This window comes from Pagrus major, chromosome 22 (genome assembly GCF_040436345.1).
Source record: "Pagrus major chromosome 22, Pma_NU_1.0".
Lineage (NCBI taxonomy): Eukaryota > Metazoa > Chordata > Actinopteri > Spariformes > Sparidae > Pagrus > Pagrus major.
In genome coordinates, this window is record NC_133236.1 from 29659868 (window position 1) to 29717552 (window position 57685).

The 57685-nt window shown below is 41.6% G+C and overlaps 1 protein-coding gene across 1 annotated transcript; it reads left to right on the forward strand.

The window, feature by feature from the left end:
• The first annotated feature begins 8840 nt into the window (after nt 1-8840).
• On the forward strand, nt 8841-43408 carry LOC141017747 (uncharacterized). The gene is made up of 14 exons (XM_073492479.1): nt 8841-9305; nt 9656-9775; nt 10422-10657; nt 12483-14298; nt 17389-17562; nt 18020-18193; nt 19309-19482; nt 20808-20981; nt 22937-23110; nt 25705-25878; nt 32993-33142; nt 33493-33612; nt 40257-40438; nt 41604-43408. The coding sequence occupies exons 1-14, from the start codon at nt 9175-9177 to the stop codon at nt 43406-43408; spliced, it is 5604 nt and encodes a 1867-aa protein (XP_073348580.1). The 5' UTR covers nt 8841-9174.
• Nucleotides 43409-57685: the final 14277 nt, after the last annotated feature.

Consider the following 57685-nt stretch of genomic DNA (forward strand, 5'->3'; position numbering starts at 1 on the left):
AATGAAAAAAGAGCTGAGAGAGAAGTTGAAACCTGGGCTCTGTCTCAGCTGCACTCAGCTCACCAATCACAGAGTGAGGAAGGTGTTAATGTTTGTTTGTCACTTTTGTAAAGTGACAGAAGTTGTTGGACACAGACCCCCTAATCTGACATCAGAAAGGTGTGGCCCCCCGCAGAGATTTAAATCTCTGAAAAGAAAGTGTTGAATCTTTGAAAAAAGGAGGTTGGATGATGTTGAAGTCACGTTGGACAAAAGACACATGAGTGTGATGTAATCTCTGATTCAACACACTGCACGTGTTGAATGTGTGAAACTCTGAAGACAAACTTTAATAACATGAAAATATTACACTGCTGATGAATTATAAGTGTGACACAATTATCTCACACATACTGTTGACGCTTTGGGAGGCGGCCGACCCGAGCTACAATCCCAAAGCGTCAGTATTTGACGAGTTGGGAACGAGACTCAGAATTCAACTATCTTAATAACAGGAGCTTTAAATAGCAGAATCAAATGTTACATCAGTTTCTGTGGGTTTTTATTTGGCTGCACAACATGAGTTTGTACAGATGGAGCCTCTGGTGGAGCTGCAGAGTTTAAGAGGTGACATCACTACGTCTTTATTGAAGCAGCAGCACGTTGTCATTAATATTAATGAGAGCTCTGTTTCACTTTGTGTGTTTGACAGTGTTGAACCTGCATCCTGTTGGGTTCAGGTGTTTGGAGCTTCATTTTCTAAACGTCTACATCCTGAACCTTCTTCAGCTCTGAACAGATTATTAAACACTGAATGATTTCAAGCAGGAACATTAAAGTCTTTTAAACTGACATCATTTATTCTTTATTCAGATTGTGGAGCTGCAGTTTGTCAGAGATCAGCTGTGCTTCTCTGGCCTCAGCTCTGAAGTCCAACCCCTCCCATCTGAGACAGCTGGAGCTGAGTCACAACAAGCTGCAGGATTCAGGAGTGAAGCTTCTCTCTGCTGGACTGGAGAGTCCAAACTGTCGACTGGAGACTCTGAGGTCAGACACCATTTTTTACTTCTGTGCTCAGATTAATATGATGTGAAAGTTGTGTTGACACTAAACTGCAGACATCAGCTGATATTATACTGATCCACACTGAGTATCTTAATGCTGAAGTCTGTTTTCTTCTTCTGTGGTTTAGTCCATTGACTGTGGCAGAGCAATGTTGAGCTGCACATTTAATCCTTCATATAACAACATGAATAATTCACTCTGAACATCCTCAACTATTGATTTTCATCTTTGATTACAAATCATGTTTTTTGAAATGCATTTTAAAGTGATGAGAAAAATACATACTACAATGAAAAGTTCAATAATCTCTATTTTGTCTTTTTACAACATTTTAATGAAGCTTTGTGACGTTTATACTGACTGAATATTTAAATTGTGAAGTTTCATCATTTATTCTTTATTCAGATTGAGTCTCTGCAGTTTGTCAGAGATCAGCTGTGCTTCTCTGGCCTCAGCTCTGAAGTCCAACCCCTCCCATCTGAGAGAACTGGACCTGAGTGGCAACAACCTGCAGGATTCAGGAGTGAAGCTTCTCCGTGCTGTACTAGAGAGTCCAAACTGTCGACTGGAGACTCTGAGGTCAGTAGAGAGTTGGAGTCAGTCCATGCTGGTTTCAGCAGTGTTGTAATAAACACAGTCAGTGTCAAAGTAAAGATCCAGTATTTCCTGCTTTCCTCAGTGAAGCTGAGAGGAGAACGGTGACAGGCTTCAGGATTGGACAGAAAGAGATAGAGGGGGAACAGTCAGCCAATCAGAGGAGCCAGAAGCTTGTTGTGATCGTGTGTTTGAGTTGAAGTGAAGACGACTGTTGTTGTTGTGTTCATGTGTACAGGAAGTAAATTTGGATCACAGCTGACAGCATCACAGGATGTGTAGAGACAGTGTCCTCATCCATCAAACTGTTGTAGCATCAAATCTTTGTTCTCTCATTTCAACACTGAACAACTGATCAGTCCATCTTTGTCACAGCTCTCAGGTCTACGGTGGCCCTGAAGGTCAAAACACAACAACATCCCACAAAACATCAAACTGTCACCAGAGACTCTGGTTCTGTCCAATAACAAACAAGAACACCGTCCCACCTTTTCCATAATCTGAAGTGTGGTTGTGTTTTGACCTTCAGGGCCACCGTACAGATCGCTCTGACTGAAGCCTGCACATCACTGACTCTTATTCAGAGAACCGCGGTTACATTTAGTAACCATGTGGTCTCCTCACAGACCAGAACCTCTGCTGAAGTCCAGTAACCACAGCTGATGCTGACTGTTCAGTCTTTGTATGAACATGTAGGAGCTTTAACATCAAATATTTATCTGTCCATCTGTCTTTAGTTTTATCCAGATATTTTTAGAACAGACTCCATATTTACATGTTTGTAATATTTAAAGCAGATGAAATGTTCAGGTGTGACTGAGACTCTGGTTTTTAACAGCAGTCAATCATCATTAAAGTGTTTCTGCAGTGATGATGCGTTCAGGGACTCTGAGCAGTTTATTTCACTGTGTGCTTGAGTGAAACCTGCAGAGTAAACCTGTGAGCTTCACTCCAACACGTTAACATGAGCTGGAAGGAAGCTGGCTACGCTACACAGCCGCTCCACTTGTGGTCTGAACAGGACTGAAGTCCTGCTGGTCTTTATATCACTGACTGACAGCTGATGGAGGGAGTCTCTGTAGACACTCATGTATCACCTCTGCTGTCTCTCTGCTTCTCTCATCAGGTGGAGGTCGTGATCTCTGTCAGAGTGAGTGATGAGAAAGGTGGAGGTCCAGAGAGGTTGAAGCAGCACCATCAGCTGGTGGGTGGAGAGGCTCTGACTGGGCGGAGAGGAGAGCTTCATCCAGCAGTGACTGACGGACCAATCACAACACGTGGAGATGATGTCAGTGCTGCAGTGTGAACTGCTCTGAGATCAGCTCCACTGTCCAGTCCAGCATCATCCCTGTGTTCCTCTGGATGTGACAGTATCATCAGTGTATCTGGACTGCTCTGCTGCTGTTCTGTCCTTCTTCACCGTCTCTGCAGACACACTGACACTCCTCCACTCCTTCTGCTCCACACTCAGACACCTCCTCCACCTGGAACCTGGACCTGGACCAGAGTCTGGATTCCGTTTTTCTGTTTTTGATTCACTCAGATACCCTGAACACAAAGTGACTCTGCAGTGTCAACAGAGTTAAGATCCCTACACACCTGCCATACAGCATCGGCAAGTTGAAGGACATTATACCTAGTCCTGACAGTGATTAAGAATATAAGAGCTCTGCTATTAGTGTATTGTATTTATAATCAGATGTGTTATGATTGTTGTCATGACTACAAAGAAGTTATAATGAAGTTATAAAAATGAGAATGAAGAGATTAATCAGACAAAAGTAATAAACAAGCTGAAGTGTGATTAAAGTTCACATCACAATGAGTTTGCAAAACAAAGGAAGCGGCTGCACGACCTTATAGGGAAGTAATCAGAGTCTCCGTCTGAAGCAATAGATGACCAGCTGAGAGAGTCTAAAAAAACACAGCAACAGAGGAGACCATGTTCTTCCTCCGCTCTCCTTCCTTGGATTAACCCATTCATTCATCGCAGAATGGACTTCAGGAGATTCACAGTTGGATCCGAGGACAACAGAGCAGAAGGAGGACTGACCATTTTCCAACCAACTGTGGATTATAATTTTGATTTTGGAGTCTCTTTCGCTCACTCTGCTGGCATGAAGTTTGGACTTGGGACGGGTTCTTGATTCACCAAGAAGATTTGGACTTTCAGCAGGAAGGGAAAGACTTACTGGAAGGCCTGACCCTCTCAATCTCTACTACATCTAAGTATTTCAACCAGCCTCAGCTCTTTTAGATTAATCTTTATAATATACAGAATTGTGATCTTTTTCAACAGGTATTCTTGATAATGATTGATAGTAATTGAGATAAGATTGAGCTGTATGCTTTGCTTTTGATAAACTTTGTAATAAACCTTCAGCTGTAGTTAAATAAGAAGTTGTGGACACTGATTTTATGTCTCTTTGATGGAAGTAAGAAGTTAGGTGATAAGTGTGCAACATATCTTAAAGGTTCTTAAACGTTACTCTCGTCAGCTAAATTTAACTGACCCTTGTTTACAAAAAGCCCCAAAAACTCATCCTAGCACCAGACCAAGTGCTCAGGTCATTGAGAGGAGAGCTGCTGTTAATGTGCGTGCTGGTGACTGTATCTGACTCGAGGGCTGTTCATGTCAGGTGCTACACCAGAGGACGCAGGGTAGATGTTCAGACATAGGCAGTGAGAAGCTGGGAGAGTCTCCTCGCTACCAGCTTAAGCTGTCCCTATTTAAATCCATATTGAAGCAACACCTTGTAGGTTAGGGACCTGACCCTTTAGATGGAGAGCTGGTCCAGTACCTCCTGAACAGGGGTAAACTCGGGATCTAACAGCAGGTTTGTTCTGTTTATGACAACATTACTGTGACAATAACACCTGCATGTCATTGCTGTGGACCGACAAAGGCTTTAAAGTTCAACATCGCTCCAAAATGAACATTCCTGCTAATATGACAGGCTGATGAGATGACGCTTTACTTTTTACACACCCGACCCGCTGACTAAAGGCTCATTTATGCTCTACGTTAGATATGCACGCAGACGGAGTCTTCTGACGAACGGCGCAGTACCTCCCGTAGTCAGGGGGGAAAAAAATACACCTGAAATGGATCTTGAAAGAAGTCCAGCTAAAATATATTATAGACCTGTGAAAAACAAGAGCCGACTGATAAACGCATGGAAGTTTTTCTAAATCCTGCTGAGACACAAGTCCTTTAATTCTTCATGTATTCTGACATACGACTGTCACAGGTTGCACACACTGATCTGATCTATTATCCCGGTAGTGTCAATATTTTTCTTTCTTATTCATATTGTTTATATTGTTTCTGCTGCTTGTTTTACTCATATTTATACGTATAATCTTTCTCATAGTTATTTATTACCACTGTTTTTAATTGATGCTCTCTATCTTTGCGATCCTTTCTGCTGCTGTAATATTGCTGATTTCACACTATTTAGTGAAAAGAGTCAAGTTTTTGTTTTTTTCTATTTTATTTGAAATCTGATGATTGATTGATTGATAAGCGTTTGTTGTAATCAGGTACAATCAGAGCATCTACAGTGTCTTCTTGATGCTAAACACTTATTTAATCCTACCTCTTCTCCACAACTCACTAATTAATCACAATCAACTGACTTCCATTCCTGAACCTTCGTACGCTCCCATCTAACTATATACAATTCAATATACTACATGTACAATTAATCATCACATATTATATACAAATATATTACATACACACCCATAAATGCATATATACATATGTACTGAACACATGTACATATACACACCTACATGCTCACACATCTATGTACACACACACACACATACAAATATACATAGCTTATAATATAATATACACAATATATATACATTGACCAAGTTTCTGTATCTTATTATAAAAGTTATGACCACAAATGTATATTTCATAACATATTAATATTTCCTGCACACAAACACATGCATACATCACATGCATGAAGACACCTGGTGAATTTTAAAGCCCTCGTCCCTGGACCTTTTGAAAATCATCTCCTTGTACCTTGTTTTGAACTGGATCATTGTTGGACGTTGCTTTAGCTCCGAGCTCGAACCGTTCCACAGTTTCACACCGCAGATTGAAACGCACTTACTTTTTATAGTCGTCTGAACAGCTCGCATCTTGAAATTCAACTTCTCCCTCAAAATATAATCCCCCTCTCCATCAAAGAAACAGTGTCTGAATATTACCTGCTAGTAGTTTGTTTCTTGCTTCATACATTATTTGTGCAGTTTGATATTCAACCAGATGGATGAACTTTATCACACGTGAATTTAAAAACAATCAGTCAGTGTGATGATAATATCTGACGTCATGAACTGTTCTTACGGCTCTTTGTTGAAGTGTGAACAGTGGTTGCAGTGATCTTCTGTAGGTGTTTCCCCTCAAACCTCCACACAGTCATTTAAACATGGTCAGACCAGTGAACAGTAGAGAATGTGCAGTGGTTTGTGATCCAGTACGAGCTTTGTCTCACACAGGACTGAGACGCTTCCTGACACTTTAGATTGAACATGTTTTATGTGAGGTTTCCAGCAGATGTTGTGCTCTATTATCACACCCAGAAATGTATTTACATGCACTCTTTCAATGTTCACACCATCTATCTCCACCTGTACTTGATTATTTCATTCACAGTTTTCAAACATGATAATACAACATAATTGATTTCTGTCAAAGCAGCTTTTTAATTTGCTCATTTCAGATGTGATCAACTTCAGAATCTGCTGCAAATCCTCTCCAGGACAAAACATGTTTGTGTCATCTGCAAATAACTAATGTTGATGTTTGACATGTGTCATTAATGTAGAGTATGAAGAGAAGTGGCCCCAACACTGACCCCTGGTGGACTCCACAAGCAATGTCCCAACATGACCACACGTCCTCACCATCTTCACAAACTGTTGCTGTTGTCTAGAGAGCTTCTCAGCCAGTTCAGAACAACCCCTCTGATACCACACCGCTCCACTTTATTAATCCATCTGTCAGGATTGATTGTATCCGATGCTTTCTTCAGATCAATAAATATTTCTTTTGGTCTAAGCAGCTTGTGATTTCTTCAATAAGTTCAGTGACTGCTGAAGATGTTGATCTGTTGGATCTGAATCCGTATCGACTGTCAGTTAGTAAATCATTGATGAAGTTGTTCCGTCCGTCAACAAAGAGTTTTTATCAGATTGAGTCAAACTGAGGCAGCAGAGAAACAGGCCTGTAATCTGTGAAGTGGTGTTTGTCTCCAGTTCTGTACAGCTGTGACTTCTGTTATCTTCAATTTACTGGGAATTTACCAGTTTGGAGTGAGAAGTTACAGATGTGTGTTAGTGGTTTAGCAATTCCCTCAATGATGTTTTAAAACTCTTCTCATGTCAGTGTCATTTCAGTCAGTGGAAGTTTAGTTTTTACATTTGTGAACAATCTGTACAGTTTGGCTCTCTTCCACTGCTGTCAGAAACACTGAGTCAGGATTATTTTACATCAAATCAACATTTTTCTCTTCAGATGTCACAGAATCAGGGATTTTTCCTGCCAGTTTTAATTATTGAAGCCATTAACTACATCATCCATATCGTTAATAATCATTATCAACAAAGTCCTGATGGTCATTAACTTGTCTAGAACCATTTCCAACAACGCTGTTTAATATATTCCATATACCTTTAATATTGTTTTTTATTATTATCTCATAGACTGCTATAATATTCCTTCCTACTAATTCTCACAATATTAGTGAACTTTATATTGTTTATATTTATTTTCTGCCTCTTTGGTTCTGTTTTATGAATTCTCTATATAGTGTATTTTTCTTTCTGCAGACATTTTGTAATCCCTTAGTGATCCATGGCTGTCTGAATATTTCTGTTTTTTATTGATTTGTTTTATTGGACAGTTTTTTTTATCAGATAACAATTTGAAGGAAAAGCAGGACATTAAACATTAAACTCTTAAGAATATTTCATACGCTTTGTCAAGGTTTTCTTCTTTATATAATATTTCCCAGTTTTGGTTTAGTAATTCATGTTTTAAAGCGTTCATTGACTCCTCTGTCCTGACTCGTCTGTGCTCCAGTTTAATGTCCTGCTTTTCCTTCTTGTCGTCACTGTCACACACTGTAAACACTGGTAGCTGCTCACTGACATCACTGATCAGTAATCCACTTATTGCATTGTTGTCTGTGACATCAGTAAATCTGTTGTCTATCAGTGTGGCTGAAGGGTAGAGTCACAAAGTGGCCTGGACTACAATAGCTAGAGAAGTCACTTTATGGGCTGAAACAGTCCGGCAGAGACTGGAACAAGACGCTACATGATTATCTAAGTGAGAAGCATTTAGTACAAAACCCTGCTGATCATTGTGTTTACACAAGGGAAACAGGAAATGAGAAGGTGATCATAATAATATGGGTTGATGATGTAATCATTGCTGCCAGTGATGGAGATGCACTAAAAGTTGTGAAGGAGACGCTCACAGCAAGATTCAAAATGAAAGGCTGAGGAGAACTGAGACGTTTTCTTGGCATCGACTTTGAGCTGAGTGATGGATGTGTAACAATGTCACAAAAGAAATGTGTTGAAAAAGCACTTGAAAGGTTTAACATGCAAAACTGTGAACATAGAGCGACACCTTGTGAACAGAAACTGAACTACACTGATGATGCAGAAAAGATGAGTGTCAGAAAATCCAGAGGCAGCCGGCAGCCTGATCTGTCCAACTACATGTACAAGACCCCAGCTGAGTTTTGTTGTCAGCAAACTGTCGCAGTATTTTTCTGAGCCAACAGAAGAGCAGTGGACTTCTGTAAAACATCTGCTAAGAAACCTGAAAGGCTCAGTTTTCATCATCTCCAGGCTACATACTCCGGGACAATAGGTGGCGGTATGCACCTTTAAAGTCATAAAATCAGAAGAAGAACATGAGAACAGGGAGGAGCCAAGGAAGTCATCACACACACACACACACACACACACACACACACACACACACACACACACACACACACACACACACACACACACACACACAGGGAGGAACCCTGAAAGTGAAAGTATTCAGTCAGACTCCATTTTAAGATGCAGAGCAGAAGGAGAGCAGCTGGAGTCTGAGGCAGGGTGAGTGTTAACAACACATTGTGATTATTTCCTGTGACTTTACTTACTGTGAGTCAGTTTTCTCCCTGTGGACTGTGGAGGAAAGAAATGTTGGAGTGAACTCAACACTTTGATTCATCTGTGGACACAAAGTCCTGATTGGCTGAATAATCCTCTTTAAACCTCCAGTAACCCAAGAAAACAAGCACAGGTGTGAAGAAAAGTGACCAGGTGGACTTCTGGCTGCTTTTATTATACTGTATAATGTGTGTGTGAAGGGGAGAGAGAGTGTGTGTTACTTCCTGCTCTCTCGGTCTTGTGCGACTCTTGAACAAACTTGTTTCCTGATTCTTGTGTCCTGAGCTCACAGCTACTGTTTCACCTCTCAGACTGACTTCAGAGCAGAAGATGAGTGTTTGTGTGAAGGAGGAGGAGGACAGAGCAGAGTCTCCAGGATCCAGCTGTCTGTCTATGAAGAGTGACCGGTCCAAAGGTCGTCCTCCAGACTTCAGTAATGAACCTGGACCATCAGACTCAGAGTAAGACACCTGATACTAACTCATTTATGTGACTTTGTTCTGTTCCCTCTCTCACTAACGTGCTTTGTTTTGTTGATTTTGTATTTTTATATTCAAAATTCATCTAAAATGTATTTTCTACCTAAATCTAACAGACTTTTGACGGCTCATGTTCCTCTTACTATCTGTGGCAGCTGTCAGTCTCCTAAAAAGCTGTAATCTGATCTAAGAGGACAAATAGAGACTTTGAAAGCTCCTTTTCATCAACAGTAGCAGTAGTTTGTGTGTTTAGAGCTTCTTAAATGACTTTGTCATCAGAGAATTTCTCAAAGATTCATGTGATATCAATACAAACATGTTGGTGTTTGCAGAGTTCAGTCCAACAGACAGAGAGCAGAGTCTCCAGGATCCAGCTGTCTGTCTATGAAGAGTGACCAGTCCAACGATCCTCCTCCACTCTTCAGTAATGAACCTGGACCATCAGACTCAAAGTAAGAGACTGTTCTTACTGTAAACTGACCTGATGAAGATGATGCTTTGAGGATGAAGACAAAATGTTCTCTTAAAGAACTATTCCTGCAGATACTGTTTCAAACTGAGATGATCTTAATCTGGGTTTAACAGCCACAAACTGCTGACGGTATTTCTGGAGAACGTCTCTCTCTCTTTTCTGTGCAGAGCAGGTAGAAGTACAGGAGGGGAGAGCGAGGGGAGATTGTCCTCTTGTTAAACCATTACGAATGCTGTTGTTAAAAGTCACGTCATAGTTAAAGTCATCTCATAGTTAAAGTCACGTCATAGTTAAAGTCATGTCATAGTTAAAGTCATCTCATAGTTAAAGTCACGTCATAGTTAAAGTCATGTCATAGTTAAAGTCATGTCATAGTTAAAGTCATGTCATCGTGGTCGACCACAGTTATTGAGAACACTTTTAACTCCAGGTTCAAACTGACTAAACAGAAGAGTTGAAATAACACAAATAACCATCCAGACTGAAGCTGAATTCAGTCAGAAAAGTAAAGACAGTTTTACTGTCCTCTGTCAGCTGATCTGAGCTTCTCAACAGTGTCGACCAAATCTTGATATTTTTAGAAACAATCAACAAATGGTTTTAGTTGTAAAGAAATGTCTTCACAGAGAGAAGAAGAGGAGGCGTGTTTCTGTGGAGGAGCAGCCGTCCTGCTGTGTTTCCTGTCAGGACGTCCTGAAGGATCCAGTCTCTGCCAGCTGTGGACACTGGTTCTGCAGACAGTGCATCACATCATACTGGGACCAGTCTGCTTCACCAGGACTCTCCTCCTGTCCCCAGTGTGGGAAACGATCCAGAACAGGAGCTGGACTGCAGACAGCCAGTCTGACCAGCACTGTACAAAGTGAGACTATATATCTGTCTGCTGGTGTCTTCATGTCTGAACACACTACTTGTTGTTTTAATACATTTGTTATGTCTCACATTAACCAATCAGAGAGCTGCTTGTTCTCTGTATGCAGAGATGGAGATGGAGAAGTGTCAGACAGCAGCTTGAGACAAAACAGCGCTTTAAACAACAGTCCACATTAGCTTTCCTGCTAACATCTATTTTCAGGCTGCAGCAGATGCTAATTAGCTGCTCAGTGTCAGCACATTAAACAGCTTAAAATGTGACCTGCTTCATTACAATACGTTCATTTAGCCGACGTTTTTATCCAAAGAGACTGAAAATAACTGACTGAACCATGTGGATACAACATGAGCAGATCACATTCATCAATTATGTTAAAATGGTTCAAGAGCTACAACTAGAAGCAATAAGAGATCAACAGAGAGAGATTGTTTTTATGGACCAAGGTGCCGTCTGAGCAGGAGAGTTTTCAGTCTGAACAGGAGAGTTTTCAGTCTGAACAGGAGAGTTTTCAGTCTGAACGGGAGAGTTTTCAGTCTGAACAGGAGAGTTTCAGTCTAACAGGAGAGTTTCAGTCTAACAGGAGAGTTTTCAGTCTAACAGGAGAGTTTTCAGTCTAACAGGAGAGTTTTCAGTCTAACAGGAGAGTTTTCAGTCTGAACAGGAGAGTTTCAGTCTAACAGGAGAGTTTTCAGTCTGACAGGAGAGTTTTCAGTCTGAACAGGAGAGTTTTCAGTCTGAACAGGAGAGTTTTCAGTCTGAACGGGAGAGTTTTCAGTCTGAACAGGAGAGTTTCAGTCTAACAGGAGAGTTTTCAGTCTAACAGGAGAGTTTTCAGTCTAACAGGAGAGTTTTCAGTCTAACAGGAGAGTTTTCAGTCTGAACAGGAGAGTTTCAGTCTAACAGGAGAGTTTTCAGTCTGACAGGAGAGTTTTCAGTCTGAACAGGAGAGTTTTCAGTCTGAAGTTGTGTCGAGTTTCTTCTGTTCTGATGTCACTGGGGAGTTTGTGTCACTATTGTGGATCCAGGACATCAGACAGTCTGGATCTAGTTGAGCAGTAGCTGGTCCTCCCTTGTAGTGAGGGAATAACAAGCAGTCAGCAGCAGCAGAGTGTAGTGGACGGGCTGAGGTGCAGGTGGTGGTCATTTACAGGGGCCAACCTGAGATGTTGTCCCTCAAGCAGAGGAGTTGAGTTCAAGAAACAGTGCTGTGCATAGAGGTGAGCCCAACTAAATGTAGTTGGTACCGCCCCACCTCCGGCACCAGCACCTGTTCCTTCCCCCATGAGAGGAGACACTCCCTGTCCTGAGGACCAGTCTGGGATGCCAGGAATCAGCACACCTGCCTTCTTTTGCATGAAACTGGCACACACCCGACCCCAATGCCCGTCCCTGCTGGTAGTCAGCCCACAGGGTGGCGTCTCCATGTAGTCAAAGGCCAGACACCAGATATTCACCAGCGACCTCCACTCCCAGGTTGAGCTCCAGAAAGGTGCCCTGATGTCTCTTTCCTGGTTCAGGTGCTGCAGCACCTTTGTGGCTGATTCATAAAGGCTCTTTGAATCACTCTCAGTCCGGCTCCTCCTCTGGGGCTGATTAGCTTTGCGAGACCCTGCCAGGGGCTAATGCCCCCGACAACAGAGCTCCGAGGATCACAGGGACACACAAACCTCTCCACGACGTTAAGGTGTAGAGAAAGACAAAGAAAACAACAAACATGTTCTTATACTGATGGTTTTAATTTGTAATGAAAAGACCATTGACTGCTGATTGTCACATTGTATTTTTTGTCTCCCACTTTTTTGTCTTTTTTCAGTGAATGTTGGTCTGCAGGAGGTTTTCCATGAACATAAGATCAGTCTGAGGAGGAGATGTGAACGTGTGACTGAAGGAAGTGATGAAACAGGAAGTGATGAAACAGGAAGTGATGAAACAGGAAGTGGAACCCTCCTTAACAAGATCTACACTGAGCTCTACATCACAGAGGGACAGAGTGAAGAGGTTAATACCCAACATGAGGTGAGGCAGCTGGAGACAGTTTCCAAGAAGAAGACCTTCAGTGAAACACCAATCAGGTGCTGCGACATCTTTAAAGCCTCACCTGACCAACAGAGACGCATCAGAGTGGTTCTGACCAACGGCGTCGCTGGAGTTGGAAAAACCTTCTCAGTGCTGAAGTTCACTCTGGACTGGGCCGAGGGCTCCGAAAACCAAGATGTCAGTCTGGTGGTTCTGCTCTCGTTCAGGGAGCTGAACCTGATCAGAGATGAGCAGTACAGTCTTCTCAGGCTGCTCCATGTTTTCCATCCAACATTACAGAAGGTGACAGCAGAGAAGCTCGCTGCCTGTAAACTTCTGTTCATCTTTGACGGCCTGGATGAAAGCAGACTGTCACTGGATTTCAAGAACCATGAGGTCGTGTCTGATGTTACACAGGAGTCATCAGTCAGCGCGCTGCTGACAAACCTCATCGAGGGGAAGCTGCTTCCCTCGGCTCTCGTCTGGATAACTTCCCGACCTGCAGCGGCCAATCAGATCCCTCCTTCACGTGTCGACAGGGTAACAGAAGTACGAGGCTTCACTGACGCCCAGAAGGAGGAGTACTTCAGGAGGAGGTTCAGTGATGAAGATCTGTCCAGCAGAGTCATCTCACACATCAAGACCTCCAGGAGCCTCCACATCATGTGTCTGATCCCAGTCTTCTGCTGGATCACTGCTACAGTTCTGGAGCACATGTTGACTACAGACCAGAGAGGAGAGCTGCCCAAGACCCTGACTGACATGTACTCACACTTCCTGCTGGTTCAGACAAAGAGGAAGAAGCAGAAGTACGATGAGGGACATGAGAGTCCACAGGAGCTGACAGAGGCTGACAGGGAAGTTCTTCTGAAGCTGGGGAGGCTGGCGTTTGAACATCTGGAGACAGGAAACATCATGTTCTACCAAGAAGACCTGGAGCGGTGTGGTCTTAATGCCACAGAGGCCTCGGTGTACTCAGGAGTTTGTACAGAGATCTTCAGAAGAGAGAGTGTGATCTTCCAGAAAACAGTCTACTGCTTTGTTCATCTGAGCGTTCAGGAGTTTCTGGCTGCAGTCTACATGTTCCACTGTCACACCAACAGCAACACAGAGGTGCTGAAGGACTTCCTGGGAGGATGGAGACCCTCAACCCTGGATGACTTCCTGAGGAGAGCCATGGAGAAATCCCTTGAAAGTAAAAATGGCCACCTGGACCTGTTTGTTCGCTTTCTTCATGGCCTCTCTCTGACGTCCAACCAGAGACTCTTAGCAGGCCTGCTGGGTCGGACAGACAACAGTCCAGAAATCATCCAGAGAGCCATCAACAGCCTGAAGGAGATGAACAGTGATGAGATCTCTCCTGACAGAAGCATCAACATCTTCCACTGTCTGACGGAGATGAACGACCACTCAGTCCATCAGGAGATCCAAGAGTTCCTGAAGTCAGAGAACAGATCAGAGAAGTATCTCTCTGAGATCCACTGCTCAGCTCTGGCCTACATGCTGCAGATGTCAGAGGAGGTTCTGGATGAGTTGGACACAGAGAAATACAACACATCACTGGCAGGACAACAGAGACTGATTCCAGCTGTGAGGAACTGCAGAAAGGCTCGGTAAGTCCAGATGTGATTAATATTAAAAATCCTGGTAAAGCTGAAGCCTTCAGTATTAAAGACAAACACTTTACACACATGCATTATATAAAACCTCAACACGATACATGTTTTCCTCAACAAGTATGAAACCTGCTGATTGAATCAATGATCATCACCAAGCTCAGAGATGAAATGACATGTAGTCGTCTACTTTCCAAAACATTTCCTTCAGCCAGGTGAACTCCACCTGAGACAAATGATCACCCATCAAATGATAATAACTCAATCTTTAGCACTAATTATACTATTGATGCAGGAGAAGAGGCTGAATTAATTTAATGGGAGGTGAAAAGCAGACGGAGCAACAGAATAAAATGCATCAAAGAACAAAATCCACACAAACACATAACTGAGGTAAACACATACGAGTGCAGTTAAACAACCTACAGTGAATTTACATGAAGCTTCATGAATATAAATCAACTCAAATCTGACACGTTTACATTACAGTCATTTGGACACTTTGTCCTGAACATCAGTTTGGTTCATGTTGCTCGAGGACACTCAGGAGGTTCATTTATTGATTTATTTTCTTGATATACGACTTTTAAAAGCAGTTACAAAGTGCTGTACACACATTAAACAGCAACACAACGAAAGAGTCACAAGAAAAAGCAAGTTTTACCTGACAATTACAAATATAAATATAAAGAGCACAGAATGAATCAAACAAACCAAAATCAAACATCAAGATAAAAACATCCACATCAGGGTTAAAAGCAGCTTTATTCAAGTGTGTTTTGGGGGCTGATATAAAACGGGGCAGCGATTCAGCCCCTCTGATCTCCTCAGGCAGGGAAAGTCTGGGGCCTCGTGGGCAGAAGGAGCTCAAGTTTCAAACTACAAACCTTGTGATCAATGACTGACCAGCTCAGGCCGACCAACTGACCCCCTGTGCTTTGTGATGCAACATGTATGAATCTGTTTTCACAATAAAGTCTCATTTTATTGTTTTACTGTTCTTTTATCTGTAATCACAGATTTATTCACTGTGGACTCTCAGAGAGTCACTGTGAAGTCGTGGCCTCAGCTCTGAAGTCCAACCCCTCCCATCTGACAGAACTGGACCTGAGTTACAACGAGCTGCAGGGTTCAGGAGAGAAGCTTCTCTGTGCTGGACTGGAGAGTCCAAACTGTCGACTGGAGGTTCTGAGGTCAGTTCATGTGTTTCTGTGTAGATCTATAACATTTAAATCAGAACAGAAGTTTTACATTTCCTTCAGTTCACTTGTTTTCTGGGTTTGTCTGAGCTCAAATCACAACAACTCAGTTTAAAGTTTGACACCAGATTATATATTTATATCACACACACACGCACGCACGCACGCACGCACGCACGCACGCACGCACGCACGCACGCACGCACGCACGCACACACACACACAGTGACAGGTGACACTACATTATTGTATATTACTGCCTGACGTACAGCATACACAGATACACAGATACACAGATACACAGATACACAGATACACAGATACACAGATACACAGATACACAGAGATTTAAATCTCTGAAAAGAAAGTGTTGAATCTTTGAGAAAAGGAGGTTGGATGAAGTTTAAGTCGCGTTGGACAGAAGACACCTCCTCTCATGTATTTATGTGCTCTTCATTGGATAACTGTCTCTTTTTATTTCAATATTAAAGGATTATTACGTACCTTCTTAATGTGTTCTTACTGTAGTTAAGTGCACTTAAAATGAATCACATGAAAACTATGTCCCAATAAATTAACTTAAAATTATTAACAGAAAAATAAAAATTCTAATAGCCATAAAAAATAAATGTAACCATCCACAGTAAATCACAGTGAACCCAACATGTGGTTTTCTACTGAGCTTGTTCAGAATGAAATGTTAACAAGTCAAACCAATGAATTCAGTGCAATGTTCCTTTAACCTTGTTTTGTTACTATTCACTGTCAATTTACTTTTGTTCAAACACAGAAATGTTTCTTTAACTTTGCTCTGCTATTGATCACTGCTGATGAACTTCAGCACCAAAGACCTTCATTAGTATTAAACACACCTGAAGAACTCTTATAGAACCTTTAAGTGGTACTTCATTATGTTGTGGGCCCACACACACACACACACACACACACACACACACACACACACACACACACACACACACACACACACACAAGCTGTCAACCAGAACACAAAGAAGTCTCTCTGTTCTGCTTCTCTTCACTGCTGCTGCCGCCGACTTCTCTCCGTTTCTTTTTTCACACAGTTCACTGCTCTGTTAGCTTCCGCCCCACAGCCAATCACCAGACAGGAAAAGTGTCATGACTCATACACGACCAATCACATACAATAAAGTTAAACAACATAGGTTGTACTCTGTTTATGCCACACGTTAGCCAGGTACACTGCAAACAACCTGCTTAAAGTGGCAGGATAAAGTTCATATTAAAGGAACCATGTTAATAACATCAAAACACATTTATTCAGAACAAAACTTACCTGAACCTCTTAATATCCAAGAAAACTTGTAATTCAAATATCTGGGGGTAAATTAAATGACCCAGGGCGACAGTAAGAGAGTTGATTTTTGAGTCTCGTTCCCAACCCGTCAAATACTGACGCTTTGGGATGGTGCCGACCCGACCTACAATCCCAAAGCGTCAGTATTTGACGAGTTGGGAACGAGACTCAGAATTCAACTATCTTAATAACAGGAGCTTTAAATAGCAGAATCAAATGTTCCATCAGTTTCTGTGGGTTTTTATTTGGCTGCACAACATGAGTTTGTACAGATGGAGCCTCTGGTGGAGCTGCAGAGTTTAAGAGGTGACATCACTACGTCTTTATTGAAGCAGCAGCACGTTGTCATTAATATTAATGAGAGCTCTGTTTCACTTTGTGTGTTTGACAGTGTTGAACCTGCATCCTGTTGGGTTCAGGTGTTTGGAGCTTCATTTTCTAAACGTCTACATCCTGAACCTTCTTCAGCTCTGAACAGATTATTAAACACTGAATGATTTCAAGCAGGAACATTAAAGTCTTTTAAAGTTACAGCATTTATTCTTCATTCAGATTGAGTTGGTGCAGTTTGTCAGAGATCAGCTGTGCTTCTCTGGCCTCAGCTCTGAAGTCCAACCCCTCCCATCTGAGAGAACTGGAGCTGGGTCACAACAAGCTGCAGGATTCAGGAGTGAAGCTTCTCTCTGCTGGACTGGAGAGTCCAAACTGTCGACTGGAGACTCTGAGGTCAGACACCATTTTTTACTTCTGTGCTCAGATTAATATGATGTGAAAGTTGTGTTGACACTAAACTGCAGACATCAGCTGATATTATACTGATCCACACTGAGTATCTTAATGCTGAAGTCTGTTTTCTTCTTCTGTGGTTTAGTCCATTGACTGTGGCAGAGCAATGTTGAGCTGCACATTTAAAACCTTCATATAACAACATGAATAATTCACTCTGAACATCCTCAACTATTGATTTTCATCTTAGATTACAAATCATGTTTTTTAAAATGTATTTCAAAGTGATGAGAAAAATACATACTACAATGAAAAGTTCAATAATCTCTATTTTAACTATCAGATAATAACAAATATATTCAGAATTGTCTTTTTACAACATTTTAATGAAGCTTTGTGACGTTTATACTGACTGAACATTTAAATTGTGAAGTTTCATCATTTATTCTTTATTCAGATTGGAGAGCTGCAGTTTGTCAGAGATCAGCTGTGCTTCTCTGGCCTCAGCTCTGAAGTCCAACCCCTCCCATCTGAGAGAACTGGAGCTGAGTGTCAACGAGCTGCAGGATTCAGGAGTGAAGCTTCTCTCTGCTGGACTGGAGAGTCCAAACTGTCGACTGGAGACTCTGAGGTCAGTTCATGTGTTTTTGTGTATCTGTAAAATGTTATTAATTTACATGTTTTGCTCTCTCTCTCTCTCTCTCTCTCTTGCTCCACCACACACTCTGCACACACAGCACACGTGTGGTTGTTTATCACAACATGAAACTAGCTTTACTTGAGAAAGGCTGCAGGCAGCGAGACAGAAGACTGCTGAAAGGTAGAAAGTGAAATGTTACTTCAGAGCGTGGAGGACGAGACGACTCTGGCTGTTCCCACTGACCAATCAGTGGTCTGCAGTGTGTTAGCTCCACCTTTTAGCATGGGATGAGTGCATCAGTGAAGCTAAACGTGTTCATAGCTGTTTCAGACAGCCAAAGGTGGAGCCAAGAGCTGCTGGAGGCTCAACAATGGTTTAAATATGGAGGGAACTTCTCACATGCTCTCTCCTGGAAGACATTGGTAGTGTTTCACTCAGTTCATATTTCAAAGTGACAGAAATAGTTGTGTAACAAATGAAAAAGAGCTGAGAGAGAAGTTGAAACCTGGGCTCTATCTCACCTGCACTCAGCTCACCAATCACAGAGTGAGGAAGGTGTTAATGTTTGTTTGTCACTTTTGTAAAGTGACAGAAGTTGTTGGACACAGACCCCCTAATCTGACATCAGAAAGGTGTGGCCCCCCGCAGAGATTTAAATCTCTGAAAAGAAAGTGTTGAATCTTTGAAAAAAGGAGGTTGGATGATGTTGAAGTCACGTTGGACAAAAGACACATGAGTGTGATGTAATCTCTCATTCAACACACTGCACGTGTTGAATGTGTGAAACTCTGAAGACAAACTTTAATAACAATGAAAATATTACACTGCTGATGAATTATAAGTGTGACACAATTATTTCACACATACTGTTGTTGTTCTCACATGTTTAAATCCATTTTAATATTTATTTTATGAGAGCTCTGTTTCACTTTGTGTGTTTGACAGTGTTGAACCTGCATCCTGTTGGGTTCAGGTGTTTGGAGCTTCATTTTCTAAACGTCTACATTCTGAACCTTCTTCAGCTCTGAACAGATTATTAAACACTGAATGATTTCAAGCAGGAACATTAAAGTCTTTTAAAGTTACATCATTTATTCTTTATTCAGATTGAGGAGCTGCAGGTTGTCAGAGATCAGCTGTGCTTCTCTGGCCTCAGCTCTGAAGTCCAACCCCTCCCATCTGAGAGAGCTGGACCTGAGTTACAACGAGCTGCAGGATTCAGGAGTGAAGCTTCTCTCTGCTGGACTGGAGAGTCCAAACTGTCGACTGGAGACTCTGAGGTCAGTTCATGTGTTTCTGTGTTTCTGTAAAATGTTATTAATTTACATTTTTTGCTCTCTCTCTCTTGCTCCACCACACACTCTGCACACACAGCACACGTGTGGTTGTTTATCACAACATGAAACTAGCTTTACTTGAGAAAGGCTGCAGGCAGCGAGACAGAAGACTGCTGAACAGGTAGAAAGTGAAATGTTACTTCAGAGCGTGGAGGACGAGACGACTCTGGCTGTTCCCACTGACCAATCAGTGGTCTGCAGTGTGTTAGCTCCACCTTTTAGCGTGGGATCAGTGCATCAGTGAAGCTAAACGTGTTCATAGCTGTTTCAGACAGCCAAAGGTGGAGCCAAGAGCTGCTGGAGGCTCAACAATGGGTTAAATATGGAGGTAACTTCTCACATGCTCTCTCCTGGAAGACATTGGTAGTGTTTCACTCAGTTCATATTTCAAAGTGACAGAAATAGTTGTGTAACAAATGAAAAAGAGCTGAGAGAGAAGTTGAAACCTGGGCTCTGTCTCACCTGCACTCAGCACCAATCACAGAGTGAGGAAGGTGTTAATGTTTGTTTGTCACTTTTGTAAAGTGACAGAAGTTGTTGGACACAGACCCCCTAATCTGACATCAGAAAGGTGTGGCCCCCCGCAGAGATTTAAATCTCTGAAAAGAAAGTGTTGAATCTTTGAAAAAAGGAGGTTGGATGATGTTGAAGTCACGTTGGACAAAAGACACATGAGTGTGATGTAATCTCTGATTCAACACACTGCACGTGTTGAATGTGTGAAACTCTGAAGACAAACTTTAATAACATGAAAATATTACACTGCTGATGAATTATAAGTGTGACACAATTATCTCACACATACTGTTGACGCTTTCGGAGGCGGCCGGCCGACCCGAGCTACAATCCCAAAGCGTCAGTATTTGACGAGTTGGGAACGAGACTCAGAATTCAACTATCTTAATAACAGGAGCTTTAAATAGCAGAATCAAATGTTACATCAGTTTCTGTGGGTTTTTATTTGGCTGCACAACATGAGTTTGTACAGATGGAGCCTCTGGTGGAGCTGCAGAGTTTAAGAGGTGACATCACTACGTCTTTATTGAAGCAGCAGCACGTTGTCATTAATATTAATGAGAGCTCTGTTTCACTTTGTGTGTTTGACAGTGTTGAACCTGCATCCTGTTGGGTTCAGGTGTTTGGAGCTTCATTTTCTAAACATCTACATTCTGAACCTTCTTCAGCTCTGAACAGATTATTAAACACTGAATGAGTTCAAGCAGGAACATTAAAGTCTTTTAAAGTTACATCATTTATTCTTTATTCAGATTGAGGAGCTGCAGTTTGTCAGAGATCAGCTGTGCTTCTCTGGCCTCAGCTCTGAAGTCCAACCCCTCCCATCTGAGAGAACTGGAGCTGAGTTACAACGAGCTGCTGGATTCAGGAGTGAAGCTTCTCTCTGCTGGACTGGAGAGTCCAAACTGTCGACTGGAGACTCTGAGGTCAGACACCATTTTTTCCTTCTGTGCTCAGATTAATATGATGTGAAAGTTGTGTTGACACTAAACTGCAGACATCAGCTGATATTATACTGATCCACACTGAGTATCTTAATGCTGAAGTCTGTTTTCTTCTTCTGTGGTTTAGTCCATTGACTGTGGCAGAGCAGTGTTGAGCTGCACATTTAAAACCTTCATATAACAACATGAATAATTCACTCTGAACATCCTCAACTATTGATTTTCATCTTCGATTACAAATCATGTTTTTTAAAATGTATTTTAAAGTGATGAGAAAAATACATACTACAATGAAAAGTTCAATAATCTCTATTTTAACTATCGGACAATAACAAATATATTCAGAATTGTCTTTTTACAACATTTTAATGAAGCTTTGTGACGTTTATACTGACTGAATATTTAAATTGTGAAATTTCATAATTTATTCTTTATTCAGATTGGAGAGATGCAGGTTGTCAGAGATCAGCTGTGCTTCTCTGGCCTCAGCTCTGAAGTCCAACCCCTCCCATCTGAGACAGCTGGAGCTGAGGTACAACGAGCTGCAGGATTCAGGAGTGAAGCTTCTCTCTGCTGGACTGGAGAGTCCAAACTGTCGACTGGAGACTCTGAGGTCAGTTCATGTGTTTCTGTGTTTCTGTAAAATGTTATTAATTTACATTTTTTGCTCTCTCTCTCTTGCTCCACCACACACTCTGCACACACAGCACACGTGTGGTTGTTTATCACAACATGAAACTAGCTTTACTTGAGAAAGGCTGCAGGCAGCGAGACAGAAGACTGCTGAACAGGTAGAAAGTGAAATGTTACTTCAGAGCGTGGAGGACGAGACGACTCTGGCTGTTCCCACTGACCAATCAGTGGTCTGCAGTGTGTTAGCTCCACCTTTTAGCGTGGGATCAGTGCATCAGTGAAGCTAAACGTGTTCATAGCTGTTTCAGACAGCCAAAGGTGGAGCCAAGAGCTGCTGGAGGCTCAACAATGGGTTAAATATGGAGGTAACTTCTCACATGCTCTCTCCTGGAAGACATTGGTAGTGTTTCACTCAGTTCATATTTCAAAGTGACAGAAATAGTTGTGTAACAAATGAAAAAGAGCTGAGAGAGAAGTTGAAACCTGGGCTCTATCTCACCTGCACTCAGCTCACCAATCACAGAGTGAGGAAGGTGTTAATGTTTGTTTGTCACTTTTGTAAAGTGACAGAAGTTGTTGGACACAGACCCCCTAATCTGACATCAGAAAGGTGTGGCCCCCCGCAGAGATTTAAATCTCTGAAAAGAAAGTGTTGAATCTTTGAAAAAAGGAGGTTGGATGATGTTCAAGTCACGTTGGACAAAAGACACATGAGTGTGATGTAATCTCTGATTCAACACACTGCACGTGTTGAATGTGTGAAACTCTGAAGACAAACTTTAATAACAATGAAAATATTACACTGCTGATGAATTATAAGTGTGACACAATTATCTCACACATACTGTTGACGCTTTCGGAGGCGGCCGACCCGACCTACAATCCCAAAGCGTCAGTATTTGACGAGTTGGGAACGAGACTCAGAATTCAACTATCTCAATAACAGGAACTTTAAATAGTAGAATCAAATGTTCCATCAGTTTCTGTGGGTTTTTATTTGGCTGCACAACATGAGTTTGTACAGATGGAGCCTCTGGTGGAGCTGCAGAGTTTAAGAGGTGACATCACTACGTCTTTATTGAAGCAGCAGCACGTTGTCATTAATATTAATGAGAGCTCTGTTTCACTTTGTGTGTTTGACAGTGTTGAACCTGCATCCTGTTGGGTTCAGGTGTTTGGAGCTTCATTTTCTAAACGTCTACATTCTGAACCTTCTTCAGCTCTGAACAGATTATTAAACACTGAATGATTTCAAGCAGGAACATTAAAGTCTTTTAAACTGACATCATTTATTCTTTATTCAGATTGAGGAGCTGCAGTTTGTCAGAGATCAGCTGTGCTTCTCTGGCCTCAGCTCTGAAGTCCAACCCCTCCCATCTGAGACAGCTGGAGCTGAGTCACAACGAGCTGCAGGATTCAGGAGTGAAGCTTCTCTCTGCTGGACTGGAGAGTCCAAACTGTCGACTGGAGACTCTGAGGTCAGACACCATTTTTTACTTCTGTGCTCAGATTAATATGATGTGAAAGTTGTGTTGACACTAAACTGCAGACATCAGCTGATATTATACTGATCCACACTGAGTATCTTAATGCTAAAGTCTGTTTTCTTCTTCTGTGGTTTAGTCCATTGACTGTGGCAGAGCAGTGTTGAGCTGCACATTTAAAACCTTCATATAACAACATGAATAATTCACTCTGAACATCCTCAACTATTGATTTTCATCTTAGATTACAAATCATGTTTTTTAAAATGTATTTCAAAGTGATGAGAAAAATACATACTACAATGAAAAGTTCAATAATCTCTATTTTAACTATCGGACAATAACAAATATATTCAGAATTGTCTTTTTACAACATTTTAATGAAGCTTTGTGACGTTTATACTGACTGAATATTTAAATTGTGAAATTTCATAATTTATTCTTTATTCAGATTGGAGAGATGCAGGTTGTCAGAGATCAGCTGTGCTTCTCTGGCCTCAGCTCTGAAGTCCAACCCCTCCCATCTGAGACAGCTGGAGCTGAGGTACAACGAGCTGCAGGATTCAGGAGTGAAGCTTCTCTCTGCTGGACTGGAGAGTCCAAACTGTCGACTGGAGACTCTGAGGTCAGTTCATGTGTTTCTGTGTTTCTGTAAAATGTTATTAATTTACATGTTTTGCTCTCTCTCTCTCTCTCTCGCTTGCTCCACCACACACTCTGCACACACAGCACACGTGTGGTTGTTTATCACAACATGAAACTAGCTTTACTTGAGAAAGGCTGCAGGCAGCGAGACAGAAGACTGCTGAAAGGTAGAAAGTGAAATGTTACTTCAGAGCGTGGAGGACGAGACGACTCTGGCTGTTCCCACTGACCAATCAGTGGTCTGCAGTGTGTTAGCTCCACCTTTTAGCATGGGATCAGTGCATCAGTGAAGCTAAACGTGTTCATAGCTGTTTCAGACAGCCAAAGGTGGAGCCAAGAGCTGCTGGAGGCTCAACAATGGGTTAAATATGGAGGTAACTTCTCACATGCTCTCTCCTGGAAGACATTGGTAGTGTTTCACTCAGTTCATATTTCAAAGTGACAGAAATAGTTGTGTAAGAAATGAAAAAGAGCTGAGAGAGAAGTTGAAACCTGGGCTCTATCTCACCTGCACTCAGCTCACCAATCACAGAGTGAGGAAGGTGTTAATGTTTGTTTGTCACTTTTGTAAAGTGACAGAAGTTGTTGGACACAGACCCCCTAATCTGACATCAGAAAGGTGTGGCCCCCCGCAGAGATTTAAATCTCTGAAAAGAAAGTGTTGAATCTTTGAAAAAAGGAGGTTGGATGATGTTCAAGTCACGTTGGACAAAAGACACATGAGTGTGATGTAATCTCTGATTCAACACACTGCACGTGTTGAATGTGTGAAACTCTGAAGACAAACTTTAATAACAATGAAAATATTACACTGCTGATGAATTATAAGTGTGACACAATTATCTCACACATACTGTTGACGCTTTCGGAGGCGGCCGACCCGACCTACAATCCCAAAGCGTCAGTATTTGACGAGTTGGGAACGAGACTCAGAATTCAACTATCTCAATAACAGGAACTTTAAATAGTAGAATCAAATGTTCCATCAGTTTCTGTGGGTTTTTATTTGGCTGCACAACATGAGTTTGTACAGATGGAGCCTCTGGTGGAGCTGCAGAGTTTAAGAGGTGACATCACTACGTCTTTATTGAAGCAGCAGCACGTTGTCATTAATATTAATGAGAGCTCTGTTTCACTTTGTGTGTTTGACAGTGTTGAACCTGCATCCTGTTGGGTTCAGGTGTTTGGAGCTTCATTTTCTAAACGTCTACATTCTGAACCTTCTTCAGCTCTGAACAGATTATTAAACACTGAATGATTTCAAGCAGGAACATTAAAGTCTTTTAAAGTTACATCATTTATTCTTTATTCAGATTGGAGAGCTGCAGGTTGTCAGAGATCAGCTGTGCTTCTCTGGCCTCAGCTCTGAAGTCCAACCCCTCCCATCTGAGAGAGCTGGAGCTGAGTGTCAACAAGCTGCAGGATTCAGGAGTGAAGCTTCTCTCTGCTGGACTGAAGAGTCCAAACTGTCGACTGGAGACTCTGAGGTCAGACACCATTTTTTACTTCTGTGCTCAGATTAATATGATGTGAAAGTTGTGTTGACACTAAACTGCAGACATCAGCTGATATTATACTGATCCACACTGAGTATCTTAATGCTGAAGTCTGTTTTCTTCTTCTGTGGTTTAGTCCATTGACTGTGGCAGAGCAGTGTTGAGCTGCACATTTAAAACCTTCATATAACAACATGAATAATTCACTCTGAACATCCTCAACTATTGATTTTCATCTTCGATTACAAATCATGTTTTTTAAAATGTATTTTAAAGTGATGAGAAAAATACATACTACAATGAAAAGTTCAATAATCTCTATTTTAACTATCGGACAATAACAAATATATTCAGAATTGTCTTTTTACTACATTTTAATGAAGCTTTGTGACGTTTATACTGACTGAATATTTAAATTGTGAAGTTTCATCATTTATTTTTATTCAGATTGCGTCTCTGCAGTTTGTCAGAGATCAGCTGTGCTTCTCTGGCCTCAGCTCTGAAGTCCAACCCCTCCCATCTGAGAGAGCTGGAGCTGAGAGACAACAAGCTGCACGATTCACACGTGAAGCTGCTGTCTGAACTTGTGGAGAGTCCACACTACAGACTGGAGACTCTGAGGTCAGTAGAGAGTTGGAGTCAGTCCATGCTGGTTTCAGCAGTATTGTAATAAACACAGTCAGTATCAGAGTAAAGATCCAGTATTTCCTGCTTTCCTCAGTGAAGCTGAGAGGAGAACGGTGACAGGCTTCAGGATTGGACAGAAAGAGATAGAGGGGGAACAGTCAGCCAATCAGAGGAGCCAGAAGCTTGTTGTGATCGTGTGTTTGAGTTGAAGTGAAGACGACTGTTGTTGTTGTGTTCATGTGTACAGGAAGTAAAGCTGGATCACAGCTGACAGCATCACAGGATGTGTAGAGACAGTGTCCTCATCCATCAAACTGTTGTAGCATCAAATCTTTGTTCTCTCATTTCAACACTGAACAACTGATCAGTCCATCTTTGTCACAGCTCTCAGGTCTACGGTGGCCCTGGAGGTCAAAACACAACAACATCCCACAAAACATCAAACTGTCACCAGAGACTCTGGTTCTGTCCAATAACAAACAAGAACACCGTCCCACCTTTTCCATAATCTGAAGTGTGGTTGTGTTTTGACCTTCAGGGCCACCGTACAGATCGCTCTGACTGAAGCCTGCAAATCACTGACTCTTATTTCAGAGAACCGCGGTTACATTTAGTAACCATGTGGTCTCCTCACAGACCAGAACCTCTGCTGAAGTCCAGTAACCACAGCTGATGCTGACTGTTCAGTCTTTGTGTGAACATGTAGGAGCTTTAACATCAAATATTTATCTGTCCATCTGTCTTTAGTTTTATCCAGATATTTTTAGAACAGACTCCATATTTACATGTTTGTAATATTTAAAGTAGATGAAATGTTCAGGTGTGACTGAGACTCTGGTTTTTAACAGCAGTGAATCATCATCAGAGTGTTTCTGCAGTGATGATGCGTTCAGGGTCTCTGAGCAGTTTATTTCACTGTGTACTTCAGTGAAACCTGCAGAGTAAACACACTTGATGTGTCTGCAGGTCTGTGAGCTTCACTCCAACACGTTAACATGAGAGCTGGAAGGAAGCTGGCTACGCTACACAGCTGCTCCACTTGTGGTCTGAACAGGACTGAAGTCCTGCTGGTCTTTATATCACTGACTGACAGCTGATGGAGGGAGTCTCTGTAGACACTCATGTATCACTTCTGCTGTCTCTCTGCTTCTCTCATCAGGTGGAGGTGGTGATCTCTGTCAGAGTGAGTGATGAGAAAGGTGGAGGTGTTGAGAGGATCAGCTGTGTCCTGATGATCCAGAGAGGTTGAAGCAGCACCATCAGCTGGTGGGTGGAGAGGCTCTGACTGGGCGGAGAGGAGAGCTTCATCCAGCAGTGACTGACGGACCAATCACAACACGTGGAGATGATGTCAGTGCTGCAGTGTCAACTGCTCTGGGATCAGCTCCACTGTCCAGTCCAGCATCATCCCTGTGTTCCTCTGGATGTGACAGTATCATCAGTGTATCTGGACTGCTCTGCTGCTGCTCTGTCCTTCTACACCGTCTCTGCAGACACACTGACACTCCTCCACTCCTTCTGCTCCACACTCAGACACCTCCTCCACCTGGAACCTGGACCTGGACCAGAGTCTGGATTCCGTTTTTCTGTTTTTGATTCACTCAGATACCCTGAACACAAAGTGACTCTGCAGTGTCAGCAGAGTTGAGATCCCTACACACCTGCCATACAGCATCGGCAAGTTGAAGGACATTATACCTAGTCCTGACAGTGATTAAGAATATAAGAGCTCTGCTATTAGTGTATTGTATTTATAATCAGATGTGTTATGATTGTTGTCCTGACTAGTCTCCGTCTGAAGCAATAGATGACCAGCTGAGAGAGTCTAAAAAAACACAGCAACAGAGGAGACCATGTTCTTCCTCCGCTCTCCTTCCTTGGATTAACCCATTCATTCATCGCAGAATGGACTTCAGGAGATTCACAGTTGGATCCGAGGACAACAGAGCACAAGGAGGACTGACCATTTTCAAACCAACTGTGGATTATAATTTTGATTTTGGAGTCTCTTTCGCTCACTCTGCTGGCATGAAGTTTGGACTTGGGACGGGTTCTTGATTCACCAAGAAGATTTGTACTTTCAGCAGGAAGGGAAAGACTTACTGGAAGGCCTGACCCTCTCAATCTCTACTACATCTAAGTATTTCAACCAGCCTCAGCTCTTTTAGATTAATCTTTATAATATACAGAGTTGTGATCTTTTTCAACAGGTATTCTTGATAATGATTGATAGTAATTGAGATAAGATTGAGCTGTATGCTTTGCTTTTGATAAACTTTGTAATAAACCTTCAGCTGTAGTTAAATAAGAAGTTGTGGACACTGATTTTATGTCTCTTTGATGGAAGTAAGAAGTTAGGTGATAAGTGTGCAACATATCTTAAAGGTTCTTAAACGTTACTCTCGTCAGCTAAATTTAACTGACCCTTGTTTACAAAAAGCCCCAAAAACTCATCCTAGCACCAGACCAAGTGATCAGATCATTGAGAGGAGAGCTGCTGTTAATGTGCGTGCTGGTGACTGTATCTGACTCGAGGGCTGTTCATGTCAGGTGCTACACCAGAGGACGCAGGGTAGATGTTCAGACAGTGAGAAGCTGGGAGAGTCTCCTCGCTACCAGCTTAAGCAGTCCCTATTTAAATCCATATTGAAGCAACACCTTGTAGGTTTAGGGACCTGACCCTTTAGATGGAGGGCTGGTCCAGTACCTCCTGAACAGGGGTAAACTCGGGATCTAACAGCAGGTTTGTTCTGTTTATGACAACATAACTGTGACAATAACACCGGCATGTCATTGCTGTGGACCGACAAAGGCTTTAAAGTTCAACATCGCTCCAAAATGAACATTCCTGCTAATATGACAGGCTGATGAGATGACGCTTTACTTTTTACACACCCGACCCGCTGACTAAAGGCTCATTTATGCTCTACGTTAGATATGCACGCAGACGGAGTCTTCTGACGAACAGCGCAGTACCTCCCGTAGTCAGGGGGAAAAAAATACACCATCTATTATCCCGGTAGTGTCAATATTTTTCTTTCTTATTCATATTGTTTATATTGTTGCTGCTTGTTTTACTCATATTTATACGTATAATCTTTCTCATAGTTATTTATTACCACTGATTTTAATTGATGCTCTCTATCTTTGCAATCCTTTCTGCTGCTGTAATATTGCTGATTTCACACTATTTAGTGAAAAGAGTCAAGTTTTTGTTTTTTTCTATTTTATTTGAAATCTATTGATTGATTGATTGATTGATTGATAAGCGTTTGTTGTAATCAGGTACAATCAGAGCATCTACAGTGTCTTCTTGATGCTAAACACTTATTTAATCCTCCCTCTTCTCCACAACTCACTAATTAATCACAATCAATTTACTTCCATTCCTGAACCTGTGAACCTTCGTACGCTCCCATCTAACTATATACAATTCAATATACTACATGTACAATTAATCATCACATATTATATACAAATATATTACATACACACCCATAAATGCATATATACAAATGTACTGAACACATGTACATATACACACCTACATACTCACACATCTATGTACACACACACTCACACACAAATACAAATATACATACATAGTTTATAATATAATATACACAATATATATACATTGACCAAGTTTCTGTATCTTATTATAAAAGTTATAAATGTATATTTCATAACATATTAATATTTCCTGCACACAAACACATGCATACATCACATGCATGAAGACACCTGGTGAATTTTAAAGCCCTCCCTCGTCCCTGGACCTTTTGAAAATCATCACCTTGTACCTTGTTTTGAACTGGATCATTGTTGGACGTCGCCTTCTTCCTAGAAATATAACCCCCCTCTCTATCAAAGAAACAGTGTCTGAATATTACCTGGTAGTAGTTTGTTTCTTGCTTCATACATTATTTGTGCAGTTTGATATTCAACCAGATGGATGAACTTTATCACACGTGAATTTAAAAACAATCAGTCAGTGTGATGATAATATCTGACGTCATGAACTGTTCTTACGGCTCTTTGTTGAAGTGTGAACAGTGGTTGCAGTGATCTTCTGTAGGTGTTTCCCCTCAGACCTCCACACAGTCATTTAAACATGGTCAGACCAGTGAACAGTAGAGAATGTGCAGTGGTTTGTGATCCAGTACGAGCTTTGTCTCACACAGGACTGAGACGCTTCCTGACACTTTAGATTGAACATGTTTTATGTGAGGTTTCCAGCAGATGTTGTGCTCTATTATCACACCCAGAAATGTATTTACATGCACTCTTTCAATGTTCACACCATCTATCTTCACCTGTACTTGATTATTTCATTCACAGTTTTCAAACAACATGATAATACAACATAATTGATTTCTGTCAAAGCAGCTTTTTAATTTGCTCATTTCAGATGTGATCAACTTCAGAATCTGCTGCAAATCCTCTCCAGGACAAAACATGTTTGTGTCATCTGCAAATAACTAATGTTGATGTTTGACATGTGTCATTAATGTAGAGTATGAAGAGACGTGGCCCCAACACTGACCCCTGGTGGACTCCACAAGCAATGTCCCAACATGACCACACGTCCTCACCATCTTCACAAACTGTTGCTGTTGTCTAGAGAGCTTCTCAGCCAGTTCAGAACAACCCCTCTGATACCACACCGCTCCACTTTATTAATCCATCTGTCAGGATTGATTGTATCCGATGCTTTCTTCAGATCAATAAATATTTCTTTTGGTCTAAGCAGCTTGTGATTTCTTCAATAAGTTCAGTGACTGCTGAAGATGTTGATCTGTTGGATCTGAATCCGTATCGACTGTCAGTTAGTAAATCATTGATGAAGTTGTTCCGTCCGTCAACAAAGAGTTTTTATCAGATTGAGTCAAACTGAGGAAGCAGAGAAACAGGCCTGTAATCTGTGAAGTGGTGTTTGTCTCCAGTTCTGTACAGCTGTGACTTCTGTTATCTTCAATTTACTGGGAATTTACCAGTTTGGAGTGAGAAGTTACAGATGTGTGTTAGTGGTTTAGCAATTCCCTCAATGATGTTTTAAAACTCTTCTCATGTCAGTGTCATTTCAGTCAGTGGAAGTTTGGTTTTTACATTTGTGAACAATCTGTACAGTTTGGCTCTCTTCCACTGCTGTCAGAAACACTGAGTCAGGATTATTTTACATCAAATCAACATTTTTCTCTTCAGATGTCACAGAATCAGGGATTTTTCCTGCCAGTTTTAATTATTGAAACCATTAACTACATCATCCATATTGTTAATAATCATTATCAACAAAGTCCTGATGGTCATTAACTTGTCTAGAACCATTTCCAACAACACTGTTTAATATATTCCATATACCTTTAATATTGTTTTTTATTATTATCTCATAGACTGCTATAATATTCCTTCCTACTAATTCTCACAATATTAGTGAACTTTATATTGTTTATATTTATTTTCTGCCTCTTTGGTTCTGTTTTATGAATTCTCTATATAGTGTATTTTTCTTTCTGCAGACAATTTGTAATTTTTTATTGATTTGTTTTATTGGACAGTTTTTTTTATCAGATAACAATTTGAATACTCTTAAGAATATTTCATACGCTTTGTCAAGGTTTTCTTCTTTATATAATATTTCCCAGTTTTGGTTTAGTAATTCATGTTTTAAAGCGTTCGTTGACTCCTCTGTCCTGACTCGTCTGTGCTCCAGTTTAATGTCCTGCTTTTCCTTCTTGTCGTCACTGTCACACACTGTAAACACTGGTAGCTGCTCACTGACATCACTGATCAGTAATCCACTTATTGCATTGTTGTCTGTGACATCAGTAAATCTGTTGTCTATCAGTGTGGCTGAAGGGTAGAGTCACAAAGTGGCCTGGACTACAATAGCTAGAGAAGTCACTTTATGGGCTGAAACAGTCCGGCAGAGACTGGAACAAGACGCTACATGATTATCTAAGTGAGAAGCATTTAGTACAAAACCCTGCTGATCATTGTGTTTACACAAGGGAAACAGGGAATGAGAAGGTGATCATAATAATATGGGTTGATGATGTAATCATTGCTGCCAGTGATGGAGATGCACTAAAAGTTGTGAAGGAGACGCTCACAGCAAGATTCAAAATGAAAGGCTGAGGAGAACTGAGACGTTTTCTTGGCATCGACTTTGAGCTGAGTGATGGATGTGTAACAATGTCACAAAAGAAATGTGTTGAAAAAGCACTTGAAAGGTTTAACATGCAAAACTGTGAACCTAGAGCGACACCTTGTGAACAGAAACTGAACTACACTGATGATGCAGAAAACATGAGTGATGTCAGAAAATCCAGAGGCAGCCGGCAGCCTGATCTGTCCAACTACATGTACAAGACCCCAGCTGAGCTTTGTTGTCAGCAAACTGTCGCAGTATTTTTCTGAGGCAACAGAAGAGCAGTGGACTTCTGTGAAACATCTGCTAAGAAACCTGAAAGGCTCAGTTTTCATCATCTCCAGGCTACATACTCCGGGACAATAGGTGGCGGTATGCACCTTTAAAGTCATAAAATCAGAAGAAGAACATGAGAACAGGGAGGAGCCAAGGACGTCATCACACACACACACACACACACACACACACACACACACACACACACACACACACACACACACACACAGGGAGGAACCCTGAAAGTGAAAGTGTTCAGTCAGACTCCATTTTAAGATGCAGAGCAGAAGGAGAGCAGCTGGAGTCTGAGGCAGAGTGAGTGTTAACAACACATTGTGATTATTTACTGTGACTTTACTTACTGTGAGTCAGTTTTCTCCCTGTGGACTGTGGAGGAAAGAAATGTTGGAGTGAACTCAACACTTTGATTCATCTGTGGACACAAAGTCCTGATTGGCTGAATAATCCTCTTTAAACCTCCAGTAACCCAAGAAAACAAGCACAGGTGTGAAGAAAAGTGACCAGGTGGACTTCTGGCTGCTTTTATTATACTGTATAATGTGTGTGTGAAGGGGAGAGAGTGTGTGTTACTTCCTGCTCTCTCGGTCTTGTGCGACTCTTGCACAAACTTGTTTCCTGATTCTTGTGTCCTGAGCTCACAGCTACTGTTTCACCTCTCAGACTGACTTCAGAGCAGAAGATGAGTGTTTGTGTGAAGGAGGAGGAGGACAGAGCAGAGTCTCCAGGATCCAGCTGTCTGTCTATGAAGAGTGACCGGTCCAAAGGTCCTCCTCTAAACTTCAGTAATGAACCTGGACCATCAGACTCAGAGTAAGACACCTGATACTAACTCATTTATGTGACTTTGTTCTGTTCCCTCTCTCACTAACGTGCTTTGTTTTGTTGATTTTGTATTTTTATATTCAAAATTCATGTAAAATGTATTTTCTACCTAAATCTAACAGACTTTTCACGGCTCATGTTCCTCTTACTATTTGTGGCAGCTGTCAGTCTCCTAAAAAGCTGAAATCTGATCTAAGAGGACAAATGGAGACTTTGAAAGCTCCTTTTCATCAACAGTAGCAGTAGTTTGTGTGTTTAGAGCTTCTTAAATGACTTTGTCATCAGAGAATTTCTCAAAGATTCATGAGATATCAATACAAACATGTTGGTGTTTGCAGAGTTCAGTCCAACAGACAGAGAGCAGAGTCTCCAGGATCCAGCTGTCTGTCTATGAAGAGTGACCGGTCCAACGATCCTCCTCCAGACTTCAGTAATGAACCTGGACCATCAGACTCAGAGTAAGAGACTGTTCTTACTGTAAACTGACCTGATGAAGATGATGCTTTGAGGATGAAGACAAAATGTTCTCTTAAAGAACTATTCCTGCAGATACTGTTTCAAACTGAGATGATCTTAATCTGGGTTTAACAGCCACAAACTGCTGACGGTATTTCTGGAGAACGTCTCTCTCTCTTTTCTGTGCAGAGCAGGTAGAAGTACAGGAGGGGAGAGCGAGGGGAGATTGTCCTCTTGTTAAACCATTACGAATGCTGTTGTTCTCTCACACTTACAAAATGCTAAAATGGGTCATCAGATAAACTTTAGTGGCCGTTAATATACCTTGTTGGCCCGCCCAAGTAAAGTCTATGTGTGGGAAACACTGTCATGTGTGTGTGAGTGAGAGGGTGGCAGCCTTTTGATATTGTGTCGGTCTGCAACAAATACATGAACGTATGGGAAACTTCATCGGTGTGCACCTGTTGTGCATATTGATGAGCTAGTTTGTAGATCAACTTTATTGATAGTCAATATTTATGAAGAAAATAGCAACAAAAAAAATTAATCATGAAATTGAAAACCAAATTCCTACCAGACGAACCAATATCAGAATAGTCGACTATATGGGTCCATACATGTATGCTTCATTTCATAGGTACAAAGTCTTAAAAAGTCATTTTATAGTTGAGAATAATTTCTTTTTTTAAACTTTATTTTTAATTGTTTTATACATATTAGCACTTACAGAATATAAAATAAGAAAGCACAGACTTGTATCAGAAAAAATAAAAATAACAAAATGAATAAAACAATAAAATAAAAGGTTAGGTCAATGAGTCCCTTTGTTGTCGCTCTTACAGCCAGAGGGAGGGAGTCAAACCCCGGAGCTGCCTCGTATCAGTCTGCCTCTGTGTCCTTCATGCACTTTACATCAGGTCATCTTCCTTTATTCGATAACTTGTTTCTTTTTGTGTGACCACAGTGAGAGAGTGCCTTACCATTAAAAGTCAAAGACAGAAGTCCAGCATCCGGTTGTTGGTACCCTCGGTGTACAGCAGAGAGGGCTGTGGCATCCGAGAAGCACACATACGGGTCACAAACATGTTCCTATAAGCACACACTTTATGTATATAACTACACAGACACCTACACTTCTGCATACATACAGCACCCACACGTACATCCCTCCGTATCTTTACACACACACACATATATATATATAAACATTTTCATCAATTACACACGAGCCACTGTATCAATGTATTTTGTCCATTTCCTCCAGTTATTAGTGAGTTTGTCCAGACAGGGATTCGGGGAAAAAGGTAGCCTTTCCATGTTATATATCTCTTTTACTATTCCAATCCATTCCCCTCTTGTTGGGGGCTCTTTATTTAGCCATCTTCTCGTTATAGCTTTCTTACTAGCTGACAACATTATTTTAATCAGATACTTATGGGTAGAATTAATTGTGGGTGAGATATTCCCAAGATAAATTGTACAGAAATCATGTTTAATTTCGAAACCCATTATTGAGTTAATTTTTCCTACTATTTGAACCAGTACAACCAGTAAAGAAGATGAAGATGTGGAAATGATCCACCTCGGAGTTTCCACACTGTCTCCAACACTGTCCACATGCTGGCCAACCTCTCTGAAGTAGCTTTATTTTTGGAGTGATGAAAAATCAAATCATATTTTTCCATGTGAATTCCCTCCATTGTGGGTTTCACAAATGTTCAGCCAATCCTCTTGTGAGATGGTTACTTTAGCTTCTTTCTCCCATTTAGATTTAATATAAAGTGTGGAAATCCCATTTTGCGACTGTAAACAATTTAAATCGCCCATCCATCTGAGCAGGTTTAAAATCTTGATCACGTGCCACCCATCATAACAATTTCATTTCATTTTCCTATTTTAATTCACCACATTTACCAAACCAAACGTTTAAGGGTGTTTTTGTCCAGCAATTTAGGTTTTCTTTATGCAAAGAGTAACCATTTTTATCTCCAAGTAATGCTTGAGTGGTATATTCAGTTGGTTTAGATCTAGATTTTCCCATTAAGCATTGTAGTTGCACTAATAAATCAAATATCTCAATTGTGCTGATTTATAATAGTTCTCCACATTCGGCAGAGACAATCCCAATTTTTTTGGGCAGTTGCAATGTATTTGATCTGATCCTTGTTTTAGGCCTTTCCATATGAAAACATTCTTCTCCACTCAATACATTTTTTTGTAGGTATTTCTACAGGTATTGATTGAAAGAGAATAAGTAGTCGTGGTAAAATGTTCATCCTAATTATGCAACAGGGTCTGTCTGTTAGTAATTAGTCATTTATTGAATAAATGTTGGATAAATCTTTTGGAATATTAATCCCCAGGTATTTAATATCATTGTCCCAGTTGAAGTTATAAGGATTTTGTGCAGCGGGTGTGTAATTATATGAAATGACTTGTGTTTTGTGTATATTTAATTTATAACCTGAATAATAACCAAATGTTTGATGCTTGATCTTCCCTGATTGCTTGTGCAAGTGGCTCTATAAACAAAGCGAACAGGGCCGGACTTAAGGGACAACCTTGCCTGCAACCCCTTACAAGAGGCACAGAGTTAGTTAGACTGCCATTTTTATTCATTCTGGCTGTAGGGGAGTTATATAAGTTCTTTTAATAATAGAATTACTGAGTTGTTAAAGCCAAATCTTTGCAGTGTTAAATATAAATATTCCCAGCCTACGGAATCAAATGTAGTTAGTTAGTTAGTCTGTAGTCTAAATTTAGTATTGATATGGGTCTTTACGAACTACACTCAGATTTATCTTTACCCATCTTTGGGATTATGGAAATTATTGCTTGTCTCCAGGGTGTTGGTGTTTCTCCACCTTTAAGCGTAAAATTGAAGCATTTCAATAATACTGGTGTTAGTATCTCTCTGAATGTTTTGTACCATTCAGCTGGGTATCCATGCCGCCTGGCATTTTATTTGTTTTGAGTCTCGATATGGCATTATCTAATTCTTGTTTCATTATCTCACCTGTCATTATTTTATTCGGTTCTGTTCCATTGGATGGCAGGTCCAGTGAGTTCAAAAAATGTGTAATACTTGCAGAATCTACACTATCAGTTGTGTGTACAAGCCCTTATCATAATTTTCAAAGCAGTGTTGTATTTCTTTTAGCTTGTTACACATTTTACCAGATCATGTATCTTTGATTTTATGAATGGACCTTTCATCCTGTTGCCTTCTTATCCTCCAAGCATATAGTTTTTTATCTCTTGGCCAATTGTCATAATACCTTTGTTTGGCAAATCTAATTTTCATCTCCTCTTGATTGTCATATATTTTGTTCAAGTTTTGTCTAGTCACTTTTATCTGCTCTAATAATCGGGGGTCGTTACGTTCCATATGTTTAATTTCTTGGTCTTTTAATAGAAGACCACATTATGAGTTTTCCCCTGATTACTGCTTTGGCTGCATCCCACACGTTACTTGTGGATACTTCATCTTTGTCGTTGTGTTTAAGTAATCTTCACATTCTTTTTCAATATGTTTTTTACATGATGGGTCATTTAATATGCTGGCGTTAAGTCTCCATGTTGTATTTTTAACTTCTGTGTCCAGGTGTAGGGATAGATACACACCTGTATGGTCTGATATGTCTTTATTCCCTGTTTCGCAATTTATGATTCTGTCTGTCCGAGTTGAATGTGAAAAAGTAGTCAATTGTTAAATGTACACTGTCCTTTCCTCCCCCAGATTATGCGGTCCCAATAATATTGTTAATACTTAGTGCTAAGAACACTTAATCCTATAACCATGTTACGAATATACATAAAGGGACAGAACTAATATTCAAACACTATTTAACCATAGGGCAGCTTGTTAAAGCGGCTTAAACATACGCACGTTTTCAAGGTCAAGCTCCAATCGGACTCTTTTTTATTTCCCTCTCTAGTTGTCTCTGATAACTGATAACTACTCACGAGTACACCTCAAGTCTTATTTTCCTTGAGTGCAGAGAGCGTTGAAATCTCCGGAGCTTTTCCCGGGCTCGTTCGATGTCCGCAATCCGGTTCCGATGTTTTGTGGACCCGCGGGTCCCCCAGGAGAGCTCCTCCAGTCTCCCGCGGGGTGTCTCATCTGCGCTAGCCCGGTGTGTGCTGACAGCTGTTGAACCCTCGTGGTTTGTTCATCAGGTGTTAAAATCCCTTTCCTCCATATTTCCTCCGACACCTCTTTTGCGTTGTTGTATGTTGTAGGTCCTTCTTCATAAAAGACTCAGAGTTTTGTGGCGCCAGTGTCTGGAACCTGAGTCCCTTTTCCTTTAGCACCTTCCTCAGCGGCGCATATTCCTTTCTTTTCTTCATAATTTCTACCGGGTAATCGTGGTCGAAATAAACTCTTTTCCGTTGAGGTTTACCTTTTTCTTTCTTTCTCCATGCGGTGTTCAGCACCAGTTCCTTGGTTCTGTAGGTGAGGAAGCACACGATCATGGATCTCGGGGTGGCTTGTGCGGGTGGCTTTGGTCCGAGTGATCTGTGACAGCGTTGTATTTTAAAGTCGATGTCAGGGAGCGATACCTCGGACTTGATAAACTTCTCCAGAAACTCACATGCATTTTCCCCCTCCTCCCCCTCAGAGATCCCAAAAAGGCGGAGGTTATTTCTGCTTCTAAGTCTATCAGTTTGGACCGGACGCGCTCTTGTTCCTGCAGAGTTTGTAGAAGCTCGTCTTTAGCATTAGTATTCTACTCTTCCACCTCGGCCACTCGGTTCTCCACTTCATCCATTCTGGCCTCCGTGTTCCTCAGCTCTGCCCCGATCTCACTCAGCTTCTGGTTAACTTCTTCTTTAAAGTTCCCAAACTCTTCCTTCATGTCTCTTTTAATTGACTCGCAGAAACAGTCTAGTTCCTTCTTCATGTCCTTGTGTCCTGCCTTTATTTCAGTGTGGACAGTACTGATGCTGGCGCGCAGAGCACCCATGTCCACGTGCTCGCAAGCTTAATTTGTGCCAACAGCGTCTCCTGTCGCAATTTCTTCGTTTGTCGTTCTGTCCTGATTTTCTGTGGTCTCAGCCTTCCTTAATTTATACTTCCCCACATGATTTATGATAAAATTGGTGCGTAAAATACTCAAAAATGGGGACAGTACTGGACCCTCTGGGAGCTCACAGATTATGCTACCGCCAGTCGCCACCATAACCAGAAGTCAGTTAAAAATAATTTCATAGTCAAAAAAAACATGTCATAGTTAAAAGTCATCTCATAGTTAAAAGACATATCATAGTTAAAAGTCATCTCATAGTTAAAGGTGACATATTATGCTCATTTCTGCTTGTTGACATGGTTCCTTGATGTCTAAATGGAATGATAGTAACTTGCTTTGGTCGAAAAAAACAAAGGATTGAGCACAGCAGGGTGTTTACACACCAGTTTCACAGCGCTGCTCTAAGCGGCTGGTTTGAGTGCCTTTCCCTTTAATGCTAATGAGCTACTGCGTGCGCCGCCCACCTCTTCCTGCCGGGCGGAAGACGTGAGGACGGCATCGCGTGACCATGGCAACGAGCTATACACATTTGCGAATCAACTTTTCTGTGTCCATGCCTGCATATAACTGATAGTAGCACAGCAGACATGTAGCAGGTAACCCCTGTCTCCGGCTCCAAGACAAAGTAGTGATTGCTTTACTGCAGATAACGTGTTGGTGCTCTCAGGTCTGGGCTCTCACACCAGCGTATTACATGTATACCAACACACAGGAAGTTGTTCGACTGCCAAGTTACTCCTAGGCACAACCTGCTAATGAATTAACGTAGCTCACTGGCCGCGAATAACTGAGACCATTTCATACCGTCTCCTCCGCATGTTCACGGCCGAGCAGTGGTTCACGGGCCGGTTAGAAGCGATAAAATCTCAATATCCTAATTCATTTTCTCGGTTCACTGTCATGTTTTAAAAGAGTGTTAATATGACAAATTAACGTTTGGTAGCTTCAACATTATCGTGAATCCTACGGCCAGTAAGCCCAACGTTGATAACATGTAACGTTAGGTCAGCCTCATATTTACATCGACGGTTAGCATTAACTCATGTGCTAAACGGCCAAAGTAACACAAACTATACTGTTTTTTAAATACTTACACTTCCATCATCTGTGGCGTTTCCCTGTTAAGTAACAGTCCGGGTAAAATCCAAATGGCTCGTTTAGAGACTAATTTCCTGACTCCGGCCGGTGCAAAACATTGACTTAGTTGTTGAAACTCACGCTTAAGGGGTGGGGAGGCACTCCGGATACGCAAATATACACACTAAACCAACGAAAAAGTGAGTTTTGCATAATATGTCCCCTTTAAAAGTCAGGTCATAGTTAAAAGTCATGTCATAGTTAAAAAGTCATGTCATACTTAAAAGTCATGTCATCGTGGTCGACCACAGTTATTGAGAACACTTTTAACTCCGGGTTCAAACTGACTAAACAGAAGAGTTGAAATAACACAAATAACCATCTTTATTCCAGACTGAAGCTGAATTCAGTCAGAAAAGTAAAGACAGTTTTACTGTCCTCTGTCAGCTGATCTGAGCTTCTCAACAGTGTCGACCAAATCTTGAGATTTTTAGAAACAATCAACAAATGGTTTTAGTTGTAAAGAAATGTCTTCACAGAGAGAAGAAGAGGAGGCGTGTTTCTGTGGAGGAGCAGCCGTCCTGCTGTGTTTCCTGTCAGGACGTCCTGAAGGATCCAGTCTCTGCCAGCTGTGGACACTGGTTCTGCAGACAGTGCATCACATCATACTGGGACCAGTCTGCTTCACCAGGACTCTCCTCCTGTCCCCAGTGTGGAGAAAGTAAGACTATATATCTGTCTGCTGATGTCTTCATGTCTGAACACACTACTTGTGTCACACATTAACCAATCAGAAAGCTTGGTTATTAGTTGCTCAGTTTCAGCACATTAAACAGCTTGAAAATGTAAAAATGTAGCTATAAGAGATCAAAAGAGAGATTGTTTTTATGGGCCAAGGTGCCGTCCGAACAGGAGAGTTTTCAGTCCGAACAGGAGAGTTTTCAGTCCGAACAGGAGAGTTTTCAGTCTGAACAGGAGAGTTTTCAGTCTGAACAGGAGAGTTTTCAGTCTGAACAGGAGAGTTTTCAGTCTGAAGTTGTGTCGAGTTTCTTCTGTTCTGATGTCACTGGGGAGTTTGTGTCACTATTGTGGATCCAGGACATCAGACAGTCTGGATCTAGTTGAGCAGTAGCTGGTCCTCCCTTGTAGTGAGGGAATAACAAGCAGTCAGCAGCAGCAGAGTGTAGTGGACGGGCTGAGGTGCAGGTGGTGGTCATTTACAGGGGCCAACCTGAGATGTTGTCCCTCAAGCAGAGGAGTTGAGTTCAAGAAACAGTGCTGTGCATAGAGGTGAGTCCAACTAAATCTAGTTGGTACTGCCCCACCTCCGGCACCAGCACCTGTTCCTTCCCCCATGAGAGGAGACACTCCCTGTCCTGAGGACCAGTCTGAGATGCCAGGAATCAGCACACCTGCCTTCTTTTGCATGAGACTGGCACACACCCGACCCCAATGCCCGTCCCTGCTGGTAGTCAGCCCACAGGGTGGCGTCTCCATGTAGTCAAAGGCCAGACACCAGATATTCACCAGCGACCTCCACTCCCAGGTTGAGCTCCAGAAAGGTGCCCTGATGTCTCTTTCCTGGTTCAGGTGCTGCAGCACCTTTGTGGCTGATTCATAAAGGCTCTTTGAATCACTCTCAGTCCGGCTCCTCCTCTGGGGCTGATTAGCTTTGCGAGACCCTGCCAGGGGCTAATGCCCCCGACAACAGAGCTCCGAGGATCACAGGGACACACAAACCTCTCCACGACGTTAAGGTGGAGAGAAAGACAAAGAAAACAACAAACATGTTCTTATACTGATGGTTTTAATCTGTAATGAAAAGACCATTGACTGCTGATTGTCACATTGTATTTTTTGTCTCCCACTTTTTTCTCTTTTTTCAGTGAATGTTGGTCTGCAGGAGGTTTTCCATGAACATAAGATCAGTCTGAGGAGGAGATGTGAACGTGTGACTGAAGGAAGTGATGAAACCGGAAGTGATGAAACCGGAAGTGGAACCCTCCTTAACAAGATCTACACTGAGCTCTACATCACAGAGGGACAGAGTGAAGAGGTTGATACCCAACATGAGGTGAGGCAGCTGGAGACAGTTTCCAAGAAGAAGACCTTCAGTGAAACTCCAATCAGGTGCTGCGACATCTTTAAAGCCTCACCTGACCAACAGAGACGCATCAGAGTGGTTCTGACCAACGGCGTCGCTGGCGTTGGAAAAACCTTCTCAGTGCAGAAGTTCACTCTGGACTGGGCAGAGGGCTCCGAAAACCAAGATGTCCGTCTGGTGGTTCTGCTGTCGTTCAGGGAGCTGAACCTGATCAGAGATGAGCAGTACAGTCTTCTCAGGCTGCTCCATGTTTTCCATCCAACATTACAGAAGGTGACAGCAGAGAAGCTCGCTGTCTGTAAACTTCTGTTCATCTTTGACGGCCTGGATGAAAGCAGACTTTCACTGGATTTCAAGAACCATGAGGTCGTGTCTGATGTCACACAGGAGTCATCAGTCAGCGTGCTGCTGACAAACCTCATCGAGGGGAAGCTGCTTCCCTCGGCTCTCGTCTGGATAACTTCCCGACCTGCAGCAGCCAATCGGATCCCTCCTTCACGTGTTGACAGGGTAACAGAAGTACGAGGCTTCACTGACGCCCAGAAGGAGGAGTACTTCAGGAGGAGGTTCAGTGATGAAGATCTGTCCAGCAGAGTCATCTCACACATCAAGACCTCCAGGAGCCTCCACATCATGTGTCTGATCCCAGTCTTCTGCTGGATCACTGCTACAGTTCTGGACCACATGTTGACTACAGACCAGAGAGGAGAGCTGCCCAAGACCCTGACTGACATGTACTCACACTTCCTGCTGGTTCAGACAAAGAGGAAGAAGCAGAAGTACGATGAGGGACGTGAGAGTCCACAGGAGCTGACGGAGGCTGACAGGGAAGTTCTTCTGAAGCTGGGGAGGCTGGCGTTTGAACATCTGGAGACAGGAAACATCATGTTCTACCAAGAAGACCTGGAGCGGTGTGGTCTTAATGTCACAGAGGCCTCGGTGTACTCAGGAGTTTGTACAGAGATCTTCAGAAGAGAGAGTGTGATCTTCCAGAAAACAGTCTACTGCTTTGTTCATCTGAGCGTTCAGGAGTTTCTGGCTGCAGTCTACATGTTCCACTGTTACACCAACAGGAACACAGAGGTGCTGAAGGACTTCCTGGGAGGACAGAGTCCCTCAACCCTGGATGAGTTCCTGAAGAGAGCCATGGAGAAATCCCTCAAAAGTAAAAATGGTCACCTGGACCTGTTTGTTCGCTTCCTTCATGGCCTCTCTCTGACGTCCAACCAGAGACTCTTAGCAGGTCTACTGGGTCGGACAGACAACAGTCCAGAAATCATCCAGAGAGCCATCAACAACCTGAAGGAGATGAACAGTGATGAGATCTCTCCTGACAGAAGCATCAACATCTTCCACTGTCTGACGGAGATGAACGACCACTCAGTCCATCAGGAGATCCAAGAGTTCCTGAAGTCGGAGAACAGATCAGAGAAGAAACTCTCTGAGATCCAGTGCTCAGCTCTGGCCTACATGCTGCAGATGTCAGAGGAGGTTCTGGATGAGTTGGACACAGTGAACTACAACACATCACTCTGGGGAAAACAGAGACTGATTCCAGCTGTGAGGAACTGCAGAAAGGCTCGGTAAGTCCAGATGTGATGAACATTAAAAATCCTGGTAAAGCTGAAGCCTTCAGTATTAAAGACAAACACTTTACACACATGCATTATATAAAACCTCAACACGATACATGTTTTCCTCAACAAGTATGAAACCTGCTGATTGAATCAATGATCATCACCAAGCTCAGAGATGAAATGACATGTAGTCGTTTACTTTCCAAAACATTTCCTTCAGCCAGGTGAACTCCACCTGAGACAAATGATCACCCATCAAATGATAATAACTCAATCTTTAGCACTAATTATACTATTGATGCAGGAGAAGAGGCTGAATTAATTTAATGGGAGGTGAAAAGCAGACGGAGCGACAGAATAAAATGCATCAAAGAACAAAATCCACACAAACACATAACTGAGGTAAACACATACGAGTGCAGTTACAACCTACAGTGAATTTACATGAAGCTTCATGAATATAAATCAACTCAAATCTGACACGTTTACATTACAGTCATTTGGACACTTTGTCCTGAACATCAGTTTGGTTCATGTTGCTCGAGGACACTCAGGAGGTTCATTTATTGATTTATTTTCTTGATATAAGACTTTTAAAAGCAGTTACAAAGTGCTGTACACACATTAAACAGCAACACAATGAAGTCACAAGAAAAAGCAAGTTTTACCCGACAATTACAAATATAAATATAAAGACCACAGAATGAATCCAACAAACCAAAATCAAACATGAAGATAAAAACATCCACATCAGGGTTAAAAGCAGCTTTATTCAAGTGTGTTTTGGGGGCTGATATAAAATGGGGCAGCGATTCAGCCCCTCTGATCTCCTCAGGCAGGGAAAGTCTGGGGCCTCGTGGGCAGAAGGAGCTCAAGTTTCAAACTACAAACCTTGTGATCAATGACTGACCAGCTCAGGCCGACCAACTGACCCCCTGTGCTTTGTGATGCAACATGTATGAATCTGTTTTCACAATAAAGTCTCATTTTATTGTTTTAATGTTCTTTTATCTGTAATCACAGATTTATTGGCTGTGGACTCTCAGAGAGTCACTGTGAAGTCGTGGCCTCAGCTCTGAAGTCCAACCCCTCCCATCTGACAGAACTGGACCTGAGTCTCAACGACCTGCAGAAGGATTCAGGAGAGAAGCTTCTCTGTGCTGGACTGGAGAGTCCAAACTGTCGACTGGAGGTTCTGAGGTCAGTTCATGTGTTTCTGTGTAGATCTATAACATTTAAATCCATAACAGAAGTTTTACATTTCCTTCAGTTCACTTGTTTTCTGGGTTTGTCTGAGCTCAAATCACAACAACTCCGTTTAAAGTTTGACACCAGATTATATATTTATATCACACACACACACACACACACACACACACACACACACACTCACACACACACAGTGACAGGTGACACTACATTATTGTATATTACTGCCTGACGTACAACATACACAGATACACAGATACACAGAGATTTAAATCTCTGAAAAGAAAGTGTTGAATCTTTGAGAAAAGGAGGTTGGATGATGTTTAAGTCGCGTTGGACAGAAGACACCTCCTCTCATGTATTTATGTGCTCTTCATTGGATAACTGTGTCTCTTTTTATTTCAATATTAAAGGATTATTACGTACCTTCTTAATGTGTTCTTACTGTAGTTAAGTGCACTTACAATGAATCACATGAAAACTATGTCCCAATAAATTAACTTAAAATTATTAACAGAAAAATAAAAATTCTAATAGCCATAAAAAATAAATGTAACCATCCACAGTAAATCACAGTGAACCCAACATGTGGTTTTCTACTGAGCTTGTTCAGAATGAAATGTAAACAAGTCAAACCAATGAATTCAGTGCAATGTTCCTTTAACCTTGTTGTGTTACTATTCACTGTCAATTTACTTTTGTTCAAACACAGAAATGTTCTTTTAACCTTGCTCTGCTATTGATCACTGCTGATGAACTTCAGCACCAAAGACCTTCATTAGTATTAAACACACCAAAAGAACTCTTATAGAACCTTTAAGTGGTACTTCATTATGTTGTGGGCCCACACACACACACACACACACACACACACACACACACACACACACACACACACACACACACACACACACACACACACACACACACACACACACAAGCTGGCAACCAGAACACAAAGAAGTCTCTGTTCTGCTTCTCTTCACTGCTGCTGCCGCCGACTTCTCTCCGTTTCTTTTTTCACACAGTTCACTGCTCTGTTAGCTTCTGCCCCACAGCCAATCACCAGACAGGAAAAGTGTCATGACTCATACACAACCAATCACATACAATAAAGTTAAACAACATAGGTTGTACTGTGTTTATGCCACACGTTAGCCAGGTACACTGCAAACAACCTGCTTAAAGTGGCAGGATAAAGTTCATATTAAAGGAACCATGTTAATAACATCAAAACACATTTATTCAGAACAAAACTTACCTGAACCTCTTAATATCCAAGAAAAACTTTGGTAATTTAAATATTTAGGGGTAAATTAAATGACCCAGGGCGACAGTAAGAGAGTTGATTTTTGAGTCTCGTTCCCAACCCGTCAAATACTGACGCTTTGGGACGGCGCCGACCCGACCTACAATCCCAAAGCGTCAGTATTTGACGAGTTGGGAACGAGACTCAGAATTCAACTATCTTAATAACAGGAGCTTTAAATAGCAGAATCAAATGTTACATCAGTTTCTGTGGGTTTTTATTTGGCTGCACAACATGAGTTTGTACAGATGGAGCCTCTGGTGGAGCTGCAGAGTTTAAGAGGTGACATCACTACGTCTTTATTGAAGCAGCAGCACGTTGTCATTAATATTAATGAGAGCTCTGTTTCACTTTGTGTGTTTGACAGTGTTGAACCTGCATCCTGTTGGGTTCAGGTGTTTGGAGCTTCATTTTCTAAACGTCTACATTCTGAACCTTCTTCAGCTCTGAACAGATTATTAAACACTGAATGATTTCAAGCAGGAACATTAAAGTCTTTTAAACTGACATCATTTATTCTTTATTCAGATTGTGGAGCTGCAGTTTGTCAGAGATCAGCTGCGCTTCTCTGGCCTCAGCTCTGAAGTCCAACCCCTCCCATCTGAGAGAGCTGGAGCTGAGTGACAACAAGCTGCAGGATTCAGGAGTGAAGCTTCTCTCTGCTGGACTGGAGAGTCCAAACTGTCGACTGGAGACTCTGAGGTCAGACACCATTTTTTACTTCTGTGCTCAGATTAATATGATGTGAAAGTTGTGTTGACACTAAACTGCAGACATCAGCTGATATTATACTGATCCACACTGAGTATCTTAATGCTGAAGTCTGTTTTCTTCTTCTGTGGTTTAGTCCATTGACTGTGGCAGAGCAGTGTTGAGCTGCACATTTAAAACCTTCATATAACAACATGAATAATTCACTCTGAACATCCTCAACTATTGATTTTCACCTCAGATTACAAATCATGTTTTTTAAAATGTTTTTTAAAGTGATGAGAAAAATACATACTACAATGAAAAGTTCAATAATCTCTATTTTAACTATCAGACAATAACAAATATATTCAGAATTGTTTTTTTTACAACATTTTAATGAAGCTTTGTGACGTTTATACTGACTGAATATTTAAATTGTGAAGTTTCATAATTTATTCTTTATTCAGATTGCGTCTCTGCAGGTTGTCAGAGATCAGCTGTGCTTCTCTGGCCTCAGCTCTGAAGTCCAACCCCTCCCATCTGAGAGAACTGGAGCTGAGTTACAACGAGCTGCAGGATTCAGGAGTGAAGCTTCTCTCTGCTGGACTGGAGAATCCAAACTGTCGACTGGAGACTCTGAGGTCAGTTCATGTGTTTCTGTGTATCTGTAAAATGTTATTAATTTACATGTTTTGCTCTCTCTCTCTCTCTCTCTCTTGCTCGACCACACACTCTGCACACACAGCACACGTGTGGTTGTTTATCACAACATGAAACTAGCTTTACTTGAGAAAGGCTGCAGGCAGCGAGACAGAAGACTGCTGAAAGGTAGAAAGTGAAATGTTACTTCAGAGCGTGGAGGACGAGACGACTCTGGCTGTTCCCACTGACCAATCAGTGGTCTGCAGTGTGTTAGCTCCACCTTTTAGCGTGGGATCAGTGCATCAGTGAAGCTAAACGTGTTCATAGCTGTTTCAGACAGCCAAAGGTGGAGCCAAGAGCTGCTGGAGGCTCAACAATGGTTTAAATATGGAGGTAACTTCTCACATGCTCTCTCCTGGAAGACATTGGTAGTGTTTCACTCAGTTCATATTTCAAAGTGACAGAAATAGTTGTGTAACAAATGAAAAAGAGCTGAGAGAGAAGTTGAAACCTGGGCTCTATCTCACCTGCACTCAGCACCAATCACAGAGTGAGGAAGGTGTTAATGTTTGTTTGTCACTTTTGTAAAGTGACAGAAATTGTTGGACACAGACCCCCTGATCTGACATCAGAAAGGTGTGGCCCCCCGCAGAGATTTAAACCTCTGAAAAGAAAGTGTTGAATCTCTGAAAAAAGGAGGTTGGATGATGTTGAAGTCACGTTGGACAAAAGACACATGAGTGTGATGTAATCTCTCATTCAACACACTGCACGTGTTGAATGTGTGAAACTCTGAAGACAAACTTTAATAACATGAAAATATTACACTGCTGATGAATTATAAGTGCGACACAATTATCTCACACATACTGTTGTTGTTCTCACATGTTTAAATCCATTTTAATATTTATTTTATGAGAGCTCTGTTTCACTTTGTGTGTTTGACAGTGTTGAACCTGCATCCTGTTGGGTTCAGGTGTTTGGAGCTTCATTTTCTAAACGTCTACATCCTGAACCTTCTTCAGCTCTGAACAGATTATTAAACACTGAATGATTTCAAGCAGGAACATTAAAGTCTTTTAAAGTTACATCATTTATTCTTTATTCAGATTGTGGAGCTGCAGTTTGTCAGAGATCAGCTGTGCTTCTCTGGCCTCAGCTCTGAAGTCCAACCCCTCCCATCTGAGAGAACTGGACCTGAGGTACAACAAGCTGCAGGATTCAGGAGTGAAGCTTCTCTCTGCTGGACTGGAGAGTCCAAACTGTCGACTGGAGACTCTGAGGTCAGTTCATGTGTTTCTGTGTTTCTGTAAAATGTTATTAATTTACATGTTTTGCTCTCTCTCTCTCTCTCTCTCTTGCTCCACCACACACTCTGCACACACAGCAACACGTGTGGTTGTTTATCACAACATGAAACTAGCTTTACTTGAGAAAGGCTGCAGGCAGCGAGACAGAAGACTGCTGAAAGGTAGAAAGTGAAATGTTACTTCAGAGCGTGGAGGACGAGACGACTCTGGCTGTTCCCACTGACCAATCAGTGGTCTGCAGTGTGTTAACTCCACCTTTTAGCGTGGGATCAGTGCATCAGTGAAGCTAAACGTGTTCATAGCTGTTTCAGACAGCCAAAGGTGGAGCCAAGAGCTGCTGGAGGCTCAACAATGGTTTAAATATGGAGGGAACTTCTCACATGCTCTCTCCTGGAAGACACTGGTAGTGTTTCACTCATATTTCAAAGTGACAGAAATAGTTGTGTAACAAATGAAAAAGAGCTGAGAGAGAAGTTGAAACCTGGGCTCTGTCTCACCTGCACTCAGCTCACCAATCACAGAGTGAGGAAGGTGTTAATGTTTGTTTGTCACTTTTGTAAAGTGACAGAAGTTGTTGGACACAGACCCCCTAATCTGACATCAGAAAGGTGTGGCCCCCCGCAGAGATTTAAACCTCTGAAAAGAAAGTGTTGAATCTTTGAAAAAAGGAGGTTGGATGATGTTGAAGTCACGTTGGACAAAAGACACATGAGTGTGATGTAATCTCTGATTCAACACACTGCACGTGTTGAATGTGTGAAACTCTGAAGACAAACTTTAATAACATGAAAATATTACACTGCTGATGAATTATAAGTGCGACACAATTATCTCACACATACTGTTGTTGTTCTCACATGTTTAAATCCATTTTAATATTTATTTTATGAGAGCTCTGTTTCACTTTGTGTGTTTGACAGTGTTGAACCTGCATCCTGTTGGGTTCAGGTGTTTGGAGCTTCATTTTCTAAACGTCTACATCCTGAACCTTCTTCAGCTCTGAACAGATTATTAAACACTGAATGATTTCAAGCAGGAACATTAAAGTCTTTTAAAGTTACATCATTTATTCTTTATTCAGATTGTGGAGCTGCAGTTTGTCAGAGATCAGCTGTGCTTCTCTGGCCTCAGCTCTGAAGTCCAACCCCTCCCATCTGAGACAGCTGGAGCTGAGTTACAACGACTTGCAGGATTCAGGAGTGAAGCTTCTCTCTGCTGGACTGGAGAGTCCAAACTGTCGACTGGAGACTCTGAGGTCAGTTCATGTGTTTCTGTGTATCTGTAAAATGTTATTAATTTACATTTTTTGCTCTCTCTCTCTTGCTCCACCACACACTCTGCACACACAGCACACGTGTGGTTGTTTATCTCAACATGAAACTAGCTTTACTTGAGAAAGGCTGCAGGCAGCGAGACAGAAGACTGCTGAACAGGTAGAAAGTGAAATGTTACTTCAGAGCGTGGAGGACGAGACGACTCTGGCTGTTCTCACTGACCAATCAGTGGTCTGCAGTGTGTTAGCTCCACCTTTTAGCGTGGGATCAGTGCATCAGTGAAGCTAAACGTGTTCATAGCTGTTTCAGACAGCCAAAGGTGGAGCCAAGAGCTGCTGGAGGCTCAACAATGGTTTAAATATGGAGGTAACTTCTCACATGTTCTCTCCTGGAAGACATTGGTAGTGTTTCACTCATATTTCAAAGTGACAGAAATAGTTGTGTAACAAATGAAAAAAGAGCTGAGAGAGAAGTTGAAACCTGGGCTCTGTCTCACCTGCACTCAGCTCACCAATCACAGAGTGAGGAAGGTGTTAATGTTTGTTTGTCACTTTTGTAAAGTGACAGAAATTGTTGGACACAGACCCCCTAATCTGACATCAGAAAGGTGTGGCCCCCCGCAGAGATTTAAATCTCTGAAAAGAAAGTGTTGAATCTTTGAAAAAAGGAGGTTGGATGATGTTGAAGTCACGTTGGACAAAAGACACATGAGTGTGATGTAATCTCTGATTCAACACACTGCACGTGTTGAATGTGTGAAACTCTGAAGACAAACTTTAATAACATGAAAATATTACACTGCTGATGAATTATAAGTGTGACACAATTATCTCACACATACTGTTGACGCTTTGGGAGGCGGCCGACCCGAGCTACAATCCCAAAGCGTCAGTATTTGACGAGTTGGGAACGAGACTCAGAATTCAACTATCTTAATAACAGGAGCTTTAAATAGCAGAATCAAATGTTCCATCAGTTTCTGTGGGTTTTTATTTGGCTGCACAACATGAGTTTGTACAGATGGAGCCTCTGGTGGAGCTGCAGAGTTTAAGAGGTGACATCACTACGTCTTTATTGAAGCAGCAGCACGTTGTCATTAATATTAATGAGAGCTCTGTTTCACTTTGTGTGTTTGACAGTGTTGAACCTGCATCCTGTTGGGTTCAGGTGTTTGGAGCTTCATTTTCTAAACGTCTACATTCTGAACCTTCTTCAGCTCTGAACAGATTATTAAACACTGAATGATTTCAAGCAGGAACATTAAAGTCTTTTAAAGTTACATCATTTATTCTTTATTCAGATTGAGGTGGTGCAGTTTGTCAGAGATCAGCTGTGCTTCTCTGGCCTCAGCTCTGAAGTCCAACCCCTCCCATCTGAGAGAGCTGGAGCTGAGTTACAACAAGCTGCAGGATTCAGGAGTGAAGCTTCTCTCTGCTGGACTGAAGAGTCCAAACTGTCGACTGGAGACTCTGAGGTCAGTTCATGTGTTTCTGTGTTTCTGTAAAATGTTATTAATTTACATGTTTTGCTCTCTCTCTCTTGCTCCACCACACACTCTGCACACACAGCACACGTGTGGTTGTTTATCACAACATGAAACTAGCTTTACTTGAGAAAGGCTGCAGGCAGCGAGACAGAAGACTGCTGAACAGGTAGAAAGTGAAATGTTACTTCAGAGCGTGGAGGACGAGACGACTCTGGCCGTTCCCACTGACCAATCAGTGGTCTGCAGTGTGTTAGCTCCACCTTTTAGCATGGGATCAGTGCATCAGTGAAGCTAAACGTGTTCATAGCTGTTTCAGACAGCCAAAGGTGGAGCCAAGAGCTGCTGGAGGCTCAACAATGGGTTAAATATGGAGGTAACTTCTCACATGCTCTCTCCTGGAAGACACTGGTAGTGTTTCACTCAGTTCATATTTCAAAGTGACAGAAATAGTTGTGTAACAAATGAAAAAAGAGCTGAGAGAGAAGTTGAAACCTGGGCTCTATCTCACCTGCACTCAGCTCACCAATCACAGAGTGAGGAAGGTGTTAATGTTTGTTTGTCACTTTTGTAAAGTGACAGAAGTTGTTGGACACAGACCCCCTAATCTGACATCAGAAAGGTGTGGCCCCCCGCAGAGATTTAAATCTCTGAAAAGAAAGTGTTGAATCTTTGAAAAAAGGAGGTTGGATGATGTTGAAGTCACGTTGGACAAAAGACACATGAGTGTGATGTAATCTCTGATTCAACACACTGCACGTGTTGAATGTGTGAAACTCTGAAGACAAACTTTAATAACAATGAAAATATTACACTGCTGATGAATTATAAGTGTGACACAATTATCTCACACATACTGTTGACGCTTTGGGAGGCGGCCGACCCGACCTACAATCCCAAAGCGTCAGTATTTGACGAGTTGGGAACGAGACTCAGAATTCAACTATCTCAATAACAGGAGCTTTAAATAGCAGAATCAAATGTTACATCAGTTTCTGTGGGTTTTTATTTGGCTGCACAACATGAGTTTGTACAGATGGAGCCTCTGGTGGAGCTGCAGAGTTTAAGAGGTGACATCACTACGTCTTTATTGAAGCAGCAGCACGTTGTCATTAATATTAATGAGAGCTCTGTTTCACTTTGTGTGTTTGACAGTGTTGAACCTGCATCCTGTTGGGTTCAGGTGTTTGGAGCTTCATTTTCTAAACGTCTACATCCTGAACCTTCTTCAGCTCTGAACAGATTATTAAACACTGAATGATTTCAAGCAGGAACATTAAAGTCTTTTAAACTGACATCATTTATTCTTTATTCAGATTGTGGGGCTGCTGGTTGTCAGAGATCAGCTGTGCTTCTCTGGCCTCAGCTCTGAAGTCCAACCCCTCCCATCTGAGACAGCTGGAGCTGAGTGACAACGAGCTGCAGGATTCAGGAGTGAAGCTTCTCTCTGCTGGACTGGAGAGTCCAAACTGTCGACTGGAGACTCTGAGGTCAGACACCATTTTTTACTTCTGTGCTCAGATTAATATGATGTGAAAGTTGTGTTGACACTAAACTGCAGACATCAGCTGATATTATACTGATCCACACTGAGTATCTTAATGCTGAAGTCTGTTTTCTTCTTCTGTGGTTTAGTCCATTGACTGTGGCAGAGCAGTGTTGAGCTGCACATTTAAAACCTTCATATAACAACATGAATAATTCACTCTGAACATCCTCAACTATTGATTTTCATCTCAGATTACAAATCATGTTTTTTAAAATGTATTTTAAAGTGATGAGAAAAATACATACTACAATGAAAAGTTCAATAATCTCTATTTTAACTATCGGACAATAACAAATATATTCAGAATCGTCTTTTTACTACATTTTAATGAAGCTTTGTGACGTTTATACTGACTGAATATTTAAATTGTGAAGTTTCATCATTTATTCTTTATTCAGATTGAGTCTCTGCAGTTTGTCAGAGATCAGCTGTGCTTCTCTGGCCTCAGCTCTGAAGTCCAACCCCTCCCATCTGAGAGAACTGGAGCTGAGTGGAAACAAACTGCAGGATTCAGGAGTGAAGCTGCTGTCTGAACTTGTGGAGAGTCCAAACTGTCGACTGGAGACTCTGAGGTCAGTAGAGAGTTGGAGTCAGTCCATGCTGGTTTCAGCAGTATTGTAATAAACACAGTCAGTATCAGAGTAAAGATCCAGTATTTCCTGCTTTCCTCAGTGAAGCTGAGAGGAGAACGGTGACAGGCTTCAGGATTGGACAGAAAGAGATAGAGGGGGAACAGTCAGCCAATCAGAGGAGCCAGAAGCTTGTTGTGATCGTGTGTTTGAGTTGAAGTGAAGACGACTGTTGTTGTTGTGTTCATGTGTACAGGAAGTAAAGCTGGATCACAGCTGACAGCATCACAGGATGTGTAGAGACAGTGTCCTCATCCATCAAACTGTTGTAGCATCAAATCTCTGTTCTCTCATTTCAACACTGAACAACTGATCAGTCCATCTTTGTCACAGCTCTCAGGTCTACGGTGGCCCTGGAGGTCAAAACACAACAACATTCCACAAAACATCAAACTGTCACCAGAGACTCTGGTTCTGTCCAATAACAAACAAGAACGCTTTCCCACCTTTTCCATAATCTGAAGTGTGGTTGTGTTTTGACCTTCAGGGCCACCGTACAGATCGCTCTGACTGAAGCCTGCAAATCACTGACTCTTATTTCAGAGAACCATTGTTACATTTAGTAACCATGTGATCTCCTCACAGACCAGAACCTCTGCTGAAGTCCAGTAACCACAGCTGATGCTGACTGTTCAGTCTTTGTGTGAACATGTAGGAGCTTTAACATCAAATATTTATCTGTCCGTCTGTCTTTAGTTTTATCCAGATATTTTTAGAACAGTCTCCATATTTACATGTTTGTAATATTTAAAGCAGATGAAATGTTCAGGTGTGACTGAGACTCTGGTTTTTAACAGCAGTCAATCATCATTAAAGTGTTTCTGCAGTGATGATGCGTTCAGGGACTCTGAGCAGTTTATTTCACTGTGTGCTTGAGTGAAACCTGCAGAGTAAACCTGTGAGCTTCACTCCAACACGTTAACATGAGCTGGAAGGAAGCTGGCTACGCTACACAGCCGCTCCACTTGTGGTCTGAACAGGACTGAAGTCCTGCTGGTCTTTATATCACTGACTGACAGCTGATGGAGGGAGTCTCTGTAGACACTCATGTATCACTTCTGCTGTCTCTCTGCTTCTCTCATCAGGTGGAGGTCGTGATCTCTGTCAGAGTGAGTGATGAGAAAGGTGGAGGTCCAGAGAGGTTGAAGCAGCACCATCAGCTGGTGGGTGGAGAGGCTCTGACTGGGCGGAGAGGAGAGCTTCATCCAGCAGTGACTGACGGACCAATCACAACACGTGGAGATGATGTCAGTGCTGCAGTGTGAACTGCTCTGAGATCAGCTCCACTGTCCAGTCCAGCATCATCCCTGTGTTCCTCTGGATGTGACAGTATCATCAGTGTATCTGGACTGCTCTGCTGCTGTTCTGTCCTTCTTCACCGTCTCTGCAGACACACTGACACTCCTCCACTCCTTCTGCTCCACACTCAGACACCTCCTCCACCTGGAACCTGGACCTGGACCAGAGTCTGGATTCCGTTTTTCTGTTTTTGATTCACTCAGATACCCTGAACACAAAGTGACTCTGCAGTGTCAACAGAGTTAAGATCCCTACACACCTGCCATACAGCATCGGCAAGTTGAAGGACATTATACCTAGTCCTGACAGTGATTAAGAATATAAGAGCTCTGCTATTAGTGTATTGTATTTATAATCAGATGTGTTATGATTGTTGTCATGACTACAAAGAAGTTATAATGAAGTTATAAAAATGAGAATGAAGAGATTAATCAGACAAAAGTAATAAACAAGCTGAAGTGTGATTAAAGTTCACATCACAATGAGTTTGCAAAACAAAGGAAGCGGCTGCACGACCTTATAGGGAAGTAATCAGAGTCTCCGTCTGAAGCAATAGATGACCAGCTGAGAGAGTCTAAAAAAACACAGCAACAGAGGAGACCATGTTCTTCCTCCGCTCTCCTTCCTTGGATTAACCCATTCATTCATCGCAGAATGGACTTCAGGAGATTCACAGTTGGATCCGAGGACAACAGAGCACAAGGAGGACTGACCATTTTCCAACCAACTGTGGATTATAATTTTGATTTTGGAGTCTCTTTCGCTCACTCTGCTGGCATGAAGTTTGGAATTCGGACGGGTTCTTGATTCACCAAGAAGATTTGTACTTTCAGCAGGAAGGGAAAGACTTACTGGAAGGCCTGACCCTCTCAATCTCTACTACATCTAAGTATTTCAACCAGCCTCAGCTCTTTTAGATTAATCTTTATTATATACAGAATTGTGATCTTTTTCAACAGGTATTCTTGATAATGATTGATAGTAATTGAGATAAGATTGAGCTGTATGCTTTGCTTTTGATAAACTTTGTAATAAACCTTCAGCTGTAGTTAAATAAGAAGTTGTGGACACTGATTTTATGTCTCTTTGATGGAAGTAAGAAGTTAGGTGATAAGTGTGCAACATATCTTAAAGGTTCTTAAACGTTACTCTCGTCAGCTAAATTTAACTGACCCTTGTTTACAAAAAGCCCCAAAAACTCATCCTAGCACCAGACCAAGTGCTCAGATCATTGAGAGGAGAGCTGCTGTTAATGTGCGTGCTGGTGACTGTATCTGACTCGAGGGCTGTTCATGTCAGGTGCTACACCAGAGGACGCAGGGTAGATGTTCAGACATAGGCAGTGAGAAGCTGGGAGAGTCTCCTCGCTACCAGCTTAAGCAGTCCCTATTTAAATCCATATTGAAGCAACACCTTGTAGGTTAGGGACCTGACCCTTTAGATGGAGAGCTGGTCCAGTACCTCCTGAACAGGGGTAAACTCGGGATCTAATAGCAGGTTTGTTCTGTTTATGACAACATAACTGTGACAATAACACCGGCATGTCATTGCTGTGGACCGACAAAGGCTTTAAAGTTCAACATCGCTCCAAAATGAACATTCCTGCTAATATGACAGGCTGATAAGATGACGCTTTACTTTCTACACACACAACCCGCTGACTAAAGGCTCATTTATGCTCTACGTTAGATATGCACGCAGACGGAGTCTTCTGACGAACGGCGCAGTACCTCCCGTAGTCAGGGGGAAAAAAAATACACCTGAAATGGATCTTAAAAGAAGTCCAGCTAAAATATATTATAGACCTGTGAAAAACAAGAGCCGACTGATAAACGCATGGAAGTTTTTCTAAATCCTGCTGAGACACAAGTCCTTTAATTCTTCATGTATTCTGACATACGACTGTCACAGGTTGTACACACTGATCTGATCTATTATCCCGGTAGTGTCAATATTTTTCTTTCTTATTCATATTGTTTATATTGTTTCTGCTGCTTGTTTTACTCATATTTATACGTATAATCTTTCTCATAGTTATTTATTACCACTGTTTTTAATTGATGCTCTCTATCTTTGCGATCCTTTCTGCTGCTGTAATATTGCTGATTTCACACTATTTAGTGAAAAGAGTCAAGTTTTTGTTTTTTTCTATTTTATTTGAAATCTGTTGATTGATTGATTGATTGATTGATAAGCGTTTGTTGTAATCAGGTACAATCAGAGCATCTACAGTGTCTTCTTGATGCTAAACACTTATTTAATCCTCCCTCTTCTCCACAACTCACTAATTAATCACAATCAATTTACTTCCATTCCTGAACCTGTGAACCTTCGTACGCTCCCATCTAACTATATACAATTCAATATACTACATGTACAATCAATCATCACATATTATATACAAATATATTACATACACACCCATAAATGCATATATACATATGTACTGAACACATGTACATATACACACCTACATGCTCACACATCTATGTACACACACACACACATACAAATATACATAGCTTATAATATAATATACACAATATATATACATTGACCAAGTTTCTGTATCTTATTATAAAAGTTATGACCACAAATGTATATTTCATAACATATTAATATTTCCTGCACACAAACACATGCATACATCACATGCATGAAGACACCTGGTGAATTTTAAAGCCCTCGTCCCTGGACCTTTTGAAAATCATCTCCTTGTACCTTGTTTTGAACTGGATCATTGTTGGACGTTGCTTTAGCTCCGAGCTCGAACCGTTCCACAGTTTCACACCGCAGATTGAAACGCACTTACTTTTTATAGTCGTCTGAACAGCTCGCATCTTGAAATTCAACTTCTCCCTCAAAATATAACCCCCCTCTCTATCAAGAA

What these genes read in the sequence shown, in the direction of transcription:
- LOC141017747 (XM_073492479.1), top strand. Translation starts at nt 9,175, where the DNA reads ATGAGTGTTTGTGTGAAGGAGGAGGAGGACAGAGCAGAGTCTCCAGGA. An exon ending in TGTCGACTGGAGACTCTGAG is followed by an intron (nt 18,194 to 19,308) that starts GTCAGTTCATGT and finishes TTCTTTATTCAG; the next exon opens with ATTGAGGAGCTGCAGGTTGT. An exon ending in CCTGGACCATCAGACTCAGA is followed by an intron (nt 33,613 to 40,256) that starts GTAAGAGACTGT and finishes ATGTCTTCACAG; the next exon opens with AGAGAAGAAGAGGAGGCGTG.